At 37.3% G+C, this 72,089-nt stretch overlaps 2 protein-coding genes and 1 pseudogene across 6 annotated transcripts; all 3 read left to right on the top strand.

Annotated features, from left to right (window-relative positions):
• The first annotated feature begins 9,679 nt into the window (after positions 1–9,679).
• LOC125251980 (GTPase IMAP family member 9-like) lies at positions 9,680–14,539 on the top strand. The gene is made up of 4 exons (XM_048165034.1): positions 9,680–9,692; positions 10,009–10,044; positions 12,753–13,433; positions 14,493–14,539. Exons 1-4 carry the CDS (start codon positions 9,680–9,682, stop codon positions 14,537–14,539), a joined length of 777 nt encoding a protein of 258 aa, XP_048020991.1.
• Positions 14,540–16,473: 1,934 nt separating this feature from the next.
• LOC125251979 lies at positions 16,474–18,542 on the top strand (annotated as a pseudogene).
• Positions 18,543–32,913: 14,371 nt separating this feature from the next.
• On the top strand, positions 32,914–57,117 carry LOC125250810. 5 transcript variants are annotated; one of them, XM_048163587.1, is made up of 15 exons: positions 32,914–33,021; positions 39,520–39,580; positions 42,157–42,235; positions 42,341–42,452; positions 42,550–42,675; positions 43,112–43,162; positions 43,236–43,289; positions 44,588–44,629; positions 46,435–46,494; positions 46,575–46,628; positions 48,858–48,917; positions 49,107–49,297; positions 50,323–50,482; positions 56,151–56,254; positions 56,962–57,117. In XM_048163587.1, exons 3-15 carry the CDS (start codon positions 42,158–42,160, stop codon positions 56,995–56,997), a joined length of 1,128 nt encoding a protein of 375 aa, XP_048019544.1. In that variant the 5' UTR covers positions 32,914–33,021; positions 39,520–39,580; position 42,157; the 3' UTR covers positions 56,998–57,117. The 5 variants fall into 5 exon arrangements, with proteins under 5 accessions (XP_048019544.1, XP_048019545.1, XP_048019543.1 ...); XM_048163588.1 differs by lacking the exon at positions 32,914–33,021 and having other exon boundaries at positions 39,219–39,580; XM_048163586.1 differs by lacking the exons at positions 32,914–33,021; positions 39,520–39,580 and adding an exon at positions 41,366–41,620.
• The last annotated feature ends 14,972 nt before the right edge of the window (positions 57,118–72,089 follow it).

The raw sequence follows: 72,089 nt of genomic DNA, 5'->3' as shown, positions 1-72,089 counted from the left end.
ATCACAAAAGCAGAGCTTTGGCTTGATTCTTTAGGTTTAAAGGAGTTTCACCAGTTTCCAGCAAGAGAGAGAAGTTTGCTTGTACCTGCGTTTGCTCTGACAGCTGAGGGAATCGGGTTGTTCTGCGACTCGCGTGCAGCGGAGTCCCGTTCTGGATTGGCTGTCTTTCAGGTGACGTCTTCTCGGGAAAGCCCTTTGCGGGTTGCGCGGAAGCTTTAAAGTTGTTGCTGGCTGGTGAAAAGCGCTGTTCTGAGCAGTTTTCTTCTTTGGAGACTTTGGTCAGATATTTCACAGAGTGTTTTGGAGTCTGGATGTGACGGCTGTTGGATGGTCAGCTGCGCGGCTCGTGGATGACGTCGGCGACTGTTAGATGGAAAATCAGCCTCAACTTCTCCTTTTCAGCATGACCCAAGCGACTTTCCAGCCGTAGTCAAAGTAGCGGTGCTTCGGCTGCTGGGTTTCAACTCCGACTTCGACGACCGACTTCGAGCCTTGACTTCTGACTGATTTCTGACTTCCAGCTATTGGGAAAGCATAGTTTTAAAGGAGCGAGTTGGCTCCATCCTTCAGATGCGATCCTCCAATGAGACGTTGCGGAGATTAGACACGCCTCGTCTATTGTCTATTGATCACATCGCGTGATATCTGTGGAACATTCTCCTGTTTTATTAACAACTTTATAAAGTTTCTTAATATCTTCCTGATACTGAATTTAAATGTTTCATTCACGCAGAATTACAGAAAATTATAAACTCTGTATTTAGAGCTCAAACATGACACACTTCTTACACACATATTACTAGACTGACCTAACTAAAACAATGATTACAAGAGAAAGAAAATGCATACGTATAATGCATTGACTCCAACATGTTAGTAATCACATCATAGCAAGTGTTATTCTGGATATAGTTAATACTTTAAATGATTGTCCCTTTTGAGATTCAAGATTGAGTCCTTAAGCATAAAGTCATTGAACAGCGACCAGAGTCACAAGTGACCGGGTCAAAATGGATTGTTCAACACAAAGGAGGTATAGATAGGACAGATTCGTCTTTAAATCCGTTGATGAGTGTTTTCCTGTTCCGTCCGATAATACAAGAGGGTTTTGTGAGAGAATCAATAGATTTAATGTGATCAGACGCACGTGATGGGTTCTGATTAGTTTATTGCTGATGAGCTAAGAAGTACTTCAGACAGAGTCCTTTGTTAAAAGAAGTCGCGTCATCACTTCTGTTAAGGCTAGGTGTTTCCTGTCAGGAAATGGACCTGTTGGTCAAAATGGAGCTTTGTTTGGTTGGTTCCTGGTTGACGGAGTCATAGGGCAAGTCCTGTTGAACGATGCCCTACAGGTATCATTTGAAATGTCTCAGTGCAACTGGTACAATGGTCTCGTCTACATGGAAGTAAACCAAAGGTATTAAAGGTTTTAAGAGTTTACAGATACTTTGGTTGCAACTGTGGGTGTGGCCCTTTCCTAGGGTCCTTCATCCAAACTACCTCCTGTTCCACAGCAAGGTGCGAACCCCCTAGGTCTGTGGCCCTAGTAAATGCAAATTCTGATTGTAAGTTCATGCCCCACATTGTGGGTTGGTCTGAGTATTTAAAGAAATATTGCAAAAGGCTCGGAGCGACTCTGTATTCAGATGAAGCCCACATAGCTGAGTGTCCAGGACACTCAGCAATGTGTATTTTTATAATGTCAGGTATGCATCTTACTCTATTTCTGAGCATTTGATGTTTGTATTTATCATTGTTGAATTGATTATGTAATTGGCATGATACATTTACCTGACTAATAAATTGTCACATTTGATTTTATTCTGACTTACTCTGAAATTATTGACTTCAGTAGATTACGATGTATCCATTGTTACCGCAAATCTGCATCAGGTTAGTAATGTACTAAAGTCCAGTTGAGTGGAGCATAGGGCACACCAACTGTGATTTTAGAGCTCCGACTAACGCTTGGCATTAGTTCAGGTGTAATTAGACTGTAAAGGCTAAAATGGAATTTCCGTTTAGGACAACAAATCGACCAACCTAAATAGGGTGAGCCTTACCTCTGTTTATTGTAATGTTATTCTATCTAAGTGTACATGGGAAACCATGGCAAGGCTATACCAAAACTACTATCAGAGAAAGTAATATTGGTCGGCTTATATCTATAGTAGTGGTCATGACCTCTGACTAGAATTAATATTGCTTTAATTCAAGTGTATACAGATCTATGGGGACTAAACCAAATACTTTAGAGAAAGCAAGCATGAGAGCGGCACTCTATTAGTATAGTCAATTACCTCTGTCTAGTGACCAAGACTGGCGAGTTTGTGATCGTGGGCCCGCATATTAATGAATGGCCAGTGCGAGGACCCTGTGCGACACTGAGAACCGAATGAACGAGTACAATAAGAGTAAAGAGTTAAATAGAATATTCAAATGTAAAGCTAAATTATTATACAAATGACCAATAATCAATTGACATTCTAAACTAAATTCGAGGTCATAATAACATGGAGTCAGATAAAAGATTATTTGGAATTAAACTACTTTGCCACGCTGAAAAGACCGAACGCGCAAGAAACCTTCCCCGTCCTGTGGGAAACCGCCATTGGGCCGATTGGGCGGGCCTTACAATATTGTGTTCTTTCTTCAGTCTTCAGTCCATCATCTTCTCTGACTTCTGAAGTCTCTTCATCATCCTATCAGAGATTACTTCATTAACACACATTAATGATTACCAACATTTATATTAATATATGATATTATTTTAATATGCTGCTGTTTAAAAACAATTTGTATGGGAGTTTGGATTGTTTTGGGATATTTCTGTTTATCTGAGCATCTCATCACACTGGTTTGCTCAAAGTAAATAACTTAACATATTTAATTTAATCACAAAACAAGAGATACATTTGTATAGCAACTTGGACAATTTGGAATAAATACACTAAATAACACTTTAGAATACTGATCCTTCATTAATGAATACACAGGAACCAATGAGTACACAATATTAACATCCTAACTAGGGTTGTAACGGTATGAGATTTCCACGGTATGATAACCGTCTGAGTAAATATCACGGTTTCACGGTATATGGTATTAAACAATCAATTATTATTTATATCATCAATTAAAATGACCAATAAATTAATTAAAATGTTTGTTTTCTCTATTCATATTTCAATAATCAAAAACAATCAAACACATTTAATAAATGATTATGGATTAGAAGATGAACAACTTTTATTAATAATTAAAATTCAGAAATTCTGCCTTGACATTCTTCTGGCTTTTATTTTTTAATACAAATATTATCAAAACAATGAAAATGAAATTAACTTTTTTTATTATTATTTTGAGAAGTACATTCTATTTAACAATCATAATAAATATCAGTCAATTTCTTCGAGTTAAAAAGCGGTATTTTATTTTGACGGGATGTAGTGAAGAGCTTTGAGTTTCAGTGTATTTGACAATGTTTTTTCTCAAATAAAATGATGAAATGCTCATTAAGCGCTATCTCAGAGCAACCGTGGATATTGGTGCGTTCAAGTCATGTCGGAAAGATTGTATTTACGAGCAGAACTGACAACGCCACCACAATGTCGTAAATACCAGTGGGAAGCTCGTAATTTTCTTTAAGCTCCGATCTGTACGAGTTGGGGGCGTGTCAGTCAGAAACATAGCGAAATACCACAATAGGCCTACTTACAGGTATTTAGCAGTGACATTGTCAGGCTTTTCTATTTACAACAAAGTAGGCTGGTTCCCTGCAAAAAATACGATAGCATCACAATATAAAAATGTAATATGTAGCCTGATGCAAAAACTTGTGAAAATGAGATCCAGGCAGTAGATAAAGTTGATAAAATTATTTATTCATTACAATTAAATTTAGCCTCACACGCAAACTTTAATCGATAATGAAAATACCTAATAAAACCAAAAGGTAAAATAACAACCATAAAGAAGCAGTCAATAGTTAATAATAAAATTTAGAGTATTGTAAAATTTAGAGTATTGTATCTAATAGATGAAGATCAAAAAGAGCAATAATTAAGACATTTGCAGATAAGAGACAAGAAGTAGAAGTCAAGGAGAGCAAACGAGGGAAAAAGCTGAATTATCAATGACCCGGTCAGCTTTATACCATAAGCATATAGGGAAATTTACATCCCACTCAAATTGATGTTTTTGTTCTAAAAGAAAAGGTTATTTTCACCCATTACGTCATCTACTGGTCCAGTGTCAAAAATAGTTTTTTTATCCCCTATAGGGAATTTTGCAAATGTCAGCAGACATATTTTGATCAGATTCAAATGATTAATTCTGCAGGCGTCCAATGTCTAACCACAAACGTGTCAGCGTGACCTGTCACATTGGAACACTTGAAAAACAATTGAACATAGCAATCATACTCTTAAATATAAAATAAAAATAACCATAAGGGTACAATAACAAGTAAATACTTGAAAATATGATAAGAATTAATATATAAAGTATTAGTACATAAATATAGGAAATCAAAAGTGAAACTGATAAATCATAAGCCATAAACGATTAACATAAATATTAATAAAAGTGCATGAATGAATATTGACCATTTCGGATCCATCAAGCCTAACAATAAAGTTTACAATAGCTTCATAAATTAATTAAAAAACATAAAAAAGCAACATACAACTAATGCACATTATTTGTTCTACATTTTCTAGAAGCAGAAGTGTTGTTATTTTGTGTAATTAATTTAGAGAAGGCACACCGCCATCATACTCCAACGAAAGTGACTTGAACGCAGCTACCGTCGTACACACGACTTCCCACCTCGTAGCCTACATACGCACTTCCCAGGAGGACTTGAACGCACCATATGTTTGTGTTCATGTCCTCTGATAACGAGACGGCAAACACTGAAAAAACAATAAGAGCGTCGCACATACGAGTATGTAGTACACGAAACAGCGCAGCTCATTCACACAGACTGACACGCAAAACAAACAGATATATTTATACAGCCGTCTTTTTGCGCTTTAATATTCACAGACCCCGCCTAGACCATGTCACGATTTTATTTATTGTACAGCTCTGCTTTCGTTTTATTCATCAGTCCAACAAATCGCGCGTTTTTATCTGACATCGCTGCGTTATACTGTACATTCCATTTTCATGACTACATTCCGGGATTCCCTCTCCATCACGCACATCATACGACCTATAAACGGAATATACCTGCATCTACACGGATGGTGTTCTCGAATATAGGTGAACATGTTTGATGTGTTTCCTCCTTTTGCAGGTAGGCCTACAAGTAGACATATCAGAATGTTTAACATGGTGCTGTAAACTGACCTGCTAACTGATGCTATGTCGTTAATCTGTCATAATCACCTCAGGAGTCACGGTCGAGAGGAACGAAAATCGAAAGGTTGATGGCTTTTTTATTTGCATGTTTTTTTTTTTTTTAAAAGGAACCGTATGTAGGATTGTGGCCTAAACTGGTACTGCAATTACTATAAAAATACTGTAGAGCAGTGTATCCCCTCCCCCTACCCCCTGACTCGAGGTTGCCAGATGAGCTGCAGGATTCAGCAGAAACGTAGGCTGCTTCAATGAGCTTCCAATGGCAAATGACGAACAGACGTACACAGTAAGTTTTTTCTGTTAATTCTGTTTATGCTTCATGAGAGATATTTTGATAAGTAATTATGTATTTAAAAAATGTGCTAATTGTCATTAGTTAAATATAATCGTAAAGATGTATGCTCGTACGTGACAGACAGAACGGTAACTGTTAGTCTAACTTGTAACGTTATTTATCTGTCATTAATGTAAGTACAAGCACAAGCCTATGTCACTATGTGTAACCAATATCAAAGATACAGCTATTCATTTAGCTGATGCTAAGTGAAAGTGGTCAGCTGTATTTTTTTACTTACCCTGCAGCACACGTCCATAACGCTAAAATATGTGATGTGAAAGATTACATGACATTCTATTATTTTTGGCTGTAGAACTTGCATGAAAAACAAGTAGGCTACAAAACGTTCCAAATGGCCCAAATTTTTCACATCATAGGCTACACTGTGCTTTTCATTAGTGTTATGGACATTAGAAAAAGTTATTTTTCCTTGGAATTGCACCTACTGTAGTGCTTCACAGCAATTATAACGCGGGACAAATTCAATATCACCAATGGCTATCACAGGGTTGTTTTCAGTTCCATCAGAAAATATTGTTAGAGTAACTAAATTACATTAGCAATGGTCATACAGGTCAACTTGCAGCATGTGTAACTTAGTCCACGATATACGTGAAGAACAAAGGACGAATCATTTTTACTGAGGTAACATTAGGCTACTGTCTCAATTACGTTTCAAATTGTCATAATGGGCGACGCGTGCTAATGTTGTTTTCCTCAGAGTCTCAGCATAATGACAGAGCATACGTCCATGTGAGCTAACGTTATGTTACTTTGCACAAACATGCATAACTTTGTTCGACTGTCATGAATATATGAAATGTCCATTGACATCAAGTACAAGTTAGCCAAGCATAAATTAATCTTACCTGTCCAGGAGAAAATTAGCAACGTTGGCGTCTGTGTTCAAATTCTTCTCTGTTTTCAGCCGTCTCCATCTTTCAAAAGCATCTCCAATACGAATTCTGGTTTTATTTCGGACTTTGTCACGACGAATTTCTGAATTATAACGAGGTCTTTTTGATTTAGTAACATTAGACATTTTTATCCGACTGGAGTTAGGGTAGGTTACAGCAAAGCTGGCAACACGGATCCCGAAACACTACTGACTTTGTGATTGGTAGATAGGTGGAGGGAGGCGCTTCAGGCCAAAACACAAAATGACAACATCAACATCAGTTGAGGGCTGCAAGTCCACTTTTTAAATGACAATATCCTGGCCGGACTACTCTTGTCAGTGATATAAGTATTTGAAATGAACATGATTTCTTAATGTCTAGTGACACATCAGGGCCATTTTATGATTAATTGAAATCGATTTCTTACATACAGCTCCTTTAACTACTATTTTTAGTATTTTGTTACAATTATCGATAAAATATGCTATTTCTAATCGTTTAATTTTTATTTTATTATTATTATTTTTTATTTCTGGAATAAATTATCTCGCGACCCCTCCCTCCCGACCCCTCCCTCGCTGTCTCCGACTTTGGGAACCACTGCAGTAGGCTACTAAATGACCGCGCAAAACAACCACACACCTCCTCACGCATGACAGACTCATCATGATGAAAGCCCACAACACTATGGTAGGTTAACTTTTCTCTTTTTTCACTTTGTTTTATTCTGATGTTAGATATAAAGCTACGTTTTAGTTTATACATTTCCATAAAAAATACATGAGTAAGCGTTCATTTTCTGGCATTTTCCTCCTGCAGCGTGGTGAAGATTAAAGTCCGAGGACGGAGTAGCCTACGTGAAATTGGTAGGTGGGTAACGTTATACTTTAAAACACATGTAATTGCCTTATCTGTTTTATACAAATGTTATTTGCAAAGTATAAATACGTTTGAGTTAATAAATATATGTATGAACATCGGACCGAGTGAGCATTTCCCATTTAAGCGGCACTAACTAGAATCTTCCTCCCGCAGCGGCGCTGGCAGAGACAGGCGGGAAGAGCCGTTGTGAAGACAAAAAGCCTAGGCCTACTACCTGAAATTGGTAGGTCAGTTTTAAAACGCATGTAATCGCCTTTTTTGTTTTGTACCAATATTGTTTGCAAGGTATAAATATGTTTTAGTTTATAAATATCCGTAAGAACATCGAAGCGGGTGCTCATTTCCCTGTTAAGCCGCACTAAGTAGCTCTTTCCTCCCGCAGCGGCGCTGGCAGAGACCGGCTGAATTAACGTGAGACAGGCGGGAAGAGTCGTTGTGAAGACGAAAAGCATTCGTGAAAATGGTAGGTCAACTTTAAAACGCATGTAATCACTTTTTTTGTACCAATGTTGTTTGCAACTTCAAGGTATAAATACTTTTGGTGCTGGCGCTCATTTTCCAGTTAAGCCGTGCTGACAGCATTTTTTTCCTGCAGCGGTGCTGGCAGACGGGCTGAACCATCGTGAGACGGGGGAAGAGTCGTCGCAATAAAGAAGACCCTTTTCTTTATGGCATGTGGTTTTAAGATGTAAGATGTATTCACTGGTTATTGTTGTATACTGCTACTAATTAAGTACTTTAACTCTTCAAACTTTATTTTTATATTTCCAACATTTATTTTCCACTGGCACAATGTGTTAATGTGATTTTAGTGGTATGAATTTAATTGTATTTTGTTAATTGATGAAATTAATATGCTGGTAAATTTCTGTATTGAAGTTCAGAAATGTAAAAGATGAAACCTAAATAAAGTTGATCTGAAGCAATTATTTGTGTTATTGAATATAACAGTTAACTTAAAATAAATAAAAATTAAAAAATTAAAATAAAGTACAGCATAATGATGTACTTTATTTTACAGTATGATTTAAACTACTGTAGTTATTTTTGCGGTAATTTTACTGTTGTATTAAATACAGCAACTACTGGATAATTGTTGCCAGTAAGTTACTGTTAATTTGACAATAAACATTTTACAGTGTATACAACTGTGCACAAAAGTGTCGAATGTTTGAAACTTATGAGTCGGAGTTTAATGAATCAGTGTGTCATGATTCGATACACTGATTCATTTGTGCTCCGAAGCTTCCTGAAGCAGTGTTTTGAAATCGGCCATCACTAAATAAGTCGTTTTTTTTTTTTTTTCATGCACCAAAAATATTCTCGTCGCTTTATAATATTAATATTGAACCACTGTACTCACATGAACTGATTTAAATATGTTTTTAGTGCCTTTATGGATCTTGAAAGAGGAAATGTCATTGCTCCCTATGGAGGCCTCACGGAGCCATCGGATTTCAACTAAAATATCTCAATTTGTGTTCTGAAGATGAATGAGGGTCTTACTGGTGTAAAACGGCATGAGGGTGTGTAATAAATGACAGAATTTAAATTTTTGGTTGAACTAACCCTTTAACTGAAATTACTGTAGAGTCTGCAGGTCTAACAGTGTAACAGTGAAAAAATATTTTGTTGAATAATGAACCAAGATTCAAATTAATTTAATAATAATACTAACATGAACAAAATAGTAAAAAATAAATAAAATAAAATAAATAAAAATAGAGCACAAAATTACTCAAACCTGCATGTAGTTTGTAATTCTGAACACCAAAATCAAAGCACAGTAATAACTTATTCTTAGCGAACACTGTTATTCAAAGCGACTAGCTTAAGCAATTCATTTTAGACATTACAGAGGTGAGAAAGCAGTTAAAAGTTTGATTAGACAATTTCCAATTACCAATGTTTTTTTCACCTATTTTACAAATATTTTGTGTTGATTTTCATTTGTAGATGCAAGAAGAAAATCGTCAATGTAGACAAATAGGCCTAAACAAATGGATTTATTTTAATTTGTAAAAATACGCCTTCACAATTCCTGTGAATAAAATAAAACGTGAACTTGGTCTCATATTTAATATTTTAATATGAGTTTATCTGCAGGGGGCGCAGGTGAGTATATTTATCTACTAGTTTCCTCGTCATGTCAACCACCTTGTTTTCGGTTCAGAGATATGGTGTTGAGCACAAAATGGCAGGTACAGGTAAGATCTGATTAACATCCAAATATGTGGGCCGCGATTTGTTTGAGATTTGAATATAGGAAAAAGGAAACAATGAACACATCGATTTTTGATGCATTTTGTAAAATAATCCTACAACCTGAAGTCTTGTTGTTCTGCAAAATCTATTGCGATTGTTCGTTTATTGAAAATATTATGCAACTGTCATTTATGTAATATTGTCATGTATGCAATTTAAGCATAAATTAAACAGAAAAATAAAGCACTGATCCATTGAATATGTTTGTTACTTAATATAATGGGTTTGTTTTGTGATGTTTGCGTTTGTGTTTTGCAGCAGGCAGAAGCAGTCCAGAAGGGGTTCGTCCCAACAGTAAGTCGGTTAAATTATTTGACAGCAAAAACGTGAACAGTTTTGAGTTCATATTCAGTGACTCATATAAGCTACCTTACTTAGTGTATTTCACTGATCTTCTAAGCTTTTTAATGGGCGGTTGCTGTTCAAGTTTGATATGCTTTTCTAGAATGTTGTTATAGAGATTGATGTATGTATCGTGTGTGTTTGTGTGATATTAAATGAGTATTGTAGGGTACACTAGTTAAAGCAGAAATGAGGTGCAAACAATGTTTTTTAATGATGCGAATAATGCCTTTCTGAATAAACAAATTGCATCACAATGAGGCATGATTATTTCTTGTTATTTTTACATTCAGATAAAATCTCTTTATTCTGAATAATTTCAAAATCATGTAGTGCACTTAAAAATATAGATTCACCAACAGTTTGTTGTTTGATAAACAAATCAGCTGTAGAATAAGATTATAAAACCACATATAAATACTGACAAGTGTCCCATAATGTCACTAAGTGGGAAAAAAAAGTAACAGTAACACTTTATAGTTTTATTAACATTAGTTAACTACTTTATCATTAACCAATAATTATCAATTCTACAGCATTTATTAATCTTAATTCATGTTTATTTCAATATTGACGAATACATTATTAAAATCAAGAGTTTTATTTGTTAACATTAATGCACTGTGAACTAACATGAACAAACTATAAACAGCTGGATTTTTAATAACTAACATTAACAAAGATTAGTAAATACAGTAACAAATGTATTGCTCATTGTTAGTTCATGTTAATTAATACAGTAACTAATGTTAACAAATTAACCACATTGTAAAGCGTTACCAAAGTAAACTTGTAAATGTTATTTTTGATCAGATTTGAAGCCATTTCAGTAGTCATTTTTCTCACACATTGTTTTAAAGCAGATTTCAGACATTAAAAACTCTGTTTGCCATATCCTAATGTATTATTATTATTACATATTATTATTATTATTATTACATTAGTTACATTTATCCATTTAGAGATTTATTAGTATTAGCCTATATTTTATACTCAGCATTGACATAAAACGCCAGCCTGATGAGATTTTCTACAGCATATATTTGACTGTATATATGTGAGTGGCTGTATAAAACTGCATGTAGTTTTCAGATTAAGGTAATAATTTGTTGCATGCTGAATCTGTTTTGTTCAATTTACAACAATATGGAATAGTGACAAGCCATTACTATTAACTGCTGTTCATTACTGCCATGATTAGACGGTACATAGGCTATAAATTAAGGGGTTTGACATTTTTATTATTAACCCTTGTGCATTGTGCAAATTCACTACCCTTTCGTTATGTCCGTGGCTGAAAACATCCACTAAATTAAACTGCTGTAAAAATGTATCAGATAAATATTTTTTCTAATTTTTTTGCATAAATCTGTTAATCAACCTCAGTCCTGATCAAAACTACTAAATGTTTAAAAAAAATCCAAGATTTGTACTTTTTTATTGCCAAGTTTATGAAATGATGTCACTGATTGGGGGGGGGGGACACACACACACACAAAATGACTCATTTTCAATATAAAAAGTGATTGTGGACTGGATTTTTTTTTTACCTTTTATCACAGTCTTGGACATGTGAAAGATTATTAACAACATTGGTTTTGATGCATTGTTAGTTTTTGTGCAGCATCAGATTTTAATTTTTTCTCCCTAATTTATTGTTCATGGCTGTTTTTGCCCCATTGACTTCCATTATAACGACATTTTTTGATTGCAAAGCCATGACACCCTAAAAATCATGCATTCTTGATTGATGGTGGTTTTCCCTGTTGGGAAGAGGTAAAATTTCTCATTTTTACAGTTGATCACCAGGTGGCGCCATTAACCCTTTAGATAGGCCTGTGCAAAAAAAAAGCTTAGTTACTGGCTTTTATATGGAATTATATGGAGTATAACAGCATATTATAGAGTGTGTGTGTGTGTGTGTGTGTGTGTGTGTGTGTGTGTGTGAGAGAGTAAGACCTTTGCACACTTACCTTGAAAATATGACTCAAAATATGCACCTCAGCTCTCAGAACTACATGGAGTAAACAAAAACAAAGTAAGTGTATTTATGCACTATACTGTAGGCAATACAGTACAAACAGGGGCAGAGCAGAATCGTAAACAGGGACAGGCTTAGGTCGAGACAGGCGGCAATGTATCAAGGTCATATAACAGGCAGAGATCGTGGCAGGCGGCAAGCAAACAGAGTCCAGGAAACAGGCAAAGATCAGGGTCGGCAGTAAAGGTTCACAGAGTATAAACAGTCCAAACGGTAACAGGGAAACAGTCCAACAATGAAAACGCTCAAAAACGATCACCAAGGCAAATCAAGACTTCGCGGTGCATGGATGCGTGTGTGAGTGTTTTATGGTGTGTGTGTAATGATGTGCAGGTGTGTGCGCAATCAGTCCCAGGAATGAGGGCCTTTGGGAAATGTAGTTCAAAATGGAATGAGTCAATATTCCGGTGACGGCTCCCTCCAGCGGCCTGGATGAAGAGCCGCGGGAGCCGTATTCGTGACAGTATGACATTATATTGAGTGACTACACAATAATAATACAGAACTGTTCTTTACTCTGTGTTAGCTGAAGGTATTTCTAAAGTAAGTGAGCAATGTATGAAAAATACATGTTGAAGTAAAATAAGTGATTGTGTGACATTTTCCTTTTCTCATTTAGTGTCAGAAAAACCACTGCAAGGAATTATTGTCTCCAGTCTCTCATCCAGACAGATCATTCTTCTGGGTAAAAGTGGTGCTGGGAAAAGTGCAGCTGGAAACATAATACTGGGACAGAAAAAGTTCAGATCTGAAAGAGGAAGGAGATCAGTAACCCGTGAATGTTCAGTTGCTCGTGCAACTGTTTCAGGCAGATCTGTGTCTGTAGTTGATACTCCTGGATTATTTCACACACAGATAAAAACTGAGGAATTGGCTATAGAGTTAGAGAGATGCCTTTATTTATCCAGTCCTGGACCTCACGCTTTTCTCATTGTGTTTCCTGTGATTATGAGATTCACTGAACAAGAGCAGCAGATTCCTCAGATGATTGAGATGACTTTTGGAGAGGGAGTGTTAAAATACTCCATCATTCTCTTCACTCGAGGAGATCTGATAGATGAGCCTATAGAGGAATTCATTAAGCAGAACTGTAAATTAAGAGATTTAGTTGATCAGTGCGGAGGCAGATTTCACGTCTTCAACAATAAAGATCAGAATAACAGAGAGCAGGTGAATGATCTACTGCAGAAGATTGACACAATGATAGATCAGAATGGAGGAGGACACTACATTAATGAGATTTATGAAGATGCTCTGAGAAAAAGACGAGAGGAAGAAAAGAGAAAACGACAAAAAAAAGGTATGGTTTGATTAACATCAAAATATTTAGTTATTTATTAATATAATATTTAGTATTAAGTTTCTTCGGTGTATATAATTCTACTAAAGCAATGACTCTTGTTCTTAATCATAAAACTATTTCATGGGAAGTACTTGTTTACAAATAGCATTTCAAACGAGTGAGCAATAATACATACATTGCATATTTTGTAAAAACCATAAAATGTGTAGTGTGTTGTTGTTCTGCGAAATTTATTTTAAAATAAATAATTAGATTTAGCTCAAAGACTGAGATAGTTAAAAAACAAAGAGACTGCTACAGACAGATATTGTAAGAGAAACGGCTCAAAGGGAATTATTAATTAATTTAGAGGGAATTATGAAAGAGTCACTTATTTTATGGCCGAGCAAATAAATGCAAATATGTGGGCTGTAACTATCTAGTTGATATCAATATCCATACTATAGAGAATCTACGTCATTGCGCGTTGCATTCTGGGTAGTCGTCGCCATATTTTAGGCAGTTCATAACACGGCAATCACTCTCCATTTTTTTGTGTTTTTGAATGTATAAAATAAATATCAAAGTCTACCTCCATAACTACTCAGTCTCTATTGTAGTGTCGGTGTCCTAAAGTTCCAGAATGCATTGCACTGCTGACATCACATTCCCATTCTCTGTAATGAAAACATCTCGGGTTGCATCTGTAACCCTGGTTCCCTGAATAGGGAACGAGATGCTGCGTCAAGCGCTTTGGGAACACCTCTGCGTGATTGTGTCATGAAGCACTTGTGAAATCGAACCAATAGGGTGACAGGACGTCAGAGCGGGTGACGTCACGGACCAGGAAACTATAAAGCACTCCTGAGAACAAAGAACGCCAGCTTCTGATTGGCTGAAGCAAGACACTCACAGGCGTTCAGAGACTATGACTAGGCAACGTAGCGTCTTGTTCCCAGGGTTACCGATATAATCTGAGACATTCCCTTTCATGGGGACATCAACACTGTGTTGAGCGCTTTGGGAACCCTGTCCCAACTATGCCCTAATTCCAAGTGCCTGTCTGTTATCCTTAAGACGAGAGCACCGAGGACCCCAGAGTGGAGCCCAAGTCAAGGTTGTAGGACCTAATAAAGGTATGCTGAGAGGACCACCCAGCCGCATCACATATCTTATGGAGGGGGTCCCCAGATCAAAACCTTTGAGGCAGCCATAATCCTAGTTTAGAGAGCCCAGACAGCCAAGGGTGAAGGCTGTCCAGAGGACTCATAAGCTAGAGAGATGGCCTTGATCACCCACTTGCTCATTCTCCTGATTAGGGATTAGTAAAAGGAGGAGGACAAAAGGCCTGCAGTACAGTCAGTCCTGGGACGTTGTTGGGGACTTTGGGTATATAACCAGGTCTAGGATGAAGGAAAGCCCTGAACATACCAGGCACAAACTCCAAACATGAGTGAGCAACCGAAAGTGCTTGAAGATCTCCAAATTGTTTTGAGAGATGAAACTGCCAACAGGAAGATTTTAAAGTGTTTTTAGGAAGGTTTTTAGAGTGAGGAATCTCTCAGACACCTCCTCTAATGGTTCAAAGGGAGCCTCAGCTAACCCTTCCAACACAATAGCCAAGTCCCAGGTCGGAGTTCTTGTATGCACAGAAGGCCTCAGCCTCTGGGTACCACAGAGAAAGTGTATAAATAGGTGCATGTTAAGGAAATAGCCGCTATATAAACCTTCAAGGTAGAAGGAGATAAACCATCCAAGATTTTTTCTTGGAGAAATTGCAGCACAAAACTGATAGAGGAGTGGAACGGGTCCAGCTGACGTTGTCTACACCAAGTAGAAAACAATTTATATGCATATAGCTTTCTCGTGGAGGGAGCTCTGGAGTGGAGTATGGTCTCGACAACCTTAGTTGGGAGACCGGATTCTATGAGCCTAGCCCCCTCAAAGCCCAGGCCCACAGTTTCCACAACTCCAGGTGGGGGTGAATTATCTTGTATATCATGTCCTGTCTGATGGGGATCTCCATGGGGGAGCCGTATTCAAGAACTAGAATACCGTCATCATTTCCAGATGATTTATGTGCCAGATGGTCCTCCCAAAGACCCTGAGCCGAGTGACCACTCATGATTGCTCATGAAGCACACTCTTCTTGGCATTGAGTATCAGCCCTAACCTTCTCATCTGAGACAGAACATCTTGATGTTGGATTGCCATGTGCTCAGATTGAGCTAAAATCAACCAATCGTTGATATAATTCAACACGCAAATGCCCTGGAGTCTCAGATGAGCCAGAGCTGCATCCACACATTTTGTGAAGGTGCAGGTTGAAAGACTTAGGCAGAAAGGAAGAACCCTGTATTGATAAGTTTCGCCCCCGAAAGTAAACCTGAGGAACCTCCTGTGCTGAGGATGGATGGATACATGAAAGTACCCTCCATCCTTCTTTGGAACAATGAAGTACCAGGTGTAAAACCCTGACAGCTTGCTGGGAGGAGAAACCCTTTCTATAGCTCTTTTTTTTTTTAAATTCCTCGGAATTTAATGTATTCAATATCTCATTTAATCCTCAAATTAAATGCAGTCAGAAGCAAACAGTCAAGAATGGCTGAATGACAGGCTGAATATATTAGAATACAAAAATAATTATAACTCATAATAATTTGCAAGAGATTATAGGGAAAAGACAGAAAGGGGAACTCCTATCTGCTCAGTTCCCTCCAAATATATGTATACACCCATGATCTGAGCCGCCGCTCAGGATTGTCAAGTCGACCACATGTTGTCCTCGGCTAACAGAAAGCTTTTTGTCCTGTCAGTTAAAGAAATTTGGTGTCTGTGATCTTGATTTGGTTACCATCTATACCATCTGTATGTGCACCATAGTTTTCTATTTTGTCTTACACAAAGTTGATGTTATTTATTTCTAGGTTTTGAAATAAAAATGGAGAGATCAGTCTTAATGCCGAAAGTGTGCATGCATTTGGTCTTGCTGGGAAGAACAGGAGCTGGGAAAAGTTCAACAGGAAACACAATACTGGGACGCCAAGCTTTTATTATAATGCAAACCTACAAATCTGTTACTCGGGATGTTGCTCCTGCAGTCGGTGATATTTGTGGATTTGCAGTCACTGTTTATGACACACCAGGGTTTTCTGGTACAGAGAGTAAGGAACAGCTTGAGAAATATCAGGAGGTTCTGCAGAAATGTGGATCAGGCCTGTGTGCGCTTCTCCTGATTCTTCAGTCAGACATATTCACTCAAGAAGATCAGAAAATTGTGGAGAAGATTGAGGAATTGTTGATAGGAAAATACCTTAATAAAACCTGGATTCTCTTCACCAAAGGAGATGAACTGGAAAAAGAAAATAAGAAGATAAACAAAGTCATTAATGAGACTGAAAGCTTGAAGAAACTTACTCAGAAATATGAGGGCAGATGGCACATGTTCAACAACAAGACAAAAGGACCGAGCGACCAAGTGAAATCTCTGATAGCGAAAGTTTTTCAGAACAACTTAAACTTAAAGAACTGTAAGTCTATTTTAAGATTTGAAGGGAAAGTTCACATTAGGCATAAAGGATTTTGGCTTTATTTATTAAACAAATATGAATATTTCATTCATTCTCTTACAGTATCTGGTTTCCCACTGAATATTAGTAATAAAGGATAACATTTTAGGAGGGATTGTTTAATAAACCAAAGAAGTTTGTGTGTTTAAGTGTTAATGATATTGTCACCTTTTACTGCATACAGTATAGTATTTAAGCACACAAGTACATGCTAAGGTGAAATAAGTCAATGTTTGTAATGTTGTTGTTGTTGTTTTCATACAGTTTCCAAAAATCCTTGGCAAAGTATTCCCATCAACATCCAAGACATCTCTGCTGACAGTCTCTCATTCATAAGGATTGTTCTTCTGGGTAAAAGAGGTGCTGGGAAGAGTGCAGCTGGAAACACAATCCTGGGACAGAAAGTGTTTGAATCTTCAGTTTGCTCAAATACAGTAACCCGTGAATGCTCAGAGAGACATGCCACTGTTTCAGGCAGATCTGTGTCTGTAGTTGATACTCCTGGATTCTTTGACACAGAGATGAACCCTGAAGAGTTAATGATGGAGATGCAAAAGTGCTTATTTGTCCAGTCCTGGACCTCATGCTTTTGTCATTGTCTTCAATGTAAATATGAGGATCACTGAGCAGGAAGAAAAGATTCCTCATATGATTGAGATGATGTTTGGTGAAGAAGTGTTAAAATACTCCATCATTCTCTTCACTCATGGAGATCAACTGAAAGGAGAATCCATGGGGCAAGTCTTTGAGAAAAACAGTGCATTAAGACGTCTAGTTGATCAGTGTGGAGGCAAATATCATGTCTTCAACAACAGAGATCAGAAAAACAGAGAGCAGGTGAATGATCTACATCAGAAGACTAACACAATGATAGAGAAGAATGGAGGAGGACACTACAGTAATCAGATGTTTGAAGATGCTTGGAGATTCAGACGAGAGGATAGAGAGAGGAGACTGAGAGAGGATGAGAGGAGACAGAAAGAGGAAGAGATGAAACAGAGAGAGGAAGAGAGGATACAGAGAGAGGAAAGGGAGAGGAGACAAAGAGAGGAAGAGAGGATACAGAGAGAGGAAAGGGAGAGGAGACGGAGAGAGGAAGAGAGGATACAGAGAGAGGAAAGGGAGAGGAGACAGAGAGAGGAAGAGAGGATACAGAGAGAGGAAAGGGAGAGGAGACAGAGAGAGGAAGAAGAGAGGAGACAGAGAGAGGAAGAGAAGAGACAGAGAGAGGAAGAGAAGAGACAGAGAGAGGAAGAGAAGAGACAGAGAGAGGAAGAAGAGAGACAGAGAGAAGAGAAGAGAAAAGCACACAAGATATTTAGCAAAGTTCTTATCTTTGGTGCTGCTTGTGCTGGAGCTGTTGTTGCTGCACCTGTTGGTGCTGTTCTTGCTGGAGCTGCTGGTGTTACAGCTGTTGTTGGAGCTGCTGCTGGAGCTGTTGCTGGAGCTGCTGCTGCTGAGGGTTACTTTGACGCTGCAGCCGCTCACACAGAGAGGAGGCCCAGAGAGGAAGAGGAGCAAAGACAACAGGAGAAAAATGAAGAAGAGCGGAACTTGAAAAAGTAAAAATGAGACTGTAATGTCTGTCAGATGGATTAAAGTCTACCAGAATGAAAATTTCAGAATGATTTGAAAAGAAACACCTAAGGCAAATGAACTGGTAGTCTTATAAGTCTTTATAGAAGGTTCGTACAATAAGCACACTCTTCACATACATGTAAAAGAGTGAATATAAAAGAGGAAAAGAAAGCACTTTTGACAAATGCTACAAAAATCAAAGTGAAAAAGAAACATTAGTACACTAACAGCAGTCAGTAGTAGAGCGTCTGTCTCTATTCACTTAAGTACTCTCTCTATCTGTGAGTGTGGGCTCTCATAAGAACAGCGTGCATTCAATAATGTACGCCATAGAAGTCATCTTAAGCTGTATTTCCACCTCAGGAACTTTCCCTTGGGACTTTGGAGTGGTACTCGGTGTGTTTCGACCACAGGATCCAGGGTCTAAATGAAGTTCCGGGTAAAAAATCCCTCGCAGAAAGTCCCTGCTCAGGGGGTAGTACTTTTGCAAAGTTCATGAAATTTCGGGACTGGGACATGGTCACTGAACATGCCAATTGGTTGACTCCACGCAGCATTTTATTTCCACCACCATTTTTAAAAGTCTGTAGCAGTGCATGCAGGAAGAGTCGTTTGCTATCTGAATCAACAATGGAGTTCAAAAATAAGATGGGCTGACAAAGAGGTTCAGGCTTCATTAAGCTTATATGCAGAGAACAAAATATATGCAGCTGGAGCTGGAACTTTGTGCAGTCCTACACCCCCGGTCTTAATCTTCACGGTTCTTTAGACCACTATGGAAACAGCAACAGGTCTGGGGGAAAAAAGTTCCTGAGAAAAATGTTCCTGTGACAAATTGTTACAGGTAATTTCAGTGGGAAAGCGGCTCTCAAGGCATATCAACAACTATAGTTTTTTTCTAGATGTTATCCATGTTTTATGTCTCAATGACATGCAAGAAAACAAACAAATAAAGGATTTCAAGAACAAAATTAGAGCTGCAAGCAGTGATGAAAGGGCCCTCGCACCCGGGGCCACTGCCACCTGGTGGCCTTAGGAAAATAGTGAATAGTGGGTGGCATGCAAGTAAATCAAGTAAATATGAATTATGGCCAAGTCATTTCGATGAACCACACTTCCTGCTGTCAACAGGTGGCACTTTGACCATCACTGAATATTGGCATGTAGATGTCTTCAAGCCAGGACTATTATCAAACATGTGAAGTTTGGAACAGATTGGACATTGTATGCCTGAGTTACAACAACGTCCTGTTTCATGGCAAAACATCTGATTTTGTCAGGCCGCCACGGACACGCCCTTCAACGAAAACTCAAGATCTTCGCAGGTTAACATTGCAAAGGCCTTTAGAATATATTGACTAAATACAATGTTGATCTGATTAAAGCTCTAGGAGGAGTTTGTTGAAGTACATCTGGAACATCTGGAAATGGCAAAAACTGCAAAACTTTGGCAGAGAAAATTCAAAATATCTCACTTCCTGTTGGTTTACAGATTTTGCACCCAAAATCTTTTTTGTAGGTATTGGGCTGTTAGATGTGTCTATTTCATACCTGTACACGAAATGTAGCGTGAAGGGCACTTAACTGAAATTCTGCTGATGGCTCTATTGAGCCATTTGCCACACCTAATTCAAAAACTCACATCAGACGTAATTTTCATCACTTCTGACGTGTGTGCAAAGTTTCATGAGTTTGTAAGCATGTTTAGGCCTTTAAAAAATGCGATTCATTTCAGAAAAGAAGAATAATTGACTGAGCAATTACAATAGGGTCCTCACACCATCATCAGCACTCGGGTCCTAAAAAAAGGTATTCATTTCCTTCCTGCCACATGAGGCTGTCAACTTCCTACCCCTACTTCCAGGAAGCATGGTGAAGGCAAACTATCCCAAAGAAACATCATTTTCATGTTACTAATAAATATTTTTTGTTGACATATACATATCTGCATAATCATGAGGGTCTCTAGAATCATCTAAACAAATCTTACAAGAGATCTATAGTTTTTTGTACACTTAGTCAAAAGTCCAAGCGGCAACATATATCATGGGGAAATGGGGTATATTGTGTTAATAGCTTATTAAGTCAAGGTTATTGGTCTTGTTTTGTGCTTTTTGCTTTCATAATATCCCACAACATAACTTAATTAACATCATTTTGTGTTGTACATCATATTTACATATTATATTATGTTCCATAAAGTGTGTTTTTAAAGTAAAAGTGATATCTGCATGTCAAGGTTTGTTTCCTTCATGAAAGCAGGAAGAAACCTGTGTGGGCGGAGTCAGTGATGTCACATCTTTACCTGCACAGGAAGCTTCCAATGGATGTGAGGAACATGAACATGTGATTTTCTGCTCAGTGTGTTTATAAAATAACACAAGACAGAAGGTTATTGAAGAGCTTCATTTGACATAAAAGATAGATATATGACAAAAAAGATTTTAATATTATAGAATATTTTACAGAATTAGTGTTTTTACTGTATTTTCCTCATAAATGCAGCCTTAGTGAATCTTCTTTCAAAAACTTACAGACCCCAGTGGTTTGAATGGTATATATATCATTTTAAAAAATACATAATTTAAGTTAGAAATACATATTGTATTTTACCTTAATCATTTAAAAACCATGAAAGTTTAATTAAAAACTGAACAAATGTAACATTTGAAGTTGAAACACAAGCTTGATTATTTAATCAGTAACTCAGAAACACTGAGTGAAACACACACTGGAAAATATACATTTAGAGAAAAAGATTTAAAAAGAATTTGTAATAATAAAACTGTGATTAAACTGTTCTGTGAGTGTCTCATTATTACTGCACAAAATATATACTTATTAAAATATTAATATAAATAACTCACCTGGGGAACTCCTGTGGAGTTTACATACTTTTTAAAAGTGGAGGGAAAATAATGTTGTGGTATTTCAAACACTGAATTATGGTCAGTTCATCACATAGGTCAATAAAATAACACTATTGTGAGCAAACAATTTAGTGTTAAAATCCAGCAGTCAGAAAGATATTTTACAATTTATTGAATGTTTTTAATTTTTTTTTCCCCAGATGACCCCAATCAAATTGTCTCCCATTAAACAAAAATGATAAGAGTAAAACTTCAGGATGGTATTATAGAAAATAAAAATAAAGCATTAATATGGCTGTTTGAGTCTCATCTTTGGACTTTCAGCAGTATCAGTGAATGACACAGTCTGGTTATTTTTCAGTTTTTCATGTTGACACTCTTTCATCATCTCTGTGAGCTCCAGAACGTGCTGCAGTTTTCTTTCTGTCGACTCATTCAACTCTTCTGCTTGTTTTCTGGCTTCATCTTCATTTTTCTTCTTCATCTCCTCTATTTCTCCTCTATCTGTGTCATTTCATCTCTCTCTTTCTTTTCTCTCCTTCTCCTCTTTTTGTCTTCTCACTCTCATTTCAGATCTTCAACCCTTTTCTTCCATATGTTTCTCTCTTCTTCTCTTATTTCATCTTCTCGTTTTCTTCTCTCACACTCTTTTTTTTCTCTCTCGCACCAGTCGTTCATAATCTCTTTCCATTTTAGTTTTCTTTTCTTCATATTCTTCTTGAAGCTCATTTGTGAGGTCAGGCAGTGATGTTGGCGAGAAGGTCTGGCTCACAGTCTCCGCTCTAATTCATCCCAAAGGTGTTCTATCAGGATGAGGTCAGGACTCTGTGCAGGCCAGTCATGTTCCTCCACACCAAACTCACTCATCCATCACCATCCCCAAACTGTTCCCACAAAGTTGGGAGCATGAAATTGTCCAAAATGTCCTGGTATGCTGAAGCATTAAGAGTTCCTTTCACTGGAACTAAGGGTTCAAGCCCAACCCCTGAAAACAACCCCACACCAAACTTTACACTTGACACAATGCAGTCAGGCAGTAGGGTACAACGGGGCAAAAGGTGCCTTTGATTTTATTTTTCTCTAAACCACTACTAGATGGCACAAAACACAAAATTTGCTGCAGAAGTTTCCTAAATATCGCTTTTCGAAAGAACATGCATATTTGTCTAATCAGGTATAGTTCATTTAATATTTGATGTTTTTTAAAAATGTTGTTGATTTAAGTAGCAAATGAGAATCCATTAAATTACTATTTGTATTTTCAGACAAAAGTCTTCTTAATGATTTTCAGTTTTATTCAAGGTAATTAAAGCAACAGTTTTTCATTAATGAAGAATATGTAAAAGTATGGTATTTGGGGTAAAAAGCGCCCCTGCTGTTGGAGCAAAAGGCACAATAATTAACATGATAATGAATAACTGGGTAAATGGTTAGATTCACATAGCAAATATCATTTATCATATTGAGTATCCAACTTAGAGATAATACCCATATTTGTAATGAAACAATCATATTTTAAAATACAATATTAATCATATCACAATAAAATATCATTTATTGCTACTGTAAATCTATATTAATATTATTGGATCACCTTTAATGCTTAAAGAATGATTACTTTTAAAAATAATGTATTTTTAAAATATATTTTTAGATTAACATAGGCCTATTTTAATGAAAATATATTTATTGAACAAAAATTAATTCTTTTATTTATCAAAATAAATATAAAATAGTACAAACTTTTGATTCTTTGTGAGGTTATCACTGTTATTGTCCTGTTTATTCCAGTGAATCTGCTTTGAATCTTTGAAGCGCTGTAGAAATAAAGCTGACTGATGATTATAGTTTGTTCAGCGAGTGTTGTGATGTGTTTAGTGAGAGTCTCTGTACAGATGAAGGTGTCAGTGGATCACAGATGCTGTTTCAGTCAGATCTTCTGCTCTTGTGCTGTCTGTGTGAAGCAGCTCACTGTGATCTCAAGCAGAACTAGAAAGGGACTAGTTAAATCTGTCATCAATTAAACAAAGACATTTCACACTTTATTATACAGTATTTCAGAGTACTATCCAGTGTTGATGTTTGTTGAGTGTCCAGCAGATGGCGCCAAATCTTCATTCAAACAGGTGAGACGCGTTTCATTCATACAGAGGCTTCATCAGTCTGATCACGTGAACGTTATTACACCTGTACAGCATCTGTGAGGTTACATTTCTGACCAGTGCTCGCTTGTATCGTACCCGAACTTTTTCTTGCGATCAGGTGTTGTACCAAATTCAGGTAGCGACTTCAACGGGGTAATAGTCTTGCAGACCCCCGAAAAAAATGCGATTTGCTCCGTAATCTGTACACGACTTCATGATGGCTTCAGTCTCCTTTAACAGAATAATAACACAATCCAGTAGTTCTGCATAGTGACTGATGACTCGATGATCGAGTGGGCGGGGCTTCTTTAGTTCAGGTGCGTTCAGACAGGTGCGTTAAGAAGAAAAGACACCCGCTTCAACTGGCTTTCTAGAAAGATGATTTAAAAATAAGACTGTTGCCGGCATGTTAACACAAACATGCGATCCTCTGTGTTTTTACTGCTCGTTGGGATTTCTCTCGCATTTGCCGGTGAGTAGGCTATATTTTGCTTAGATTAATTTTACTTTTGACGTTTAAAAAATAACGCTCGGCACTTCCGGTTTGGCAAGACGAGCTTATCCACTGTTTTTATCTATTTGCATCTATCTTTAACGTTGTAAGTAACTTTTATCATTAAAACAGCTTTTTATTTACTGTGACAAATATCATATTTATGTGACTGCTAACACACGACGTAACCGTTACGTAACGTATTCGTACTTTTTGGTAATTTCGTGACTTACCAACAGACAACGTAACCACGACGTCATGTGCTCGTAATTCCATTACCATCCCATCACCAACTCACAACGTCGTCAGTACGTCCTCCTAACGTAACAAGATAACCAACAACGTCCCAGATAGGTACTCTATTCGTAATAACTTGGTAATTTCATGACTTACTGGCAACGTAGCTACAACGTCACTGGCCCGTAATTTCATTACCAGTAGGCTACATGTCCTAGTGTGTTCCGTGCGTTTTTAGTCTGCGACGTCATACCTCATAATTTAATTAACAAACTGCATTTCTTTAAAAGATTTTATTGCTTCGTGGTACGTTTGTGAGAAAATATAATTTTACAAAAAGGAACAAAAATTCATCCGTTTGCTATAAACAATTAATTATTTTGACTTTTAATAAAATTCATTTCTGGGAGACAAAAATCCTCCCTAAGAGGGAGACATCTCCGTTAATTCCATAAATTTGCTATGTGCAAAATAGGATAAAGACAAAACACACTTTTATGTATCAGACATCCAAGCTTTCACTATATTCTTAACCCACCTGCAACAGTTGTGTTGTGCTTTGCAAAAAAGCTCAGACTTACTCAATCCCTTATTATCTATATTATTTTAAGTTATTTATGATAATCACAGGTAAGTGTCCAAGCACTGCTGGTCAAAGAACAAAGAGTTTTCTCCCATTTGTAAAATGCAGTATCATAAATTACAATTAAGACAAAACAAGTGCATAACTGTCCTTATGTATTATCTACAAGTAATCACATAATTATATCTATGGTTTCAAACCCATTAAACATTTAAACAAAACAAAACAAAGTCACTGATTTGTGATATGCAATGCTCAAAATGTCTAAATACTACAGCAGTATAGAAAATTATTAACTAATATGTATTAAAAAAGGACACTGGTGAAAAACACAACTAGAACAAATGAATACAAATATTTAAAGGACAATCATGGCACAAGAATAGAAATTATCCATTTATTATTATTCAATTATTCACAAAATCCTTGTCAGATGACAAGCATGCCAATGACAGCAGTGAAACATCTGTAATCAGAGCACTGAAAAAGAAAAAAGGAGACAAGTAAGTATGTTTTGCTTGACAGGCTGGAATATTTAGTTTAGTTACTCAGTTTAATGCACAGAAATAAGACTGTGTATGTTTAAATGACTTTCGTGTTGATCTTGATGCATTTCAATATTGAGTTCAATTTTATTTCTTATTTAGAAAAAAAAAAAGAAATATACAGGATTGCTCTCTTAACAAATTTCTTCTTTAATTAACATGTATATTAGATGGTGGGGGTTTGGAAAAATCTAAGTTTGTGTTTTTCATACAGTTGCAATCAAAATTATTCAACCTCCTTGACCTGCAAGATATTTTGCTGCAGAGAACAAAATTTTGTGAAACCAATCCAACAAAGGCATCAGTACACATTTCTAATACACATTTGAGTAATTTTGAGAACGCAGTTGATGAATAATGAAATCAAAATGGCTCTAAATGTTCATGTTCAAAATTATTCAACCCCTAAAAGTAAAATTTGGTGCAGAAGCTTTTATTCTTTAAAGCCACCAATAAACGTTGCTTGGAAGTGCTTAGAAGCCTTAAAATGTAACCTTAAACTTTCTAATATAATGAAACTATTTCTTCTCTATAACTTTTGTGAGAGCTCTGTTGACTTTACCATATTTGCTACTCAACTTTAGGACCTGCATGGTTATTTTATTAATAAGAATCACGGAAGCGCTGACAACAAGATTATGTATGTGTACAGCGCAATGCGATCTCCGACCTCTCTCTCTCTCTAGTGTGCATCAATTAAAGCAGCGTATTAATATAGAACGGTGATTAAACTGAATTGGAACTACTTGTGCATTAAACGGTTTTACTGCATACCTGCCAGCCAATCAGAATTCAATATCCAGACATTCCATGGATATATATATATATATATATATATATATATATATATATATATATTTTTTTTTTTTTTTTTTTTTAAAGAAGTAAAACATAAATATTTATACAAAGAAGTGTTTTAAAATTCTTAAAGGTGACCTAGAATTAAAAACTGAATTTACCTGGACATAGTTGAATAACAAGAGTTCAGTACATGGAAATGACATACAGTGAGTCTCAAACTCCATTGCTTCCTCCTCCTTATATAAATCTCATTTGTTTAAAAGACCTCCAAAGAACAGGCGAATCTCAACATAACACCGACTGTTACGTAACAGTCGGGGTGTACACCCCAATATTTGCATATGCCAGCCCATGTTCAAGGCATTACACAAGGGCAGCCAGTATTAACGTCTGGATCTGTGCACAGCTGAATCATTAGACTAGGTAAGCAAGCAAGAACAACAGCGAAAAATGGCAGATGGAGCGATAATAACTGACATGATCCATGATAACATGATATTTTTAGTGATATTTGTGAATTGTCTTTCTAAATGTTTCGTTAGCATGTTGCTAATGTACTGTTAAATGTGGTTAAAGTTACCATCGTTTATTACTGTATTCACGGAGACAAGAGCCGTCGCTATTTTCATTTTAAACACTTGCAGTCTGTATAATTCATAAAAAACTTCATTCTTTATAAATCTCTCCAACAGTGTGTAATTTTAGCTTTAGCCACGGAGCACTATCAAACTCATTCAGAATCAAATATAAACACCCAAATAAATACTATACTCACATGACCCGAAGCATGCATGCAGTATGCATGACAAACATCTTGTAAAGATCCATTTGAGGGTTATATTAGCTGTGTGAACTTTGTAAATGCACTGTATTATAGAGTTGCGAGCTCGATGGGCAGGGAGCACAAGATTTAAAGGGCCAGTAGCCCCTGAATCGGTGCACAGTTAATGATGCCCCAAAATAGACAGTTAAAAAAATTAATTTAAAAAAATCTATAGGGTATTTTGAGCTGAAACTTCACAGACACATTCAGGGGACACCTTAGACTTATATTACATCTTGTAAAAAAAACGTTCGATGGCACCTTTAATGGTCTCCCATCCCTGATGAGTTTTTTTTTTTTTTTACTGTGCCCTCATGGTAAAGGTGACATGCCTCTACAATTTTTTTTTTATCAAACATCAGCAGACACCCATTATATAATGGTGCTACACAGTGTGTAATTTGTTTTTTCCATTCAGGGTTAGCTTGTGTTGACTAGTTTGCATGCATTTTGTGACACTGTACCATTTAAGCACATCTTAAAGTAAGTTTATTTATTTATATCTTTTTCTCACTCGATAATTATTTCAAATAAATGTTATAATTCATTTATTCATTAAAATAATAATAATAATACACACTACTGTATTCTCTGTCTCATTCAAAGTAGACAGAAATGTAGATCTAATGAGCCATAATTGACTAAATAAATAAAAATGGTGCTGCAAACATCAATAATAGCTTTAAGTTGTCATTGCTGACAACTGACCAAGGCGTAAGCAGGAATAATCCATGGCTAGCTGTGCATTAAAGGAAATCTATCTTAAAATGAAAAGCAATTTAATATACTGTTTAAATCCCCTATCCCTTTCTTTCTTTTATGGACCACAAAAAGAGAATTAAAAAAAAAATCTGCTGGATATGAAATTTTATGCATTTAATGAAAGTCCTGATATTGGCCTTTGGTCATGGTCCATAAGATAACTGTTATAACACCAGGGTGAGTAAATGATGACTTGCTTTATTATTTTTGGGTGATCTATCCCTTTAATGATTTGGATGCACTCTGCAGAGGGAACCAGCCTCTTTTTCATGTTGGTTGGTTCTTTGCCTTCATGTCATGCATTAAAAATCATTTATGCACAGCTAGCCATGGATAATCCCTTACTTTTACACAATTATATATTTCAGTCACTGCACACTTTTGTTTTTAATGTCATTGTACACATTAGAGGTGTAATAGTTCTCCGTTAAAAAATAAATAAATAAAAAATAAATCCCCAACCACTGTTCAGCAAAGCAGTTTCACTAATGTACGTTTCTGTCAATGTATGTGCTCCACATTCATTTCACATGAACAAATGTTAGTTTATAAATGTGTTGACATCACATTTCCTGTTGGTGTGCTACAGTTTAGCATGGCTCTCTCTTTTTTCATACTATGGAAGTCAACAGAGCAAAGAAACTTTGCTCTGAAAATACAAGAGTATTGTTTAAAACAACTTTTGAGGTGTGCAAATGACAGAATTTTAATTTTTACAACCTGCACAAATATAATTAATATAACAGTGGGGGTAGATCAGTGTTTATATCAACATCCTAAACTATAAAATGATGGTTTGTTTGTTTATTTGTGTTTAATGCCATATCAGCTTCTGTGGCTATTTTCATGGCCAACAAATAAATAAATTATATTAAATTTATTAAATTAAATTTGCAAATGTATATCACATTATGATATATAATGGTCAGAAAAAAAAAAAGAAAAAAAAAAAAAAGATGTGCTAATGAAAATTCAGTTTCAATCTCTGACAGTAGATGATTCTTTGGAAGAGCATAAATGTATTTGTTTCCCTGGCTAGCCATTATGTGTATATAAACACTACTTTTTTAGGCATTCTTTGAAACTTTGTAATTTATTTGTAGCTTAATACAGAGTCGAGCATCACTGAATTTATTTGAAATATTAGTATACTGAGTCTATGAATTAGGTCTTAAAATGACAGTAGCATGGATATTAGACTTCTGTCTGTTTTTAATGTTAAACAAAAAAGAAGCTGCTATAAACTGAATAACATTTGTAACTTAAGGATTACTTTTTATTTAATTTATTAGGTGAAGATTATATGCAGTGTTATTTTACATTTGATTACCTGAAATACCTAAACGCACTGTTTAATTTCCATCCTTGCTCGAATGTTTATGTGTGCTATTGCTTGTAGTTTGTATATTTGTTCTTTTTTTCTTTATTTTTATTTGACATTAGTCCTTTTTCCCTGAGAATAGCACATATCAAACTGTGCCGAAATTGCAACCCTAAAAACATGATACAAACCAAACCATAATTCAAACCATTACACCCCTAATACAGTTATACCTTTTTATACCTACGAAAGAAGAGAAACATCTCAATGGTGGTCTGCAAATCCCCTCTATTCTCATTCACCAATATGGCCACCAGCTTACAGGAGCTCCTAAAATCAACATTTACATGACAGAGAAGTAATATTGGTAAGGTTAATCTGGTTAACTGTATGGCGGAACAACACAACATCAGCTATGAGATATGACAGTTCAGTACGTTTTAACAGAGGAGAAAGAGCAAAAAACATACCTGAAAGTGGAGTTTGTGGGAGAAAAGAACACTGGATCTATATAGATCATGGGGGCCTCCATACACAGACCAGTTGCCAAAAAGTGTCTGGATGATGGAGGGACCACAGCCAAACATCAGGACAAATTCTGCATGAGTCAGGTAAGCAGAATAAATTGCACTGTAAATAAACATTAATAAAACAAATGGTAAAATTAATAATAATTATTTATTAGTGTAATCCCTATAAATCAAAGCAATTTAATATGACATTATGACGCACTAATAGTGAAATATTCAAGAAAATATCCTTATTATATCAAAAGGCATTATTCTGAATAATATTCTCTATATTGCACATGAGTTTGTAATCTAATGAATTTAATTGCATACATTTAAATTTCTTTATAAGAATTATAAATTTATTATAAAACGAAATAAATTGCATATTCTGCATCTGCATATATATATATATATATATATATATATATATATATATATATATATATTTTTTTTTTTATATATATATTTTTTAAAATGTATCTGTTGCTAACTGTAGGCTATGCACCGCGGTTGGTTGGTAAACTGAGCTACAACATATGGTCGGGTAGAACTGATCAAAATTAGTTCACTTTTAAAAATGTTACAATCCCACCAATGAAAAACATACTATCATAAAACCATAGGCCTACATTTCCACATATTATACTATGCTTACCTCTCAAGCATACAAGAGACTCACGGTCAGCGTGACTGGCTCTTCTTCATCCATTGGCTTATTGGCGACTCGCGGGCGTACATCGCCACCTATAGGGTTGCTCAGTTATATTTAACAAAGGGGGACTCTCAAACTGGGAAGAAAACATAGTATATATTTTTATATATATATATGACTGTTATATTTTTGATAACACCATTGCTTTAAATATAGTATAGTAAAATACAAACCCGGCATTATATAAAAAAACATCTTTTTTGACGTTTATTGCTAAGTTAATGCAATGAGTCATTATATAAATGTATATAATTTTTTTTAAAAATGAAAATATATAAACTTTTCTCTTAATACTTAAATTCTTACTCGCGTGCTAAGCCCGCGAAACCGGGCAGCGGGCATATATAAGCCGGGGTCTGTGCCCACCGCGCGCACAGCCTGACTGCCCTTTGAGTGGACATCACCATCAGTGCGTTTTACTGAGGTAAATTACTTTATTACTTAACCAATTTAGTTAAATTACTTTGTATAAGGCCGACAATAAAAGTAAATGATATTTAAAACTATTCAGAAAAAAAGTAATAAAATGTAATTATAATAAGTTATTATAATAAACAGTCTGAGGGAATAGTTCGTTTTTCTGAGGGAAACCTTCACTAAAATAAATAGCGGCCGTTTTCATTCATGAAACCCATTAAATTGTAATAAAAAAGGGACTGTCTTTTTGGGAAAATGTGTAGTATATTTACCGAAAAAGACACACAGACAACGACTTTCGCCGTTAAATGCCGTTACAGCAAGGTGACGTCACCGCTTATGGAGCCAATCCGCTCCGTTTGAGAGACGCTCTTTCGTTTCAGTTATCTACTGTTAACGTTACTTAAAAAGAGTATAAGAGTATTTTTTTTAACCAATTATTCTTAATAATGTCTTCGTTATTCATATTTGTATGGAAAGTAGTGCGTTGTCACAGGTTTGACAGCGAGCGCGTGAGCTCCGTCTCTCTCTCTCTCTCTCTCTCACAAGCTGGCGCGTGCACCTAAAGAGGGAAGAGACATAAGAGACTCATAAGCCTTTACACCTGTGTGAAATCTTTTATTCCTCATTTTGTAACAACAAAAAATATAATAGAACATATTATTATTAATAATGATAATAATGTTATTCTCAAAAATGAAAAAGCATTTTAATGTGGCTTATTTGTAGTGGGCTGTAAGGTCTCATCAAATACATTGCTCTGTATTCTGCTCATTTTGATATTATCAGATTTTACACAATTCATCAGAGCCTTTAAAAACGTTGGGAATTTATACAATGAAAATAATTATTCTCTTCTCTCTTTTTTTCAGTGTTGATTGCCCTCTGATTGTTGTAAGTGAAAATAGTAGAAGCCAACCTACATCTCTGATTTGCCAGTTTCATCATAACATACTAATTCCTCAATAATCACCGAAAACATTTTTATTTTTAAAGACATAAGACTCATATTCAGTCCTCTTTCTTTTCTTTTTCTTTCTTTCGCTTGTGTCTTCAGCAGCTACATAGACCCAAAGGCTCTTTTAAGAGCCACATCACGAGAGCGTCTTTGGCTTTGTAAGTATACATTTTGACTGACTGTCAAATAACTCAGTATTTGAGCTTAGATCAATTAAAGCAACATCATGCAGCATGTTAGTAATATCTTAAGACATTAAGGGGGTTGGTTCTTATTAATATATTTATTTATTTTTAAGTAAATGAGCATATAAATAAATAAACTAGCATCCAGCATCTCTGATTTGCCAGTTTCATCATAACATACTAATTCCTCAATAATCACCGATGAAACTGAAAACATTTTAATTTGTACAGACATAAGACTCATATTCAGTCCTCTTTCTTTTTTCTTTCGCTTGTGTCTTCAGCAGCTACATAGACCCAAAGGCTCTTTTAAGAGCCACATCACGAGAGCGTCTTTGGCTTTGTAAGTATACATTTTGACTGACTGTCAAATAACTCAGTATTTGAGCTTAGATCAATTAAAGCAACATCATGCAGCATGTTAGTAATATCTTAAGACATTAAGGGGGTTGGTTCTTATTAATATATTTATTTATTTTTAAGTAAATGAGCATATAAATAAATAAACTAGCATCCAGCATCTCTGATTTGCCAGTTTCATCATAACATACTAATTCCTCAATAATCACCGATGAAACTGAAAACATTTTAATTTGTACAGACATAAGACTCATATTCAGTCCTCTTTCTTTTCTTTTTCTTTCTTTCGCTTGTGTCTTCAGCAGCTACATAGACCCAAAGGCTCTTTTAAGAGCCACATTCACGAGAGCGTCTTTGGCTTTGTAAGTATACATTTTGACTGACTGTCAAATAACTCAGTATTTGAGCTTAGATCAATTAAAGCAACATCATGCAGCATGTTAGTAATATCTTAAGACATTAAGGGGGTTGGTTCTTATTAATATATTTATTTATTTTTAAGTAAATGAGCATATAAATAAATAAACTAGCATCCAGCATCTCTGATTTGCCAGTTTCATCATAACATACTAATTTCTCAATAATCACCAATGAAACTGAAAACATTTTCATTTGTACAGACATAAGACTCATATTCAGTCCTCTTTCTTTTCTTTTTCTTTCGCTTGTGTCTTCAGCAGCTACATAGACCCAAAGGCTCTTTTAAGAGCCACATCACGAGAGCGTCTTTGGCTTTGTAAGTACACATTTTGACTGACTGTCAAATAACTCAGTATTTGAGTTTAGATCAATTAAAGCAACATCATGCAGCATGTTAGTAATATCTTAAGACATTAAGGGGGTTGGTTCTTATTAATATATTTATTTATTTTTAAGTAAATGAGCATATAAATAAATAAACTAGCATCCAGCATCTCTGATTTGTTATGAGGTTTCATCATAACATACTAATTACATTTACTCATTTAGCAGACATTTTTATTCAAAGCGACTTACAATGACATCATTACTCAAAGAAATCAAATTCTTGATATCAGAAATTTAATTTAATTCATTTCAGCTAGTAAAAAATATTTAACCCCTCAGAGACTGCTGCGGTACTTTACAAATCTAAGATTTTCTGATGATCCAGGATTTGAGTTCTTTTGGGTATGCCAAATTAAAGGATTAGTTCACTTTCAAATAAAATTTTCCTGATAATTTACTCACCCCCATGTCATCCAAGATGTCCATGTCTTTCTTTCTTCAGTCGAAAAGAAATTAAGGTTTTTGAAGAAAACATTACAGGATTTTTCTCCATATAGTGGACTTCAATGGCCTCCAAACAGTTGAAGGTCAAAATTACAGTTTCAGTGCAGCTTCAAAGTGTACGATACGATATCAGACAAGGAATAAAGGTCTTATCTAGAAAAAACAAGCGGTCATTTTCTAAAAAAAAAACAAAAAAAAACAACTGTATATGATTTATATAAACAAATGAACGCCTTGCACATGCTTCCGCCAAAACCGAATTTCTGCATTCTTCAAAAAGCTTACGTTATATGTCCTACTCCTTCCCTATTCTACCTACAGAAAAAACAGAACTGGCGGCGGTTGTTCCACAAGTACAATAGGGAAGGTGTAGGACATACCAGCGTAAGGTATTGCTTAAAGCTCTTTGAAGCTGCACTAAAACTATCATTTTGACCTTCAACCGAAATTCAACCAAATTTTATTTGAAAGTGAACTAATCCTTTAAGAACATATATTACACCCAGCATCAATACACAGGCCTGTGCAACAGATTTGATCTGCTAAAGAATTACTCGAACAACAATTCCAAAATCTTCATAATGTCCGTTTTTAATCATTTTTAATCACGCACGTGCCCATAGCAATGTTTGTCGTGTCTCTCAAGAAGTCTTCTCTTTGACTGTCCTATATTTAGATAAAAAGAAACTGTTATTAGACATTGTTATTAAACATTGTTTGTGATTCATAACTGTTTGACAAGTAGGGGTGGGCGATGACCAAAATCTTTTATCACGATATGAGTAATTTTATATCATGATAATGATATAGTTATTTTTGCTTTAAATAAGATTGATATATATTTTTATTTCCATTTACATTTCATAATTCTTATCACCAATTTCAATATTCAATATTATACAGATAAAAAAAAAAAAAACTAATACTAGGCTTAAACCCTCAAACTGAAGACATATAAACATTGATAAAAAAAGAGCAAAGAAAACAAACCAAAAAAGAGTAAAGAAAACAAACCACAAAAGAACAAAGACAGACGAAAGACCTACCTAAAAACTTCAAGCACAAGAAATACTACATAAAATGTATAAAGTAATCAAAAAACATTGCATAGTCATATTATGAGAATTTTTTTTAAATCCCAAAGAAAAAAAAAGGGGTTTCTATTTGTAACATGCTGTCTTTGAATTATAAACAAGACAAACATTCGCTGACTAAAGGTTTGCCAAACATATTTATAGAAAACAGTTGACAATTAATAGAAAGGACCAATAAGAGCAAAACGAATCGAGTATTCAAGAATATCAAGAAGTTAGTCCGACATATAACGAGGGGTTGTGTTAACTAAAGCGTACGTCATTTACCGAATCTTAAAAACACGGGTGGATAATTAAAAATGTTTTCTGACAAAAAAAATAACACAAGCAAGAACAAATTTTAAACCAAGCACGACAATTTTCATTTTACAATGATCATGTGCGCGCGCGCGTTCGTGAAGATGAGAGAGAGCTCGTGCAGCACTGAGACAACCGGCACTTTTAAATGCATAAGTAACTAACATGCTAGTTTTCTATGGAAGCATACGTGTAGCAAATTTCAGTTTGAGCTCTGAGGATAGCCTCTCTCTTTATATGGACATCACTTGTCTGTAAATATTATAAATTTGATTATTATTAAATCACAAAGTGAAAATGAGCACTATAAATGCATATGAGCACTAGTCTAACCTTTTAGACTACATCTCGTAGTGTATCCGTTTACTCTCTGGCTGTGAGAGACAAACTCGATAATGTCAGATCACACATCATTAAAGGGGTCACCCAAAAATGAAAATTTGATGTTTATCTGCTTACCCCCAGGGCATCCAAGATATAGGTGACTTTGTTTCTTCAGTAGAACACAAATAAGGCTGTGACGGTGGCAAATTTTTACTACCGCGGTGGTAAATCGCCAACAACCGCCGGTGTTGCGGTGGTGGGGTCCGAAGGGCGGGCGGGTTTGTATATATATATATATATATATATATATTAATTAGAGGTTGTGTTAGACTTGCGTTTAGCCATCATTTTGATGGACAGGATCGTAAAAAAAAAAATCCATCATAATTTATATTTTAATGATAAGACCTTACGAACTTACAGGGTAAGCAAATAGGCATAGGCTTGCATTTATTTATACTATGAAAAGAAAGTTGATCAAAGACAAGCTGCGTCACTTTCAGTTTTCATATTGAACTCGTTACAGATTGTAAATGAATGCGATCATCCTTTCCTCTCCTGTACAGAATGAAATAAACATGAATGAAAATAAAAAAAAAATGTTGAAAGATACAGTAGCTTACCGAAATCTGTATCACATCAATTAAGCCAATGTCACGTACCATTATACATCAGAAAAGCCATTCGTTGACCATAAACTTAGTCAGCAAGAAAAATAAAAAAACTTAAGAATGCATAAGTAACTTTGGCTACGTTTACACATGGGCGGCTATTTTCATAAACGTCAACCTCTCCGGTTTCAAAAATAACATCGTGCACACATGTCAGTTTTCAGAAAAGTTTTGATTTACACGTACCCGTGTATGTATGACGTCAAGAGTGTAACGAGCAGTTCAAGCCCACGTAAGCCAATCAGAATCCCGAAAAAAATCCAGAATTCCTCTTGAAGTGATTTGAAGTTGTTGCAAAAATGCTGATTTCCGAGCACTCGTTCGTCTCTGCTCCTCGACATAATAGAGCAGCTGTATTTGCGAATGCAAACACACGAGAAGAGTTTGCACCAACATAAATGCGACTGCTACTCTAAACGCTTCCATGATCACATGTAAACATAAGTCGCACTTTTGACATATGTGCGAGCTCTATCGTATACTGTGACGTTGGCTGCCTAAACACCCGTTTGTCTCAGTTTACATGCAAACGTGCAAACGAAGAATTTCAAAATCTCCACTCTGGCCGGAGTTTTTAAAAAGACTCGTTTTCAGAGGTGAATTCTCCGTTTGCGTGTAAATGAAGGGCGCAAACGAAGGGAAATGTCTCCGTTTTTCAAAATAACCATGTACGTGTAAACGGGGCCTCAATCATTATACAATTTACTTAAACTGGTCTGTGTGTAATCAAGCACATCGTTTTCATTTTATTCTGGAGACTGAACTCGCGCTCTGCTGCCACACTGGAGCGCGCACACCACCTACTGGACAGGGGTGGGAATTACAACAAGCTTACTTACAAACTACATAATCTGTCAAAATGACAGACGGGCTGCAGATTTTTTCCTGTCACTGCTAAACAAATTCCATTAAAGACAGAAAATTTTCAGTTATCGCGATCTCTGAAATATATATCATATATTATATTATATTATATATGACGTCACACTACCGCCGGTGACACTCCACGACCGCTGTGGCAACTTCACCACCGCGGTGGCGCGGTTGTCATGCCTACCGTCACAGCCCTAAACACAAATGATGATTTTAACTCCAACCCTTGCCTAGCATTGAACATATGCTTCATAACCACTATTTTGAGTCAATAGATTGTTTACTGTATTAAATGATGCTCCACATTGAAATATTACTTACAGTGCAAATTGTTGGAACAAAACTCTGGGTCTGGGCTACAAATGTGAACCTGGGAACTCTGTCTGTAGTCACATGCATGTAGAGAGAACACCTCAAATGAAAGCAAGCACACAATGATTATTGTTCGTTCTGGATACATTTACCACACTATTAAAGCTAGCAAAATGAAGAGTTTCAGTAGTAAAGATATTTGCAGGATCATAATTACAGGATCCCTGACGTGTATCACTAAAAACATTCAGAATTTCAACGTGTTGTGAATAGGAAATCTGTGGAAATTACCCACAATTTATACAATATCACAGAGCAAAAACACATAATCAGTCGTTGACTGACAAAAAAAAGAAAGCTCAATCTCCCCCTCACTCAAACCCATAAATCGCAACTAAAGTTTTATTTTTTTGGTAACATGCAGATGTAACGATTAGAGGCCTTTCACACAGAACGCGTTGTCCATTCAATTGTTTTTCTATATAAACACACGCTAAACTGGCGTGTTTATGTAGGCCGTGTGTCACCAGTGTTTTTCAGCCACTAAATACGGCAGGCGCTCGGCTAATAACGCCCAGCTGTAACGTTACTGGTACTAACGGGGGTAACGTTAAAGCTGTTCTCGGCGGAAACGGCCGATGACGGCTGGAGCTCAGAACCGTTGAAGCAATTTTTAAATAGGAGCTTTCTTTATGAACAAGCAGCATATTGGCGTTTATAAAGCAACATTCTTTCCAAAAAATATCTTAAAAGTACATTCCGTTGCGTGACATAAAATCTGTAAAATTAGGCCTTAGTGCAGTCGCGCCAAGTATGATTAGTCGCTGAAATTTGTCCAATAGATGCGTTCTAAACCCGAGCATTTTATATTCTTTTGAGTCAGTCAACAAACTAGTTATTGTGATAAATAGTAATGCATAAGATGAAATATTACTTACTGTGCAAATTGGTCGAATGATGAAACAGATGAAACCCTTCAAGTTCAACTTGTCTCATACCGAGTAAGCTGACTGGAAAGGCGCCAAACCAACTGTGTGCGCAACTGCGCATGCGCAGGGAACCAATTTTTTTTTTTTTTTTTTTTTTTTTAAACTTACTTTAATTCATTTACACAGCTTGGTTCAAAACACATGTAATTCCCATAAAACCAAAATAAATTTAGGTCAAGGTATCTTCATTTCGTACCCGCAGGTAAAATTGTTTTGCAGAAAGAAAACGCATACAAGACAACATTTACAACAAACATACCGGTTAATAACATCATGACAGGCTGCACCAAACACATGCATATCCCTTCTTGCATTTAACTAACTATTGCATATACTAAAACATTTCTCTTCTTATTATATAAAACCTCAATTGCCGCAGGACCAAAAGTATTCCTGTAGCGTCTTGTTTTTCCATCTTGGGGCCACTAATCGGCAACCCGAGGGAAGTAACTCCTTTAAAATTATGTGTACCAAAAATCTTTGACACAATTTTATGTTAAAATACACTATATTGTCAAAAGTATTGGTACACCCCCTTCTAATGAACAGGTTTATGGTCATTTCCATGAGTACAAATCTTAATATTGAAGCATATAATGATATTCTAGGGAATTGTGTGCTTCCAATTTTACAGGACCCTTTACTATTCTAACATGAGAATGTCTCTGTGTATAAGTCATGGTTCAAAAAGAAATGATTCAAATCAGTCAGTGTGGAAGAACTTTACTGGTGTGCAGAAAGCAAAGTCCTAATCCCAACTGAACACCTCTGGTAAGACTTTAAATGCAAACCTTGAGCCAAAAACTCATCACCAAACACCAGTGACTTGTGCATTCACTATATGGACAAAAATATTGTGACTCCCCCTAATTTAGAACAGAAAAGTCACTTCCAAAACTGTGGCAACAAAGATGGAAACAGAATTCATATATTTAAAAATTGTATTTCAATTTCTGTTGCAACATTTTTGGAAGTGTCTAAAATGACTGTATTCATATGTTCAAGTCATTGGTGCTTGATGATGTGTTTTTGGCACAAGGTCTGCATTTAAATATCACACTGGAGGTGTTCAGTTGGAATTAGGACTTTTCTTTCTGCAGATCAGTCAAGATCATAATTACAGGATCCCTGACGTGTATCACTAAAAACATTCAGAATTTCAACGTGTTGTGAATAGGAAATCTGTGGAAATTATCCACAATTTATACAATATCACAGAGCAAAAACACATAATCTAATTCTATAATATTTCATAATATTTTTTATTTTATTATTCTATTTGTGATATTGTCTTATTCAGGCTTGTACAGCACTTTGGCGAAAACTTGTTTCTAAAAAAAAAAGCTTTATAAATAAACTTTGACTTGTGTTCAACAATACTGTATGTCCACCCATTCCCCATTGTTTTTTTTTTTTTTTGCAGCCCCCATCTCAGCCTCTGCAGTCTGATCTTTTCATAGACATTATCAAACTGCCTGACTGAGGTAAATAAAACACACTTTAACAGGTAGAGCATTGTATTTATTGTAAGGGATTCAGTTTGCCATTAGGAACACATGATTGTATTATTTTGTAATTTTAGACATTACACAATGAGTGAGGAAAAGAGAGAGAAAGAAAGGCAATATCTGAGATCTTGGAGAGCTGCCAAACGTGTTTTTAAAAAAATAGAAAAACAAAACACAGAAGTAAATCATCCAGAACAAGTCCCAGTGTGTCAGACTGACTCTGATGATGCATTAAGTTCTATGGAAGACCACCTGTCCACTGGAACATCATATGCATGGGAAGAAAGTGACTGGGATGATAACTTCGTGGAAGACATGGACCTTGATGAAAATGACACGACTGACCAGGAAGACCTGACTGACATGGAAGACAAATCATCACTGGCAACAGATCTGGCAACCTGGGCATCCAAATTCCAAGTCAAAAATAATGCCGTTGACCATCTGTTAAAGGTCCTTCAGCAACACGGCCACACTGACCTTCCATCCACTGCCCGTACTTTGTTGAAAACACCAAGGCATGTAGCAACCATACAGAAATCTGGAATGGAATATTTCCACTACCCCCTCCACCAAAAGCTACTGGAACACCTGGAAAAGTACCCTGTTGAAGAGCTGCATAACCATGACACCATCGATTTGTCTTTTAATGTTGACGGCCTACCACTATTCAAGAGCTCAGGGAAAGCTATGTGGCCTGTCCTCTGTGCCATCCATCTCAATCCCACTGTTGTTTTCCCAACCACATTAACTTGTGGAAACAACCGGCCAAATGATCTGCATTTTTTAGAGGATTTTGTAGCAGACCTCGAAGTCCTTCTGTCAAACGGCATTCAATGCAAAGGTAAAAAACATAGCATAAATGTTCTCTGCATAGTCTGCGATGCTCCAGCGAAGGCTTTTGTCCGGGGCACAAAGCTATACTCTGGCTATTATGGCTGTGATAAGTGTGACCAAAAGGGTGAATGGTTTAACAGAGTGACCTTTCAGGACACTGAAAACCTAACTCTAAGAACAGATGCATCATTCCGAAGCCAGGTTCAGCCTGAACATCACAAAGTCAGCACACCACTGGCCCAGCTTTCCATTGATATGGTCAAAAGCTTTCCGATTGATTACATGCATCAATCGTGCCTGGGAGTGATGAAAAAGCTGCTACTTAGTTGGACCAGTGGAGCGAGAGGAGTGAGGCTCTCCAGCACTCAAAAACTAGAAGTGAGCAATAGGCTTCTTCAAATCAAAAATGAAATACCATCCATCTTTTCTCGCACACCTCGAAGCCTTGGTGAGATTGAGAGGTGGAAGGCTACAGAATTTCGACAATTTATGTTATACACAGGCAAGCTGGTGCTGAAAGGAATCCTTGAGGATGACCTGTATCAACATTTTCTGGCTTTCAGTGTGGCCATGTGCTTGCTAGTGTCACCAACACTAGTCAAGAGTCATTCGGAGTATGCAGGAAACCTGCTGCACTACTTTGTCTGTAGAGGACGAGAGCTTTATGGTGAGGAGTTTATAGTGTACAACATCCACTCTATGCTCCACATCACTGATGACGCTGTGCAATTTAATGGGCTTGACAACTGCAGCGCATTCAAATTCGAATCATACCTGCATACCATGAAGAGGATGGTGCGAAGTGGAAAACACCCTTTGAGACAGGTCGCCAAGAGAATAGAGGAAAGGCAGTCATCTCCTCTTGAAAAACACAGAGAGCGAAAAACTGTTAGTGCCAAGGACAAAGCATTCTTGCTGCATGAGAATGGCTGTGAGATCACAGATGAAATGGAGAAAGATGGAGAAGTCCTTTGCAGGGTTTATCATAATCCTCTACCAATGTTTGTCGAGCCATGCCACTCCTTTCTTGTGGGAGTATACAATTACAACAAAAAACAAACATCAATGAGATGGATCCCCAGAGAACAAGTGGAGAAGAGAGCAATCAGAATCAATCATGGGGACACAGTAACGTTCATGGCCATCTTGCATCAACATTGAATTTCTGACATTGATAATGTGAGATTTATATGCACATACATACATGACCCCTGGACCACAAAACCAGTCACAAGGGTAAATTTTTGGAAAATGAGATTTATACATCATCTGAAATCTGAATAATTAAGCTTTCCATTGAAGTATAGTTAGGATAAGACAATATTTGGCTGAGATACAACTATTTGAAAATCTGGGCTATGAGGGTAAAAAAAAAAAAAAAAATCTTAATGTTGAGAAAATCACCTTAAGATTTGTCCAAATGAAGTTCTTAGCAATGTATATTACTATTCAAAAATTACATTTTAATATATTTACATTGGAAAATTTTTATGAAATCTCAAATGGAACATGCTCTTTACTTAATATCCTAATGATTTCTGGCATAAAAGAAAAATTTATAATTTTGACCTAAACAATGCATTTTTGGCTATTGCTACAAATATACCCATGCTACTTATGACTGGTTTTGTGGTCCAGGGTCTCATATATTCTTTAAGAAATGTGTAATAAGTGACATTTTCAATAAATTAACATTGTTTTGTTTTTTCTTATAGCATGTACTATATTGTAGAATTTTTAGAAGAATCATTGGTTGGAATTGTAGCAGAGTGCTGGACATTTGAAGATGATGGGGTATAACCTTTCACAAGTCCAACCCACATAAATAATTTAATCTTGAAAGTTAAAATCTTCCTAATTAGGTAACAGTTAACTTTTGACTTTCTTTACAAATTTCAGCAACAATTAAGTTACTGGCCTCCGAACAATCAGACAAAACGGGCAAAAAAAGAAGAAATCCCTGACGAAGAGACATGGATCACACGAAAAATCCGTGTTTTTGCCAAAACTGGTAAAGTTTAATTTATGGCAGGATATTTTCAGATTATTACTTAAATAAATTGTGAAGACATTTTGATTTCCTAATTCCATTAACATCTCATCCCTAGATGATTTCGAGAAGGCATTAAGGTGGAGTAAAAATGCTGAATTGAATTCCTCTGTAGAAAGTGACACTGGTAATAACTTTAAGAGGCCAACCAGAAAACCAAGCAGATTCGAAGACAGCAGCGATGGTATAAGACATTATAAGCCCAGATAAATGGCTAAAAATGAAAAACATGTCACATTAAAGGGACAGTTCACCCAAAAATGAAAATTCTGTCATCATTTACTCACCTTAAAGTTGTTCTAAACATGTATTAGTTACTTTGTTCTGGTGAACACAAAATATGATATTTTAGAGAATGTTGGTAATGAAACATTTGCTGGGTTTCACTGACTTTCTAAGTATGAAAAAAAAAATACCATGGGAGTCAATGGGGACCAGAAACTGTTGCCAACATTCTTCAAAATATCTTATTTTGTATTCAGCAGAACAAAGAAAAAAACAACTTGAAGGTGAGAAAACTATGACAGATTTTTTTTTTTTTAATTTTGTGAGAACTACCCCTTTCTTTTCAATAAGTGAATGAAGTAATCATTTTTATTTTTTTTTTTTTATTGTTTTAGATGAGTGGGGAAATGCCACCTGGATGCCTAACTTAAAGAGAAAGCGACAAGGTACATCTGCAAATTTCAAATTATTAAATTCAGCTCCAGCATTAAAGTAATTAATATTGTGCTTGCCATTTAGATGAACCCTTTCCTCGCCTCAAGGCAACAGCTGTAAGAAAAAGGCCAGACAAAGGTATAATATTTTTCCAATACTCACCTTTACATGGAAAATATAATTGTACATTGTGTGCTTAACCTTAGGCTGATCAAATTATAATTTCTTAAACCCTATTCAATAAATCACAAGTTATCAAAAAAAAAGGACATTTAATAAATAGTATTATAAATAGAACGTAGTTTAGAATATAGTAGTAGATTTCAAAGTTCATTTTAAAGGATTCTGTCATTAATTATTCACCTTCATGTTGTTCCAAACCTGTAAGACCTTTGTTCACCTTAGGAACACAAATTAAGATTTTTTTTTTTTTTAATGAAATCCAAGAGCTCACTGACCCTCCGCAAGGGTCATACCATGGTCAAGGTACAGAAACATAGTAAGGATATTGTTAAAATAGTCCATGTGACAGCAGTGGTTCGATTGTAATTTTATGAAGCTATGAGAATACTTTTTGTGCACAAAGAAAACAGAAATAACTGTATTCAATGATTTCTTCTCTCCCGGGAGAGTTTGCCGCCATTAACAAGACTACCACGACGCATGTATGTGGTGCTGCTGCTGCACCTTGTTTACTGGCAAACTAGCAGACTCTCCCAGGAGAGAAGAAATCATTAAATGATTCATTCTCATAGCTTCATAAAATTATGATTGAACCACTGCTGTCACATGGACTATTTTAACAATATCCTTACTATGTTTCTGTGCCTTGACCATAGTAGCTGTCTATGGAGGGTAGGAGAGCTCTCGGATTTCATTAAAAATATCTTAATTTGTGTTCCAAAGATGTACAAAGGTTTTGCGGGTTTGGAACAACATGAGAGTGAGTAATTAATGACAGAATTAAAATTTTTGGGTGAACTATCCCTTTAAAGTCCATCTCCTACCCTGAAATGTCCCTCTAGTTCACTGGGCCTCATTCATGAATTATAAGCAGAATGGATGTGTGTAAATCATTTGTAAAGCCGTTCTGACATAAATTCAGACTCATGAAAAGTTTTTTTTTTTTTTTTTTTTACATGAAAAAAAGTTACATGAGCTCAGAGTTTCATCTCACATTTTAGCCATTTAATTATCAGCAAATGCGCTATATTGAACATTTTTGCTAAGTTTGGACCTATTTTATATTACGATAGTTTCCTATTTTATACTATGAGACATAAAATCCTTATGTATGAAATACACTACAAAAAAAATTCTCACTGATTGAAGTTTCATTTTATATATGATAATATATAAATATATGATAAGAGAATACTGAATTGCTGATGTTAAGTTTCATCTAATGAAAAAAAAATCAATTTATGTTTTAACAGCAGAAGCAGCTAAACTTCCAGATCCACCCAAACTGCACCCAAGTAAAAAAAAATTGACTTTCTTTTTACAAATATCACAGAAAATAAAGCACCATATGAAAAGGAAATACACTTTAGGGGTGTGTGATATACAGTTGTAATTTTAATGGGATTTTGTTGATAAGACAGTATTTTAGCGTTTTTGTGCTAGTAAGCTTTTGATATTCTTCATATTCTGTGCAAAGTAAAAACAGTGGAACAATGGAAATCAAATTGTTATTTAAAAGTGCCTTAATGTGCTAAGAATTTAAATGGAATACATTAAAATAAGCGGTTCTTAATTCTGTCCTTCATGCCCCCCCGCTCTGCATATTTTGTATGTATCTCTTATCACTTAGACGTTTGTTCTATTCAACTGTAAGTGCCCAGTGAAGTGGACTTTACAGGATATTCTGCCATGATTCCAGATTGAAGTGAACGTATATGTTCCATTCAAAGGGCATTAAAGTGTGCAAGACATGAATTTAAATTGTATTTACAGAGGTATATTATATGGAAGGAAGTTCTGGACGATTTTCAAAAGGAATTGCAAATTGTACTTTCAATTGCTTTTTCTTTATGTGGACGCATACATTGTGACAATACAAACGAAATTGCAAATCCTTTTATGAGAAAAGATGCCATCTTAACAAGAAAACATATCATTACGAGAAAAGATGTCTTTTAATGAGAAAAGATCTTGTAAAATGACATAACATGTCATGTCACTGTGCGTATGCATATGCGAAAGCGAAAACACAAACGGTAATGCAAAATTTGCAATTATGTTTGGATTATGTCACAATTTAATGCGTCCACATATGGAAAGCATAATTGAAAATAAAATTTGCTATTCCTTTTATAAATTGTCCAGAATATCTTTCCATAATGTTATGTAAAATGAAAGAGGCTTTTCAACATTAGTGTTCAGCTACAGCTCTCGTAGCACTTGATTCAATTTTTATTTATAATCTGCCTACAAAAATGGGTGAGACGCAAGTGAAGATTTGGGAAAAGTAATGCATTCCAGAAATCAAGGTTAACCATCACATATACCATGAACTCTTTTTTTTTTGATTGACCCAAACCTTTCTCATGGGATTTAGGTTCCAAAACCATGATCTGTAGCAAAGACTTTATCTGTGATTTCAAAGAGACATTTAATTGTAAGCTTGGTGAACAGCTTTGAAGAATTTGATGTTTCTCCATTCAAAGAGATAGAATCTGCACTTGCATGCCTGAGATGCCTTTCAAAGATAGCGAAAAGCAAAGCAGCATTTATTGGCTTATCAGCCATTTCCACTACCTAATATATATTTTTTTACATTTTGCTTTTGAATTTACATTTAGACATTATAAAGTCACTATTATAACATTTAAATGTTAAATGTTAGTGCTCTCTGTGCACAAGTATTAAATAGGAAAAGTCCAAGTCTAATGAAAAACTTATCTGCAATTGAATAACATAGAAAGCAAGTAAAGAGTGCTACCTTTATAAATCACTGAAGCTGTCAGATCAGAGAAAACTGCCACTTTTGTGAGACCTTCTGTCATAATCATAATGAATAAACCTGACTGGCGTCTACACCTTGTTGGGATAAGGATTTATGTAGAATTTTGGATTCCAAATTACCGATAATTTAAACACGTGGGAGGTTTAAGGTATGTGTGATGGTAAGTTCACCTTGCTTTTTGAAATATATCCAAGCTCACACATGGTTAAAAACAACAATAATAGTATTGTCATAGACAACACAATCACACACCCCTAACTGTATGCAAATACTAGTAATTTACTCTACAAACTGAAATATCTAAAACCCTCACAGAACCTTCCCACCATCCCACCTGTGACCCTTCAGTTCCCACATCACAAGATTTACCTGAAGGTAGAATTTCAATCAATGTGACTGAAGAATATGTGGTCTCCAACTTAAGCTTAACAACTGTGTATTCATCTTGCTTGCAGATGTTGAAGAGCCTCCCAGACGATCCTCAGTGGCAGCAACAGAACATGCAAATGGTAAAGAAATCTGTAGATAAATTTGTCAAGAATCAGTTCAGAGCAAACAACAGAGTAGCATATGTATTAAAGTTATTTTTATACTACATATAAGACATGCAAGTTCACTACTGTAACGTACACACAACTTGTTACAGATCAAGTGCATTGTGTAGTTCATTCAAGCAGTGGCAGAACATGCAAGATGTTAATTTTAACAAAATAAGAGGGTTGTTGTTGTTTTTTACATTTTATTTACAATTCAAGTCAAGTAGCACCATTTCAATGCCCACTTTTAACTAACATTTGGTTATTTGAACTTTAGTTAAGATGCCAAGATTTCAAAAAGGTGCTAAGAGTGTCCCGTCCATAGCTGCAAGCTCCTACAGTGCTGTCCAAAATAATCTATAAATTACATACTTTAAATCTGTGATGACACATGTATTCAAAAAAGCATTTAGGTAATTTCATAATTTCAATAACCTTTGTTGTGACATCACAACAGATCATGCTTAATTTACCCCCCACCCCAAACGAATGTGTGTATTATTTTAAAATATAATCACATAATATCTGTAGCTATCTTATGCTGACCATTAACAGCCATTGATTTTATGTTGCATTTTTAATGAGGCTTAGTGCAATTCCATTTAAACCTTTGCAGTGCAATCAGGACATACACCTCAGTCCACAATGTGTAGGGAAGTTAGCAAGTGAACGGAATACAAATTTGGAATGGATCGCTACTGTATAGTGACCTTCAATTTGGAACAAGAGAAACTGGAGGGGTGTCATTTTAACATCAGAGATTTGTCACTTTGCTCACAGCTGATTGGTAAATTTTTGGTTTGTGATCTCTAATCCAGAACGTTTAGGGTTAGAAGGCAACCTGAATGCATTAAGAGTCAGAGTGTGTATACACTTGAACAGTATATGTAAATTATGTTTAAAGGGATAGTTCACTCAAACATTAAATTTACCCCATGATTTCCTCACCCTCATGTGATCCTAGGTGAATACAACTTTAACATTTTTAGACAAATCCAACCGGAACTTACTTCTTCATACATCGGGTCAAAGTTTACTCTTCCACAGTAACTCACTTTGTGTAGTGGTTTGCTGGAAGCTAATTTATAAGGTTTTACAAAGTTTTAAATATGGATAATTTCTTACAAAAACCCATCACTTCACTTCAGAAGGCCTTTATCCACTTGTTAAGTCGTGACGTAAGGAATGCCGTTTCCGGGTCCTAGCCTCGACTCGTTTCCCTGGCAAATGCCATCGACGGCTGTTTATGAGCGCTATTTATTCATATTAAACATCAATCATTTTAAAAAGTTAATCATTTTAAATACTTACAGTCTACACAACAGTCTCCATGCTCACAGCGTCAGAGCTATTAATATTTTAACGAATTATAAAAGATGAATTGTCTGGGCATCTGGAATATTGGTATGGAGATAAAGGTTATAATTGTATATTTTTTTGTAGTATTACGTGTGTATATTAGCACCATTTGTTGTTTTCTTGTGGTATGAGATAGAGCGTTTGGACCCGGAAGCGCTGCCGCGTGACGTCAGACGTAACAACTGAATTAACTCCCCTGGAGTCATGTGGAGTGATGGATTTTGAAGCCCATCCAACACCCATTCACTACCATTATATACATTATTTTTTTAATATAACTACGACTGTGTTTTTCTGAAAGCCAAGTCATATACACCTAGGATGGCTAAAGAGTAAGTAAATAAGAATTTTCATTTTAGGTGAACTATCATTTTAAATCTCATTTGTTCAATTAGTTATGTTATTCTTAAGCTACATAAAATGCAAGCTTCCCAGAAAACATAAGTTTAATGTATCATCACTATTGGAAAGGGTTCAAACTTGCAGAAGATGCTGAAAAACAAAACAAAAAAGCAAAAAAGCAGGTGCAGGACTATTCTGTTCTGTTTGACCGCTCAGAAAAAAAAACAAGGAACTCATGAACTTTTAACACAAGTCATTTTTTAAACATTATTTTGTATTGACTACATGAAAACATCTGTAATGCAGAACAGCTTATTTAGAAGCCAAAAATACCCAAAATAACTTATTTTGTACAAAGAGTCATACCCTAAGTAACAACAATGGACAAAATGTAACTGTCGCTTTTTAACCCCCAAACTTACTGTTTTTCACCTATTCTGTACTTCAAGAATTAAATTGTCTGCATAATGGTCTAACAGAATTGTGATGTTACCTTTTCAGTGGAGAGACAACCATGGACAAGGCCTCCTAGAGATGTTTCAATGCCGAACAACCTCAAAGGTAAAAGATACAAGATGTGTTTAAATACGATTAAATAGGTGTACAACAAATGCGTTTACCTACATGGTTAAATTATTTATTTATTTTTTTATTTTTTTTATTATTCTGTTCATATATAACATAAAAGTTACATTTTTTAATACTTGAATTATAAAAAAAAAATAAAAATAAAAAAAACCTTTATTGCAGAAACACTGCAGTCGCTGCTGCAGAAAGTAGACAGCCTGGCAGCCTCCCAGAGAGAAATTTTACTTCTACTGCGGAGGAACCAGGGTCGTCAAAGGGAGGACGATATCTTGGATCTCAAGACAGCTCAGTGCAAGGAGGAGTTGGAGGAGCTTGAGAACCACCTTAAGGACCCTGAATTTAGAAAGAAAGTGGTGGGTGCCAACTTAAAGGATTAGTTCACTTTTAAATACACTTTTCCTGATCATTTACTCGCCCCCATGTCATCCAAGATGTTCATGTCTTTCTTTCTTCAGTCGAAAAGAAATGAAGGTTTTTGATGAAAACATTCCAGGATTTTCTCCTTATAGTGCATTTCAATGGCTACCAACAGATTGAAGGTCCAAACTGCAGTTTCAGTGCAGCTTCAAGGGCTTTAAACGATACCAGACAAAAAAATACAACCGTTTATGATTTATAAACAAAATATCACCTTTCCGCTTCCGCATTCTTCATAACGCCTTCCCTATTCTACTTACGGAACGAACGCGGCGCCAGTTTTTTTTTTTTTTTTTCCGTAAGTAGAATAGGGAAGGTGTAGGACATTCAGCGTAAGCGTTATGAAGAACGCGGAAGTGGAAAGTACGTTCAAGGCGATATTTTGTTTATAAATCATAAACGGTTGTATTTTATTCGAAAATGACCGATCGATTCGCTAGATAAGACCCTTATTCCTCATATGGTATCGTTTAAAGCCCTTGAAGCTGCACTGAAACTGCAGTTTGGACCTTCAATCTGTTGGTAGCCATTGAAATGCACTATAAGGAGAAAAATCCTGGAATGTTTTCATCAAAAACCTTCATTTCTTTTCGACTGAAGAAAGAAAGACATGAACATCTTGGATGACATGGGGGTGAGTAAATGATCAGGAAAAGTGTATTTAAAAGTGGACTAATCCTTTAATTCAGAGAACAAAAAACTAAATGTTCCAACATCATTATACATTCTTTTTGCAGATTTTATTTCAACACCAATTTCATTTTTTTTAGCATTAGGTAAACTAGTTTGAAATACATTTATTTTACATCTTACCTCTTAAAGTGTTAGTTCACCCCAAAATGAAAATTCTGTCATCATTGATGTTATAACAGATAATTAAACTGTTGTAACATTTTATGGCATAATGAGTATACTATTACCTTTGGTTACTAGCATGTCAACAAATGACATTTTCTTCCAGACACACCATCTCAGCCTTATCGGTGGGGCCAATCCAGGAGAGTGTGTAAGGAGGGTAATGCGGGCAGTAGCCACCAACAACGTATGGTGCCACTACAGCCTGCATGGGAAGCGAAAGAAGCTGGCTCTGATTAAAACAACAACATGCAAAGTTATCACACGTGAGTCACAAAGATTAGTTAGAGACAAATTTGCTACAAATTTGACACTGAAATATTAAAGCTGCCATTACATCAGATTGTTTTTGTCACGGAAAAGAAGACTGGATACAATTGCAAGTTAATATCTCTTTAATAGAGCTTCACGCCAGGTAAGTAGACCACAAAACACACAGCAGCAACACAGACAGCAGGAGAGGGGTAACACAGGGACTTCGATGGGCGATGAAGTGTCCGTGATGAATGATGGTCCTGAATGGTGAGTCCGTGTGTCCGTGTGAGTATCCGTGAATGAAATCCAGAACGAGTAATCCAACGAGACAGACAGGTAACAGGAAACAGCGACGAGAATCCAGTCCAGGAACAAGAAACACGAGAAACAACGGGACAACACCAGGACTTCAACAAACGATCTGACAAACATGAGACGAAAGACAAGGCGTTATATAGGCAGGTGTAATGATCCACAGCTGCCGCTGATCAGCAATCAGCGGCGACGCCCACACAGAACAATCAAGTGACACATCCCAAAACCTACACACAGACAACAGTATGAGACAGCGGATTAGTGAACCGTGACAGTACCCTCCCTCCTAGGAACGCCTCACGGCGTTCCCAGAACTCCTTACCTGTTGATTGTAATCATCAATAAGGGAGTGATCCAGAATGTCCCTAGCAGGAACCCAACTTCTCTCCTCCGGACCGTAACCTTCCCAGTCCACCAAGTACTGGAATCCACGTCCCCTCCGCCTAGAGTCCAGAATACGATTAACCGAATAGGTTGGTTCCCCGTCTACGAGTCGCGGCGGAGGAGGAACCGGAGTAGGCGGATTAAGATGAGAACGGTAAACAGGTTTAATTTTGGACACATGAAAGGCGGGATGAATCCTCCTGTACGCCGGAGGCAATTTGAGGCGGACTGCCACTGGACTAATAATTTTAGTGACAGTAAACGGGCCAATGAATTTGGGAGCAAGCTTATTGGCAACGGAGCGGAGCGGAATGTTCTTAGTAGAAAGCCACACTTTTTGACCCACGACGTATACGGGAGGCTCCGACCGGTGGCGGTCGGTCTTAGCCTTGGTACGCGCCCTCACTTGCAGCAGAGTCTCGCGGGCTCTGTTCCAAGTGTGGCGGCACCTCTGGACGAAGGCGTGAGCGGAGGGGACCGCGACCTCGGACTCCAGACTGGGAAACACAGGTGGCTGGTAACCTAGACTACATTCAAATGGAGAAAGGCCCGTAGAAGACACTGGCAATGAATTGTGAGCATACTCAATCATAGAGAGTTGTTGACTCCAGGAGGAAGGATTCTTGGACGCCAAACATCGCAACATTCGCTCTAAATCTTGGTTGGCCCTCTCAGTCTGACCATTGGTCTGGGGATGGAACCCAGAGGAAAGACTAGCCGTCGCCCCCAGTAACTTACAAAACTCCTGCCAGAATTTGGACACAAATTGGGGACCCCTGTCAGAAACCACATCCACCGGGAGGCCATGTAACCGGAAGATGTGATCAATGACCGCAACCGCTGTCTCCTTAGCAGAGGGTAATTTGGCTAAGGGTATAAAATGGGTCGCCTTCGAGAATCGGTCCACCACGGTCAAAACAACCGTATACCCTTGGGAGGGTGGGAGGGCGGTAACAAAATCTAGTGCGATATGGGACCAGGGTCTCGAAGGGACAGACAGAGGTTGGAGTAACCCATCTGGAGGTCGGTTGGAAGTCTTACCAGTGGCACAAACTGAACAAGCCAAAACAAAACTGCGAATATCACGAGCCATAGCTGGCCACCAGAATCGTTGCTTGACCAAAAATCTAGTTCGATTAACCCCTGGATGGCAAGCCACGTTGGAACAATGACCCCACTTGATAACGCAGGACCTTAGCCCCTCCGGCACAAACAAACGGTTCGGTGGGCATACGGGCGGAGGCGTTACCCCTTCTAAGGCCGCTAGGACCTTCGATTCGACCTCCCATGTAAGAGTGGAGACCACTAACGTCTCGGGAAGAATACACTCGGGAGTGGACGGGCGTTCGGAAGGGTCAAAAATACGAGAAAGAGAATCGGGCTTGATGTTTTTGGAGCCCGGGCGGTACGATAGAGTAAAGTCAAAACGTCCGAAAAAAAGTGCCCACCGAGCCTGCCTAGAGTTGAGCCTTTTAGCCGATCGTATATACTCTAAATTCTTGTGATCAGTCCAAACAATAAAGGGAACCCCCGATCCCTCTAACCAGTGACGCCATTCTTCCAACGCTAATTTGACTGCCAACAACTCTCTGTTACCAATGTCGTAATTGCGTTCGGCGGGAGATAAACGATGCGAAAAATACGCGCATGGATGCATCTTGTCGTCTGAGGGAGATCGCTGGGAAAGAACTGCACCTACCCCCACCTCTGACGCATCGACCTCCACCACGAACTGACGCGAAGGATCAGGGGCAATCAAAATGGGAGCCGAAACGAAGCGGCTCTTCAGTTTGGCAAATGCAGCGTGGGCTGCATCTGACCACCTGAAGGTCGTTCTGGGGGAGGTCAAGGCGGTCAGAGGCGCGGCTAGTTGGCTGAAATTGCGAATAAAACGCCGGTAAAAATTAGCGAAACCCAGAAACCGCTGTAGGGCCTTACGGGAATCTGGGTTTGGCCAATCCACCACAGCCTTAACCTTGTCAGGATCCATGCGAATTCCCTCAGACGAGACGATGTACCCTAGAAAAGAAACAGACTGTGCATGAAATTCGCATTTCTCCGCCTTGACAAAAAGCCCATTCTCTAGCAGCCGCTGAAGCACTCGTCTGACGTGTTGAACGTGCTCCTGGAGAGACGACGAAAAAATCAATATGTCGTCCAGGTAGACATATATGAACTGGTCAACCATGTCTCTCAACACGTCATTGACGAGTGCCTGGAAGACCGCAGGCGAGTTGGACAGCCCGAAGGGCATGACCAAGTATTCAAAGTGCCCTCTGGGGGTGTTAAAAGCGGTCTTCCACTCATCCCCCTTCCTGATGCGGACCAAATGATAAGCGTTCCTTAAGTCCAATTTAGTGAAAACGGACGCTCCTTGCAACCTCTCGAAGGCTGAAGACATCAACGGCAAAGGGTAGGTATTCTTTACCGTGATGTTGTTCAGCCCTCGGTAATCAATACAAGGTCGCAAAGATCCGTCCTTCTTCCCCACAAAAAAGAACCCCGCCCCCGCTGGAGATGAGGAAGGGCGGATGAACTTAGCCGCTAGAGAATCAGAAATATATTTCTCCATGGCCTCCCTCTCGGGAACAGACAGAGAGTAAAGTTTGCCTTTAGGCGGAGACTTACCGGGAACTAAATCTATCGCACAGTCATAGGGACGATGAGGAGGAAGAGAAGCAGCCCGGGACTTACTGAACACTTCCTTCAGATCGATGTACTCCATGGGCACGTTAGACAAATCCTCCGCCTCCTCCTGCAAAACAGAAACAGACACCGTGGGACAAGCAGACAAAAGACAAGACTTGTGACACTGGGTGCTCCACTCAGTGATGGTTCCTTGTTGCCAGTCGATGCGGGGATTGTGTTTAGTGAGCCAGGGATGTCCAAGAACAACAGGTGCATGAGGTGAGTCCATGAGCAGAAATTGGGACTTGTCAGTGTGATTACCAGATGTGACGAGGGTGATGAAGTCCGTAGTATGGGAAACACTGGGAAGAGACTGTCCATTGAGAGCGTTGACTGATATGGAGTGCGTCAGAGGTGATGTGGGTAAACCGTGTTGTCGTGCGAAAGAAATGTCCATGAAGTTGCCCTCCGCCCCAGAGTCCAGAAGTGCGTCGCAGGTGATGTTATGCGTTGCCCATCTCAGTCTTACCGGGAGGAGGGTGGCTGGCGAGGACTTCTCGGCGGAGATCCCGCCCGATAGTAGCCTCGAATTTACTATCGGGCTTGGTCTTTTACCGGGCAGGTCCTGATGATATGTCCTGACGCCCCGCAGTACAGACAGAGACCCTGGGACCTCCGCCTCTCTCTCTCCTCCCGGGAAAGCCGAGCTCTCCCCACCTGCATGGGCTCAGGATCGGAAACAGGACCGACCGTATCCACCACGGAGGAAAAACGACTGCCGCCTCCGCTGTGTTTCTCTCCAGATTCTTCTAAAAGCTCTAACCTCTTTAAACGAGAGTCCACACGTAGAGCGAGTTCAACCAGTCCATTGAAGGTCTTAGGTAGGTCCAGTGTGTAGATTTCACGGTGGATACGATCGGCCAGCCCATGCAGGAACACATCCCACTGCGCCTCCTCGTTCCACCGGCACTCCGCCGCGAGGGTGCGGAACTGAATGGTATAGTCGGCGACCGTGCGGTTGCCCTGTTTCAGGGCGGTGAGTTGACGGGCGGCCTCCTTTCCTGCCACCGCACGGTCGAACACCCTCCTCATCTCGGCGGAGAGTGCCGGGAACGAGGAGCAGCATTGATCTTGATTTTCCCACACCGCCGTTCCCCAGAGTGCCGCCTTTCCGGTCAGGAGGGTTAGAACAAACGCTACCTTAGATTCTTCCTTCTCGAAGGTGCGTGGCTGCAGAGCAAAGTGAAGAGAACACTTGTTAAGAAACGCTCGACAAAAATCTGGCTCACCAGCATAGCTCTGTGGGACGGGAAGGCGGGGCTCAGGCAGGTCTCTCTGCTCCGGTGATGGTGGGGGAACAGGCGGCGGGGCTGGCGCAGTGGGAGCGCGAAGTTGTTGCAGCTGCTGGGAGAGCTCGGACACCTGTGTTACCAATGCCTGAACAGCGCGTCCGGTGGAAGAGATGCTCTCCTGCTGCTGATCCATGCGAGAAATACTGTGGTTAATGAACTCCGTGATAGCTGCTGAACTTGCTGCATCCATGGTGGGTCAGATCGTTCTGTCACGGAAAAGAAGACTGGATACAATTGCAAGTTAATATCTCTTTAATAGAGCTTCACGCCAGGTAAGTAGACCACAAAACACACAGCAGCAACACAGACAGCAGGAGAGGGGTAACACAGGGACTTCGATGGGCGATGAAGTGTCCGTGATGAATGATGGTCCTGAATGGTGAGTCCGTGTGTCCGTGTGAGTATCCGTGAATGAAATCCAGAACGAGTAATCCAACGAGACAGACAGGTAACAGGAAACAGCGACGAGAATCCAGTCCAGGAACAAGAAACACGAGAAACAACGGGACAACACCAGGACTTCATCAAACGATCTGACAAACATGAGACGAAAGACAAGGCGTTATATAGGCAGGTGTAATGATCCACAGCTGCCGCTGATCAGCAATCAGCGGCGACGCCCACACAGAACAATCAAGTGACACATCCCAAAACCTACACACAGACAACAGTATGAGACAGCGGATTAGTGAACCGTGACAGTTTTGACTTTCTCCTTTCTGCATTTTCTGGCACACTTTTTTTTTACTAAAATTAAACATTACATTTTTGACAGAGGAAAGATTTCTATAAAGATACTTTAATTAGTATGATTTTCTATGACAAAATGGTATGATTAAATAATTTATAAGTGTATACATTGTATTTCAATTATACACTTGACATTTATATATAATTTATAGACGAATGAACATATGATTAAACACACTGATGAAAACAAGCATGAACAACGTTCTGGTACTTACATACTGTAACGGCTGTCACTTCTGTTTAATTCCAGATGCCGTCATGAAATATAAAGCTGGTCTTGGAGAGAAGGAGATCGAAAGTTTAATGGCAGAGACTCTTAAACATGCGCCGGCGCACATTAATAAAAGTGCTGAGGTATGAAAAGCAGAGACTGTTCTGTAATTAATGCACATGTGATTGTCATGCGTATCTCGTCATTAAAGCCGGTTCCGTATTAAATCTCCATCACGTGCATTCAGATGAGCGGCATTTAATACGCAGAGCCGTAGATCGCTGACAAGCTACGAAATATCGCGTTCATAATCGCAGATGAATCGCATTCGATCATGAACGGGATATTGCTAGCGATCTACGGCTCTGCGTATTAATTGCCGCTCTGAATGCACGTGATGGAAATTTACATTTTTTTTAATTATTTGCAATTATGTACATATACATCTCACAACAGTAATAGAAGAAATAGAACAGGGTATACAGTGGGAAAACAACAACAAAAAACAAGTGCATGTACATGGGTAAAACAGATTTATACCAGGGATAAAAGTGGTGATGGAGATTTAATCACGGAACCGTTTATACTGACAAGATGCGCATGACAATCACATGCGATTTATCGTGCAGCAAAGCCAAACAGAAGCAGTGTATCAATAAAATAAAATCCTAACGAAAATGGCCCATAACACGTGCACGAACACGTGAATGAAAAGAGAATTTCTCCATCAAACATCTATGAACTATGAATAGAAATTGCTGCTTCTTTCAGTGATAACTGCCTTGTGTATTTTAATGTTAAAATGTGAAAACACTCACCTGTTCTTTCTTTTTCATTTTTCTTGTTTTAGGGACACGTCGTGGAGGAGGAGACGACGGAGGAGTAGATGTGGTGGAGTGATCAGTTCAATGAAAAAAAAAAAACTTTGTTCATTTACATGTTTATACCTGTTTACAGTTTTTGTTATATGCTTTATCTGATATATAAACAAACTGAATTAATCAAATTCGAGTCTTTCATGTCTTTGAAAATGCCTCTAAAAGAGTTTTGGGAAAATGAGGACAAGTTAAATAGGGACGTCAACCCATAGTATGATTAAATAATTAAAATAACGAACTGCTTACCAACACACGATTATAGATCCACGAGGTCGCCATAAGGTTGCCACGACGTCGCAGTTACTTACTGGCAACGTCACAAAGTTACGTTGTGGCGACGTATAGGCACCTTTCACTTTTCCGGTTGCCACGACGTTAACTGGTTACCAACACACGACTATAGATCCACGAAGTCGCCATGACGTTGCCACGACGTCGCAGTTACTTACTGGCAACGTCACAAAGTTACGTTGAGGCGACGTATAGGCACCTTTCACTTTTCCGGTTGCCACGACGTAACTAGTTACGTCGCCACGACGAAAGTTTGGTCACCAAATTACGTTGCAGTTACGTAACAGTTACGTAATTTTGTTAGCTGGGATATTGTGTATTTGAGCAATAAAAACCCATATTAGTCGTCTGCTGTTAATTTTACTTTCACTTTTGTGAACACAGTTGTTAAATAACCTGTCAACATGTCAGACAAATTAAAATGCTGAACAAAATGACATTTGTAGCAGTTTTTGCACATTGACAGACTGAGATATGGGAGTTTTGTGTGTATCTTTGGATAGTTTACTAAATAAAACACTCTTGACATCACAATTGTGTTGCATTACGGTATTTTAACCACACAGTTTTACTTAAAACGATCTTCATCAAAAATGAACAATTATTCAGTTATTTGTAATATGTCATTGTAAAAAATAGTTTCAATGGAGATAACTAGGCCTACGTTTTGATAGCTTTCGTTAGACATTACTACTTTTTCTGAAGGGTTTGAATGTAGTCTAACTAGTTTAAAGAGCAGCTTGTCAAACCAGTTTCAGAGTAGATTCCCCATCAGCGTTCAGCCGCTGAGTTTAAAGGATGCCTGTCAAAAATACTGGCAACTTCTCCTCTCTCTCTCTCTCTCTCTCTCTCTCTCAAAAACACTGGTGGTGAAAGTTAAAGGTATATGTGTTGTAGTTGTATATCTCTTATTAAAGGTTCTTGGTTATTTCAGGGTTTCCGCGGGGTCTTAAAAAGTCTTAAAAAGTCTAAAATTCTGAACTTTAAATTTAAGGCCTTAAAAAGTCTTAAAAACGGCCAGATTTTCATCTGAGGTCTTAAATTTCATTTAGTCAGGTCTTAAATTTTTTTACCCATTTCCAGAAACGCTACCTGAAAGTTATTACAAAGTAGCAAAAAAGTAGCGAGTCGTAGTTCTTTCTGGGGTATACTGGTGTTGGTATACGCGGTGATAAAACTACAAATCCCGTGATAAATGCAATACCTGCCCGCGAAATACGTCTGCGTCTCCTCAGAGTTTGTTAAAGTTCGGCTACGTGTGGAAAATGGGAAAGTGTACTTTCAACGAGACATGGCTGGATCACAGCGATTTCTGCTGTTGGTTACAAGCGATACCCAGCTCCAGGTACGAGGCTCACTGCAAACTTTGCAAAAAAAAAAAATCAATTAGAGAGTCTGGGTGTGAAGCGGTGTAAAGGCGCTGGAATCACACGCCAGAGCGGAGAAACACAAGCTAGCCGCAAAATCCCTTCAGCGGACTCGGCCAATTAGCCTCACCACTGCCGTCGTCCTCCTCAATGCCTGGTTCCTCCGGTCTCCAGCGCAATATCATCACAGCTCCGTCGAACAACCTTCGTGGTACTTTTGGAGCGACTGACACATCGAAAGCCGAGGTGATTTGTATACTACACACGGTGACTAAACAAACACTACTCATTTAATAGCAACAGTGAGATTAGCGATCTCTTCCAAGTGATGTTCCCTGATTCAGTAATCGCGAAGCCGTTCTCTTGCGGGCCCAACAAGATCGCTTATGGCGAGATTTGGATTGGGGGAGTTTATAAAGAGGGAATTGATTCGTACTCTTACTGGGCCGTATGTCGTAACGTTCAATGAAAGCCAAAATCAGACCACCAGGCCATTGTTCTGGAACAATGGAATTGTTAAGTCGAGGTACCTGGGCTCACAGTTCATGGGACAGTGCGGGACACACACACACACACACACACACACATATATATATATATCAGATAATCCATGTTAGATAGATACTCTAATTATCCCGAGGTAAGTATCTATCTATCTAAAATGGATTATCTGGTGTGAGTGTGTGTGTGTGTGTGTGTGTGTGTGTGTGTGTGCTACATTGGTTGTTACATGGGTTGGAGTAGCCTGTTCAGTCTTTATTAGGCTATTAATATGCTGTTTTGTAATGTAAATAAATATGAGATGAAGTCTATTCTATTTGAGGGCAAGTTTGTTTTAGCCTATTTTCATTTTGGGCCTAAGGTTTTGGGCATTTGGCACATTGATGTGTGTGGAAGGTTACTAATGTGATTGCTTTATCTGTAAATTAAATTAATGCTTTTTCAATGACTGAATTCATTGAAATAAAATGATTTTTTCAGAATTTCTTTGATTTGAATATTTTTTGGTAATGCGTCGTGTAGGTCTTAAATTTCAATCTTTATGGTCTTAAAATGTCTTAAAAAGGTCTTAAATTTGACTTACTGAAACCTGCATAAACCCTGTATTTGTTCTTTCAGCGTCACACATTTCTCTTTTGGAAATGCTACATGCTTGCTGTGACAGAGATTGACATGTAAATCATAAATATTACACTTCTAATATAATAAACAAATAGTATCATGAGTCATCTTGCTTGGTTCTCTATGAAAATACACACACAGATTACTGATAATGCTGAAATGTGTATTTCTCAACTCAAACTAGCAACAACAGCAAACAAATGCACAGCGTTTTCAAATTAAAATATTTTTATGAAATTAAATAACATCTTTGTATTACTGCAAACTTGTTATAATCCCATTTAAGATATTTGTTTCTTTACTAATCTGTAGTGGTTCAACGGATCACAAAACTCACGGTTCGGATCACATCACGGTTATGACGTCACAGATCAGATCATTTTTCAGATCAGCACAAACAAAAAAAAAAAAAATTGGATAGGGGTAACTTAACTTTGCATTTATTACTTAGCCCACTTAAACTATTCTGATATCATAGCATAAACTGCTAGCCTAAATAATACATTATTAAAGGCAAGTGAACAGACTGTAAAAAGAACAAATACTGTACACCAATTACAACAAGCATAGATAAATACAACAAAGTTACAAATAAAGTATAAGGTCTAACTGTAGTATTAATTTTCATGCACAGAAATGTAATAATTAAATGTAAAATGACACTGTTCATTGTATAAATTTAATATAGATTAATCTTTGTTAAAGCTGTGTTTTGTTGTTTGATTTACATGACAGACAACAGCAGGTATTTATAGGTTGCTGTCACTTTAAGAGTAAGACATGCACGCACACATCGGACAGATATACATCCGAATTCTCACCTCGTTCAATTAAGACATAACTGAATGTGTTCACATGAATACTTGCTGAGAGGGGTATTTTGACTGACATAATGCGTGTATGTGACCATCCAAGTGCATTGAGGACGCGAAAGAGAAATCAATTTGGAGTTCGCGAGCTATAACTCTCTCTCTCTCTGTGCGCGCGAGCCTTGTATGTATGTGCGTCATGTGCGCACCGATAACAGCGCTGCGTGCGATACCGAATTAAATCCTCTTTGATCTTCAACCACTACTAATCTGGGTTTATAATCTTATAGCCAAAATATCGCCATATCGTTAGCCTCATAGCATAATTGCCTAAGTATCATTTGAAAATGAATGACTTAGGCAATTATGCTATGAGGCTAACGATATAACAGATGTAGCGTTTTTTCTTGCCACCAGTTCAGTGACCGTTTGCTCCGCATCCATCTTTACCCGTTCTCTGCGCTGCACACCGGAAAAGTCATGACCGTGCGCGCCACACATGCCACTGCCTAAACTGAAACTGACTGGTCTTCTTTTTATTAGCGGTGTATAAAATGGGCAAACAGCTCTCAGATAATGGGTTGTTGTGTCCACACATTTTTTTTTTTATTTATTTATTAACTTATTATTATTTTATTTCATAAAATCGCAGCATTTTGCGTCATATAATCGCACAAGCTTGACATCGCGATTGCGATTGCGATATGATTAATCGTGCAGCTCTATTCTTCAACATGAGGAGATCTATCAAATGATATGCATATTGTGTGGATCTTTGAAACACCACATGATTACAAAGGTGTAAAACACGTTAGCGCCAACTTGTGGACGATTTCTTTCAAAATTCTTACAGACCTTTACGGCCATGAGTCGAACATGCCCATCGAGTTTCATTCCAATCGGCCTCCGTTGACCTTGTCTAAAAGGTGCTCAAACTTCATTGGCCGATGGCGGCCATGTTTTTTGAGATACGCCAATGTCCTCATAGACTATCCGAAGGGCTCATCCCTATGCCCTAATCCCTTCAAAGGGTTTACCCTCAGGAGTGAGAGCTCCGAAGGGATAAAGGGTGTAGGGGTCAAAAATACTCCTCTTTTGGAACGCATCTTAACGAGATGGTCAAGGAGGATAGATTGTGCAAGCTGCACCTTTTGTTTAACGTTTATATATTTATTTATTTTTGGTTTATCGCACCATAATGTATATTGTGTCTATGTATTTGAAACATTTCAATGGACTGATAAAGGGAGCTGTAAAGTATTTTTGTTGAAGTACAATGTCGTTTTGAAAATAATAATGTACTAAATCTAACTCGTATAAATATTACAGTAGTATAGAAAAATACTATACACACATTTATAGGTAAAATCGAACTCAGAGCCTCCTGTAACCATTCTCTGATGACAAACAACTTCCCTGTGCAAAGGATCATGGGGGCCTGAAGTGTCCATCAGTTGTACCCTTTGAAATCCTTCATTCAGAAGGGCCCTTTGAAGTGGCCAGTTTTGAGCACTTCGGTTTGGAACGACCCTTCTATATGGCGGCCATGATTGTTTTCACTCCGAAGTGCCCTTTGGAGGGTGATATATCCCATTTGGAATGCACCGAATCATGCCCCTTTGGATCAAGACACTGCATGCCAAATTTCAAGTCAATCGGACTAACAGTTGCATAGTTACAGCTGTTTTCAAGTTTTTTTCAAGTTATAGCGCCACCTAGTGGCCAATCGTCACAATTTTTTTATTGTGACCAAAGATTTAGCCCCTACACGTGTACCGAGTTTGGTGCAGATATCTCATTTCGTTCAAGTTAAAGCCATTTTAGTAAAAGTGGCTCCACCGTCTTTGTACATTTTGGTGCCCCTTAGCGACCGTGAATCAAAATTTCAACTTTTTTTTGGATAACTTTTGATATTCAGACTCCAGAGAACATTTCTGCACTAGTTTGGTTCCGATTGGGTGAAAAACCTAGGACCAGTTCCTTGACAAAATTTGTCAAAAAACTTGAGTCTGGGACAAACGGTTTAGGAGTTATGAGCCATTTCGTGCTTTTGATCGCTCTAGCACCACCTATTGGCCAATTGGGGTCATACTCTGTCAACCTCTCCTCGATTTCTGTCCTATCATCTGACAAAGTTTCAAGTCTCTAGCACTTATGGTTTGGGCTGTATGATTCGTTTTACACATGAGAAAAATAATAAAAATACTAACAAATACAATAGGGTTGCAGCACTTTGTGCTTGAACCCCTAAAAATCACTCCTTGCCCTCCAGCCGCATTTCATGTGCAGCAATGATGTCATGTGCAAAGAACCTATTAAACATTTTACATTAGTTTAATGACTGATAATTAAGTATAGTGGAAATTGACAGTTTCAGTTAATTAAACGCAATACAACAGTGTTTTGGTGGGAAAATAAATGTATGTGTGTCATTTTAACAAAACCCGGTAAAACCGACAGTGCTGCAAAACCATTTTTTGAGTGAGCGTTTCACCCATAGACTGTAAAAAAAGATGGACGACGCGACACCGCTTCCTTCCATTGTAATGAACTGAAGCCAAAATGGGCCGACGAATGGGCGCAATACGTCAAAAAAAAAAAAAGTTTGGAGCCTGGGCGTGCGCAGAAAGATTCGTCAGAGGAGCCCGGAGGCGGAGTCGCGGTATCAAACTTCCGCCCAGACAACTGCGTCATCATTCATGTACTTTAAATAGACTATAAAAATTATACACAATTTAAAATTCTACCTATAAAATAATAGGCTATTCTGTTTCTAGAGCAATAATATGTTTGAAACAGCAAATTCAGTAGATAAACTAAATATAATATGCCACTAGAAACAACTCTAAATCGTCAGAAATGGTCCTGCCATTTTAAATCAAGTTCAACTAACGTTACAGGAGATCGATTGCTGTAATTAGAGTAGGCTATCATTAGTTTTGTCCTGCTAATTATTATTTTATACCCATAAAAATAATAAGTAACTGCCAGATAACGATCACCTGCTTTTTCCCGACATGGTTAACATTAGGTGTGTTATCTTAACTAATAACATTTATTAATTGGCTTATAACGCCCACATTTGATGTTACAGAAAAAAGTTCAGTGATCCGTCAGATCCTGTAGTTCGGTTAGTACAGTTTACTGCTGAACAACTCATTTTTTTGGTGTTAAATAACAAAGAAATCGAAAATTGATAGTTAGTTATACATCTTCAATCTCCCCTCGAAGCTCCGACAGTCCTCAGACAAGCTGTCAATCAACTTCGAATCATGACGACACGCCCCGTTTTTATAGCATCAAACTGCTAGCTAAAATCTAAATTATCACAAAAACGAACAATTGAATATATATCAGTGTGATAACAACTACCTTAAATGACCAAAACCATCTTTCAGAAAGTTTTATTTGAAGCAGAATTTATTTTTAAGTTTTCACTGAAGTCTCATTTGACTGAATTGAGAGGGCGGGTTTATGACCTGTACTGCATCCAGCCACCAGGGGGCGATCAAAGAGCCCGCAGCTTCACTTTTCAGGATGTATGAGACACACCCGGTTTCACCCTTGAAACAACATTCTAAAAACATTTTGGTAAGTTAAAAAAAGTTAAACTTGCATTTAATAAACTTTGCTTTTTTTCCTATTCCACTGCCTGCATCTAATTTTTTCAATGCAATCATGCATTTCTGAGTGAACAGCCGCTTAAAGGATTTGTCCACTTTTAAATAAAATTTTCTTGATAATTTACTCACCCCCATGTCATCCAAGATGTTCATGTCTTTCTTTCTGCGGTCTAAAAGAAATTAAGGTTTTTGATGAAAACATTCCAGGATTATTCTCCTTATAATGGACTTCAATGGCCTCCAAACGGTTGAAGGTCAAATCTACAGTTTTAGTGCAGCTTCAAAGGGCTTTAAATGATACCAGACGAGGAATAAGAGTCTTATCTAGAGAAACCATCACTCATTTTCTATTTTTTTTTTTTTTAACCATAATTGGTCATATTGCACTAGCTCTCTTCTTCTTCTTCTCTGTCTGAATTCCAGCAGTGTATATGCTGCTAAGTGTATTACTGCCCTTTAAAATGATAGTTTCAGTGCAGCTTCAAAGGGCTTTAAATGATACCAGATGAGAAATAAGTGTCTTTTTATAGCGAAACGATCGGTCATTTTCGGAAAAAAATACAACTGTATATGCTTTATAAGCAAAAATTATCGCCTTGCACATGCTTCCGCTTTCCGTATTCTTCAAAAAGCTTACGCTGTATGTCCTACGCCTACCCTATTCTACTTAGGGGAAAGGTTCATTCCATAAGTTGAATAGGGAAAGCATTTTGCATGGTTATAATTTTCTAATATTGTCAGTCTTGCAAGTAAAGAAGTTCATAAAGTCATTACTGCTGTGCTGATTTGAAACATCAGAAATTGAAGTTTTCTTTCTTGTTAATTTAGCCACTGTATCAAATAAATACAGGGTTGTGTTTGTTTTCTTTTAGCAGTAGATCTTAGTAGATTAAGTAGATCTAGCAGTTTTAAGGCCTTTCTGTATGTAAAAATGTGTTCTTTCCACGAAATGTGAAAAAAACTCTTGTTTTCTTCCAGCTGCGCTCAATTTTTCTGGCTGCTCTTTTAAGGTGTGTGTTAATGAGTGTGCTCATTGTACCACGCCTAGATTAATTTCCTTAATCTTCTTTAAGCGCTGTTTTGAGGTGTGTATTTTGATCGTAACACCTTTAAGCTTATTAATTATTTTTCTCAGGTTAGGTAAAGTAAGTCGGGTCTGGCATAAATTATTTAAAATTCATTAGTAATCATTTAAAATTACTTACAATTTGGCCAGAAGACTCCTCTGTGGTACGTTCTTGTTCAAAGTCTTCAAACACTATAAATCAAGCCAAGGTAGGCAGCTTATGTAATAAATTAAATTTCTTTTAATGGGTTACTTTACTTTTTATAATAAACAAAAATGTAAAGGCATATAAAATAAAACATCATTAAGGTAAAAAGTGAAATTCTGCGACTCAGTTAATACTGATGAATCCATGTCTGACGATAGACATATGTATACTTTATGAATATATTCCATAGAAAGAACTTTTCCCTTATAAGATTACAACAATCATGTCATATGATTTTTTTAACTGTTTATAATCAAAACCTGGTATGTTAGGTTAGCATATCAATCAGTCTTTTTATCTACTCAAATGGGTTGGCATAAAAGGTCTTAAATTCTTTGTGATTTAGTTCATTCACACACTGAATTGTTTGCAGTGGTTTCTAACACAGAAAAAGGAGCACTGTATTAGGTGAATATTTACCCACAATTCACAGTAAGAAACTAAACTACCAAAAAAGAGTAACAAAATATTGGGTGCAGATTTTTTGATGAGGGATTATGTCCTGGAACTGATAAAAGGTTAGAAACGCTCCAGCTTAAAGCCCAAACTGAATCAGCCTTCTTGTTCGGCTGAACAGATATTTTCTCTTTGTAGATGCTGCAATATTGATACTAAAGTCAATGTCCACTACTACAGTATAGACCAGCAGTTCACTAACCTGATCCTGAAGTACCAGCCCTACACATTTTACATGTATCCCTAATCAAACACACCAGATTCAACACATCACCTCATTAGTAAATTTATGTGTGTCAAATAAGAGAGAAATCTAAATTGTGTAGTGTTGGGGTACTCCAGGATCAAGGTTAAGAACCACTGCATTAGTGTATACAACACAAAATTTAATTACATGATTTATTTTACAGGATGATGACAAAGTACCTGCAACAAATGGAGAGAAATTTGAGTGTCTTGTCAGAAGGCTTCATCTTTACGAGAAACATCAGAAACTCAAAGCCGCAGACTTTCTTCAGTTAACTACTCATTCATGTGGAATTCAGTCTTATAACACATGCACAGAGCAGGACTTAGTACACAGGTTTCTACAAAGACTACTGATGATAGACTATGAAACAAGATATATGACTATTAAAGAGACCAATGAGCAAAGTTATATACAAAGCTTCAATCATTTGGCAGAAAATGAGATAGATCTTTTTGATGATCTCTTTTGTGAATCAAATTTGTCTAATGAAGAAAGCATATTGGACAAGATCCACCCAATGGATGTGCAGATGGCTGTGTTTCATTGTGCTGATAGTTTCCTGAAGCAGCTGATGGTGACTAAACTCTCACAATGTCAGTATGCTCTGCCCCTGCTTGTTCCTGATCCATTCACACAACAGCTTGAGTTTCCTCTCTGGACTTTTAGACAAATCAACAAAAGCTGGAATATAAAAGATAATAACAATGAAATTATCACTAAAACCCAGGCAGTGTGCAAGGCAGAAACTCCACTGGTGGCTTTCTTCAGATTTGGCTCAGTGTCCTCGTCTAAGTCTCAGTTGATGAGCAGCCTGATCAATGAAAAACACCACACATTCTTCCACAGGAACTGCAAAGGCAGCAGCAGAACCAGAATATTGATGGATGGAGTGGTGGAGATCGCCTGGTTCTGTCCTTCTGGGAAAGACGATGATAAGTTTACTGGCTGTGTTGCATTCTGCAATCTTCATGGTGACGCAGGAGCCAATGAGAAACAGCTGAATATCTTGACTGCAATGGCTTCTGTGAATGTTGTTCTTTTGCCACAGCTTGAAAGAAATGACAAAAATGCAACCAAAATCCAAATGATCAACCAAGTCACAACTCCACTTATCTTCCTTCTTACTGAGAATAATGTAGCACTATCATACATTCAAAAAGGAAAATATAAAATTGGCTTGAAGGACAGAAGTCAGGCAGAAGTAACTGAGGAACTCATAAGAGCTATAAATGACAGTCTTTCACTCTCATCTACTGGATCATGTCGTGTTTTTAAACTTGAAGATGTGGCCAGATTCTCAGATATTAGAGTAGATGAGCGTGATGATGACAACTGCAAGATAGGAAAAGACAAAGCACAGCAGATGATCAGCTTACTGGAAAAATCAGATCAAGCTGAAATGAAAGAATCATTTTTGCCCTGTCAGGGAAAATTGTGGCATCAGTGGTGTCAGAAGAACAAAGAGCTTCATCGACCTCAACGAAATGAAACAGAAATGGACTTGAGTGCTAAAAACACAGACCTAAAGAAAATCCGTAAACAGCAGCAGGCATCTGACAGCAGTGAGTTTATGAAGTTGTTTCTGAAAGAAATGAACTCACCTAATGCAGATGAAAAAATGTTTTTTCTTAAATGGCTTGGAATTCTCCTAGATGAACAAACCTCAGAACATCTTTCTGCTCTGCGTCAGAAGTACAATAAAAAGTGTTCAGAGGTCTTAAAACTGAAGACAAACAATTGTAAACCTGAACAGCTGGCAGCTGAGCAAACAGGACTAAAGGCAATATCTAAAGATTTAAATTCTGCAAACTTTGGCCTGGTGCACATCCTGCGAGAGATTGGTCAGATCTATGAATCATGTTCATCTGTAAAGAAGAACAAGGATGACCTGCAGTGTCACTTTTCTTCGCTCCCAAGTCTTGCAGCAGAGATGATGATCTCTGGATTTCCACTGGAGCTAATGGATGGAGATGCTTCTCACGTACCTCTGATTTGGGTTACTGCTGTTTTTGATGAACTTGTCAAGAAACTGGGAAACCTGAGAGTCTTTGTGCTGTCAGTTTTAGGGATTCAGAGCACTGGGAAATCCACCTTGCTGAATACCATGTTTGGACTCCAGTTTGCAGTCAGTGCTGGAAGGTGCACCAGAGGTGCTTTCATGCAGCTGGTCAGAGTCTCAGATGAAATGAAAACACAGCTTAAGTTTGACTATATTCTGGTTGTTGATACTGAGGGTCTTTGTTCACTAGAACTGTCTGGAAGGGAAACAATACATCATGACAATGAACTGGCCACATTTGTTGTTGGCATAGGAAATGTTACACTGATCAACATCTTTGGAGAAAACCCAGCAGGGTTGCAAAACATTCTTCAGATTGTTGTTCAGGCCTTCCTGAGAATGAAGAATGTCAATCTGAATCCAAGCTGTATATTTGTGCATCAGAACGTTGACATAATAGCAAAAGAAAAATGCGTTCAGGAAAGGGTAAAACTGCAAGAAAAACTGGATGAAATGACAGAACTTGCTGCAAAAGATGATGTCTGTGATGTTCAGTGCTTCAAAGATGTCATTAAATTTGATGCTCTGAATGATGTGAAGTATTTTTCAGAGCTCTGGGAAGGGAATCCACCCATGGCACCTCCAAACCCAAACTACAGTGAAAATGTTCAAGATCTAAAGAAAACAATTATTTTCCAAGGATCAAAATCTGGGAGCATTCGGTTGACACACCTTAAATATCGCATTGAAGCACTTTGGAAGGCATTACTTGATGAAAACTTTGTATTCAGCTTCAAAGATTGTTTAGAGGTTGCAGTTTACAGAAGACTTGAAACAGAATACAGTAAGTGGACCTGGAGTTTTCGCTATGCCGTGCTAGAGATTGAAAACAAACTACTTAACAACATTGAAAATGAAAAATATGAAAAAATTCAAGAAGTTCTAGAACAAAATTTCCAAGCAGAACTAAAACAAATAAGAGAAGAAGTGAATAAATCAATGTTAGAATATTTCGAGAACGACAAAGATGCATGTATTCTTATTCAGTGGAGAGCGTCTTTTAAGATAAAAATCCAAGAAGTTCAGGAAAACATTGTGAGAGAAACAAAGAAAAAGTTAAATGAGGTTCTTCAGCAACACCACCTGAAGAAAAGTATTGATGATCAGAAGACACATCATGAAAACACTCTTTTTGAAAAAAGTAAACATTCTGCCCTAAAGCTCAAAGACAATGGCAACAATGAAGAAACACTGAAAAAGGAATTTAGTGTATTTTGGAATCAGTGGTTGGCTGATATTAAGAAAGCAATGCCTCCAATCAAAACTATCAGCGTCTTAACAGACATGAAGGTTATCCTCAGAGACATCTATGAAAGTATCCCTTTACACCAAATCAAGGATAGAGAGTGCATCGATATTGCCTCATTGCCAGGTTATGAAGATTATGTTGTTGTCAAAAGGTCCACAAACATATTTTCTAGTCGCTCCCTGGATCAAGAAAATGAAAACAAAATTAGAGCCTTAGTGACAGACATTGACAATGAGACAGATAAGATGATTATGTCAAAACCCATAGCAAAAATGGGTTACAACACTGTCTATGTCCAACAACTCACAGATTACATAAAAAAGAAAGTAAAAGAACACGAGGAAGGGCCAGTAACATATGTCTTCAAGAAGGAATTCACCATAGACCTCACTTTTCAGATTTGTAAGAAAGCAAACAAGATATTTACTGATCAACAAAGAATATTCAGGGAAGCCAATGATCCTGCTCTTTATTTTGAGAGGAAGAGAGAAGAGTACTACAGTATTTTCCAGAAATACTGTCTAGGAGCAACATCATCTGCCATTTTTGGAGAGTTCATCTGTAATAAACTGAAAGAGCCCATTCAGAAGAGCATCTACAAAAAGACTGCCAGAGAACTGGCAAATGAAATTAGATCAAACTGTGAACCACTAAATGGAAACAGATCTAAACTGGAGAAACACATCCTGAATGTACTGGCAGAAAAGGAGAATTTTGACATGTACATGAAATACATTCATAATCCCAAAGAGTTCTTCAAGAATTTCATCAGAGATGAAGTCAGTAAGTACATCAGTAAAAACTTCAGTGTGAGTATTCTGTCTAAGATAAAAGAGGACATTACACTCCACCAGCAGAAGATCATAGAAGCAGCACACAAAGCATCTGAACTGGTTAAAGTAAAGAATGATGTTGATTCGTGGATAAATCATTTTACATGCCAGTTGTCAGAGGTGCTGATACTCTCGAAAAATGCCTTCACTGGAGTGAGTCATAATGATGTTGACATCAACCTCTTAGAAGATATGATACGTAGAGAACTCCCTTCTGTAAAATTTGACACAAGCAGAACATTTAGGGTAGTTAATTTTCTAGGAGAGTTGTACTATAAGGACAGGCCAGACGAGATTCTGATTGAACACTTTTGTCAGTGCTGTTGGGTTCAGTGTCCTTTCTGTAAAGCCATCTGTACCAACACAATTGAAAAACATAATGGAGATCACAGCGTTCCTTTCCATCGTAATGTTGGACTGAATGGGTGGTACTTCAATGGAACAACAAACCTGGGTGTTGCCATCTGCACAACAGAAGTATCAAGCCATCGCTGTTTTTCCCCAGATGCCTCGGGCAACTTAGTTATCCCATGGAAAGAATACAGAAAAGCAGGTCCCAGATATGCTGCCTGGAGCATCACACCTGACTTTTCTGAGCTGCCATACTGGAAATGGGTTGTGTGCAGATTCCAAAAAGATCTGGAAAATAAGTACAAAAAAACATTCCTGGGGTCTGGGACTATTCCAAATGAATGGAGAGAGTACACAAAAAAGGAAGCTATTGAGAGTTTGAATTACCTTATTTAAAACTATTATGCAATTGAGGATTTTTGTTCGTTCTTTCATCTCAAAAAGACAGACAAAACAATGCAGTAAGGACATGTCTATGCATGACAAATAGTTAAAGGATTTTGAACATAATTTCAATGGATAGTTCCTATAATCAAACTTTGGATGAAGAGCAGATTATAAGTTATTAGTTCTTATATGTATGTAAGTGACACTTTACAGATAAAAAAAATAAATACTTAAAAAAATAAAAAATATGCTTCATATTACAACAAGTTACAACACAGCCATTTACACCTAATTAGATAATATTGTACAGCTAACAGCTCACTATATAAGCAAAACACTTCTACTTCTTAGAAACAGCACTTGTAATTATATGTTTATATTTTACCTCTAAAATAAAAAGATGACTAAACCATGTATACATCTTCATTTGTGCTGTATAATAAAGATGTACTGTTATGTTTCCCTGAAGTCATTACATAAATGCATATTTTTACAATTAAAATTTTGTATTTTTAAAGTGCCTCTATTATGCTTTTTTGAATATTCCCTTTCATGCAATGTGTAATGTAGCCGTCTGTGAATGTAAACAATCTGCAAAGTTGTGAAGCCGAAAGTGCATGATAAAAAAAGTTATTGTCTCTCAAAAGAAAGAATAGAATCTGAACAACCTAAATGAATTATAAGGAATTCGAATCCAACTTCTGTGACGGCCACACGTCACTGGGTAACATTTGCCTAATGTCCACCTATGTTCTTCATTGGCTGCCCGCGAACGTCTACTTTGATCTACCCTCAAACGGTGTAGCTGGTTTGTGTTGTGTTTGTATACATGTCGAGAAGATGCTGTTTTCTGTTTAGCAAAAGCATATTCTCTTTGTAAACACTTCCAAAGGATGAGGATGTGAAGAGTCAGTGGTTAAAATTACCATAGCGATACAACAGCAAAATAACATTTTCACGATTGCTTCTCAAATCTTTATTAATACCAACTTTATTTGGACAAACTTGCTCCTCAGAATCACAGACTGT

Source organism: Megalobrama amblycephala, linkage group LG17 (assembly GCF_018812025.1).
Source record: "Megalobrama amblycephala isolate DHTTF-2021 linkage group LG17, ASM1881202v1, whole genome shotgun sequence".
Taxonomy (NCBI): domain Eukaryota; kingdom Metazoa; phylum Chordata; class Actinopteri; order Cypriniformes; family Xenocyprididae; genus Megalobrama; species Megalobrama amblycephala.
This window is presented reverse-complemented; position numbering and strand designations above follow the sequence as displayed.

Excerpts from the sequence above, each read along its gene's own strand:
- LOC125251980 (XM_048165034.1), top strand. Across the intron at positions 10,045-12,752 it reads AGAAGGGGTTCGTCCCAACA|TGTCAGAAAAACCACTGCAA; the intron begins GTAAGTCGGTTA and ends TTTCTCATTTAG. Across the intron at positions 13,434-14,492 it reads GAGAAAACGACAAAAAAAAG|ACGAGAGCACCGAGGACCCC; the intron begins GTATGGTTTGAT and ends GTTATCCTTAAG.
- LOC125250810 (XM_048163587.1), top strand. The coding sequence starts at position 42,158 with ATGTACTATATTGTAGAATTTTTAGAAGAATCATTGGTTGGAATTGTA. Across the intron at positions 42,236-42,340 it reads GGACATTTGAAGATGATGGG|CAACAATTAAGTTACTGGCC; the intron begins GTATAACCTTTC and ends TACAAATTTCAG. Across the intron at positions 56,255-56,961 it reads ACATTAATAAAAGTGCTGAG|GGACACGTCGTGGAGGAGGA; the intron begins GTATGAAAAGCA and ends TTCTTGTTTTAG.